Here is a 72089-nt window from a genome sequence, read left to right on the forward strand (position 1 = left end):
AATTATTTTTAATTGGGAAGGGGCAATTTGTAGTTCTCCATTTTTTTGTGCTCTGTTACTGGTCTTTTATTTGTTTCCTTTGGTGGTGTTTTATTTACATGATTTTTACTTATCTGTGTAAACTTGCATTAGTGTCTGTGCATTTTAAGGAGGAAACTTCTCTTCTAGTCCCTACACACTGGTTCTGACAGCAAAAGGCTATCTCCTGTTTCATCTCCAGGCTGATGAGATTATTTCTAGGATCCTGGTGAAGTGCAGATGGACCTGGCTCATGTGGATACTGTTTTATTGGTCAACTAGACTACTTTCAGGACTTCAGTCAGAAGGGCTAGCACTAGGGTGAGAGTCTGCTTCAAGTTCCACAGATGAAAGGTCAGTTACAAAGTTCATGGGTAGATATAGTTTCCTCTGAATTTTGGGGAAGGTGATTACTGGGTTACTTTTATGGGAGTACTGACCCTAGCTCACAGGACCTGGATATGTGTCACAGGGCTGCATCAAAAACCAAGGTCTACAGTTCTGCCTCTAGACACCAAGGGTTGATGCTTCTCTCAGTGGGTCCCTGAGCAAGCAGAACTGTTCTCAGATTATAGTTGAAACAGGTTGAAGCCAAATTGCAGATCCAATATAAGGGTCTGCTGTAAGAGTGAGGGGGAAGGTATCAGGCATGTCGTCTGGAAGCAAACATATCTCCCTCTCTCCAGTTTCCAGAGTAGGCAAGGCTTATGTCAGACTCTTCCTGAGAGAGGTGGGAGGTTAGTTTCATGGTTGTTTCGGTGGCTACAGTTTGGGTAAAGGTTAGTAGGCTTTTCACCCACCACACTAGTGTGGGGACCATTGGTAAATGGTTTCAGTAATATTACCAATGTATAATTAGGCTGCATCCAATTCCAGGGGGGACAGGACCAATTCTACCTCTTTTTTTGGAACAACTATTGGCAAGTATGCCACTGGACCTGGGTCTTTACTCTCATAATGGTCCTCTGAGGTCATGGTCTCTCCTGGGGTTTTATAGCTTCCTATGTGAATTCTAAAGCTGTCATGGAAGGCTGAAAAACTGTTGCTATCACCGAATTTGAGTAGGGACCCCCCCATTCAACAATCCTTCTTTATTTTTTTCCTATTATTTTAGACATTTTCCTTTTATAATTTATTGTTTAAAATTGGCTTCATAAATGCTTTGGTGTGATTTTTCACTTTGCTTGAGATTTGTTGAGACTTGGTTCTGTAGGTTCATAATGTCACTTTAATTTGTAAAAGTTTCTGTCATTATTTCCTCAATATTTTTAACTCTCTTCTTTCTTTCCCCATTCAAGTTTCTTTGACAACTTCATAGGATCCCACAGATCACCATTCCTCTGGGGTATTTTTATTCCTCAGTTTTCTTTCTGTATGTATTGCATTGCCCATAATACATTTCTATTGCTGTGTGTTCAAGTTAATTGATCTGCTCTTTTGAAGTATCTGCTGTTAGTCCTATCTAATGTATTCAGATAGCATATATGCTTCATTTCCCTAAATCATACTTTATGGCTGCTAGAAATGTAAACTCTCACTTCTGTGAGCTCAAGGAATTGTGTCAGCTGTTTCTCCAGCAGTGCCTTCCCATTTTCTGGAAGAGGTGTTTTCTTCTGGTAGATGTGTGAATCAGTACTTGAAAGAATCCCTTTGTAGATACTTAAAGTTCCTTCTGTGTGTGCTAATCCCTTCTCTCTAATTTTCTGTCTTCAAAATAGTACCTTTGCCCTCCCTCTAGTTCAATATCTATCTTTATAACTCAGTGAGACTGACTAAACATTTTGGGATAATACCAACTGGATAATACCAAGACATAACCATTAGAATTATACTGGTTCCCATTCAAAGTTAATCAGAGAATGATGTTTTTGTTTCTGTCTCTTGACTCTCAGACTCCCTTTCAGTTTAGGAATAAAATTAGAATTTTGTGAGGGCAATGGTTTTATTCCAGAATTCTTTCCTTTGTACTCTGGAAAATGCTTCCAATTCATAAGGTGAGGTAATCATTTATTTCTCTTTTCTTATAGATGATATAATCTTTTGTGAAAATACCTGCTGCCAAGTGTCTGATTTTATGTATTTCTCCCATTTTTTTATTTTTTAAGATTGATGGTTAAGTATAATTTCTGTTAATCCATTCTAGTAAGAGAAAGCTTTTTCTTTATCTTAATTTTATTTATAAATTTACTCAATGCCACATTTTTCAGAATATTTTAAATTAAAAATAGGAAATGAAGCCACAAAAATAAAAGGAGCATAATTTACAGTGTGTATAAGGGTTTTATTTAATAAAAGAATACTCCTCTCTTAGCTGTGTGACAAATTTGGAGAAGTAGTAGATTCAATATAAAAAACAAGAAGAGTGTTTCCTTCACTTTTGTACCTTCCATTACTTCACTAAATAGTTTTCCAATAGTAAATAAATCCAATTTCTTCTTCATTTATTAAATTGGTATTAGTCAGTCAATACCTCTCCTCTCTATTTTCCTGTATCTAATATAGCTGTTTTTTCCTAAGTATTTTCTTAAACTTCACAAATCAAGGGGTAATAAGAATATCTTTCTCTGCAAACAATTATCTGGCTTCCTTTGAGTTGTTCCAGTTTTCTTTTAGGTCTACTACTAGAAGGTAACTGTGAATTGATAAAATCAGCCTGAAAACATTCAATATGAAAAAATTCAGAAATATTCATGCTTTGTGAATAGCCCCAGAATATTATATCTTTAATCTCTGTTTTAGAAGAAGAAGGAGGAGGGCAAACAGAAGTAATGAGGAAGAACTCAAGGAACAGTAATAAATAAGAAGTGAACAGAGAGATTCCAAGATGGTGACTAGAGGAAGGAAGCAGAAAATGTGCTTCCTAAAGTAAACTCTTAGAGAGACACTAGAGATACACCTGGTAGGAAAAAACACCAAAAAGATACAAAACACCAATACCTCCACAACCCCAGCACACACATAGCATCCCTCCGCCACATTAAATGGAGAAACCAGGAGGGCTCCCATGCCACCAGATGCCAGCTCCTTCCCTGCTTGGGAGATGCAGACCACCAAGTGAGCAAATAAGTGGCATGCAGTACTCCCTGGAACAAATCAGCAAAGCCCCCTGGACAGACTGACCCCTGCCCAGGGAAAAAAGAAAAAACAAACTAAATAATAAACAAGCAGCTGGAAAAAAAAAGACACATAGCAAAGAGGGCAGGGCACCCTGAGCTCCAGAGAGTGGGGGAGGCACCCTTCTCCATGCAAACTGTAAACAAACAAGCTGGCCAGACAAGACAGGAATGGCAGCCCCCGCCCAGCAACCTTGGAGCGGGAAAGCTTTTAACAGTGGCTGTCATGTGGAAAACTCCACTGGAGGGAGAAGGAGCCCTCCCCACCTGAACTGAAAATAAACAAGCCTGCCAGAGAAGGTGGGTGTGGCATCATTTCCCCCAGTGTGCTTGGAGAGGGAAAGGCTTGTAATAAGTGGCATGCTCCACCAGACAATGGGGGAGGGGCACTTCCTCACATGAACTCTAAATTGCAATTGCAACAGGCAGGTAGGGCTGTATACTGGAGAAAACAAAAGGGGCATGCATACAGGAGAACTCTAAGTAAAGAAGCCTGCAGGGCTAGGTGAATTTAAAGCTCATTCCTGAGATCTGCATAAATAAAGCCTGCAGCTGGCTGACAGTAGGTGACAGGTGGGCTGCAGCTTCAGATAGACATTCACAAAGCTGTCTCCAGACTCTTTTTTTTCTTTTTCTTTTTTCCTTTAATGAGACAATGACAAAATTACTACTCAAACACCAACACCAGGACTGGATGCTGAAGGACTAACACCGAAATTAAGACTGAAACTTTATTGCATTTGAACTTGGGAATTTCTTTTTATCCTCTCTCTGTCTCTCTAATGCCTGTTTAGCTTACTGTTGATTAGTACACTATCTCTCCCTGTTTATTTCTTTGGCTCTGTTTTTTTTTTTTTTTACTTTTTTTTTACCTTCTTTGTTTTCCCTCTCCTCTCACCCTTCAATTCTAGATATCACCATCATTATTATTATAAGCTAGAAAATACTAAACTACACACAGTACAGGGACAGTAACAATAGCAAGAGGAATGATGGGAAGATGGAAAAAAGAGAGAAACCACTTTCCCCTCAATAATAAATTAGTACAGGAACCAGAGGGAAATGAAGAAAACAGATGCCCAGATCCAGACTCCAAAAAAATGAAGATAAACTATGCTAAAGAACCCCATGAAACCCACAAGAACACCTTGAAAGAAGATATCCTGCAGTCATAAAAGACAATTTTATAGAAATGATACTGGATATAGTCAACAAAAATGTACAGGAGACACTAAAGAAATTCTAAGACAAAAAAACAGAGAATTTGAGAAAGCACAAGGACAAATAAAAGAAACTATAGAAGTACTGTATAAACACCAAAATGAAACAAAGAACATGATAAATAAAAAGACAAATGAACTCAGGATAAAAATAGACAATATCAAAGAGGAAGTGACTCAGGATATGGAAAACCTCAGCAAAAAGAACAAAACAGAAATGAAAACAACATGGAAGGCCAATCCAACAGACTAGAACAAGCAGAAGACAGAATCTCAGAACTCAAAGATGAAATGGTAATTAAAGGAAAAACCAAGGAACTATTAGGTAAACAACTCAAGACCTGTGAAAACAAAATGCAAGAACTCACTCATTAAAAGACCAAACCTGAGAATCATGGGCATTGAAGAAGGAGAAGAGGTGCAAGCAAAAGGAATGTGTAATATATTCAACAAAATAATAACAGAAAATTTCCCAAATCAGGAGAAAACTATGCCCATTCAGGCACAGGAGGCCTCCATAACACCAAACAGACCTGACCAAAATAGAACAACCCCATGACATATTATCATTAAAGCAACAAGTACAAGGACTAGAGAAAGAATATTGAAGGCTGTAAGAGAGAAAAATAAATAACATACAAAGGTAAACCCATCAAAATCACAGCAGATTTCTCAACAGAAACATTAAAAGCAAGAAGAGCTTGGGGTGAGGTCTTCCAGGCACTGAATGAAAATAACTTCAACCCCAGGATACTCTACCCAGCAAAACTATCATTCAAAATAGATGGAGCAATAAAAGTCTTCCATGATAAGCAGAAACTAAAACAATATATGACCACAAAGCCACCACTGCAAAAAATTCTTCAAGGGATTCTGTACACACAACATAACCATGAAAGGGCAAGCAGTACCAAACTACAGGAAAAGAAAAAGCAAGAAAGTAAAGAGTAACATCTATTTAGCTACACACAATCAAACCCTCAAACAACTAACACAACTACATGACAGGAATCACCACATGTCTATCAATACTAACACTTAATGTTAACGGACTTAACTCCCCCATCAAAAGGCACCATTTGACAAACTGGATTAAAAAGGAAGTTCCAACAATTTATTACTTACAAGAGACCCATCTCATAGACAGAAATAAGCATAGGCTTAGGATGAAAGGCTGGAAGAAGATTTACCAAGCCAATGATCCCCAAAAATAGGCAGGAGTAGCAGTACTTATCTCAGACAAAGTAGACTTCAAACTTACATTGATCAAACAAGATAAAGAATGACATTCTATACTAATAAAAGGGGAAATAGACCAAAAAGAAGTAACAATTATCAACTTATATGCACCCAAAATCAATGCACCCAATTTCATCAAACATACCCTGAAAGACATAAAAGCATATATTAACTCCAACACAGTGGTTATGGGAGACTTTAACACCTCATTATCATCAATAGATAGGTCATCCAAACAAAATATCAATAAAGAAATCCTAGATCTAAAACATTCCATAGATCAAATGGACCTAGTTGATGTCTACAGAACACTTCATCCAACTTCTACACAATATACATTCTTCTTAGCAGCCCATGGAACCCTCTCCAAATAGATCATATCCTAGGGCACAAAGAAAGCCTCAGCAAGTATAAGAAAATAAAAAGTGTACCATCCATTCTATCTGATCACAATGCATTAAAACTAGAACTCAACAGCAAAAATAAAGACATAAAACATGCAAACAGCTGGAAACTGAACAACTCATTGCTTAATGAAAAATGGGTCATTGATGAAATAAGAGGAAATTAAAAGGTTCCTGGAAGTGAGTGAAAATGAAACCACAACCTACCTGAACCTATGGGACACAGCAAAGGCAGTCCTGAGAGGAAAGTTTATAGCCATGAGTGCTTATATTAAAAAGACTGAAAGATCTCAAATCTTTCAGATGTTTCCTAATGATGCATCTCAAACTCCTAGAAAAACAAGAGCAAGCGAATCCCAAAACAAATAGAAGGAGAAAAATAATAAAAATAAGAGCTGAAATCAATGAAATAGAAACCAAAAAAAAAAAAAATACAAAGAATTAATGAAACAAAAAGTTGGTTCTTTGAAAAAATAAACAAGATTGACAGACCCCTGGCACACCTGACTAAAATGAGAAGAAAAAAAATCCAGATCAATAAAATCAGGAATGCAAAAGGGGAGATAACAACAAACACCATGGAAGTCCAGGATGTCATCGGAGACTACTTTGAGAACATATATTCAAATAAATTTGAAAATATTGAAGAAATATACAGATTTCTAGACATATATGATCATCCAAAACTGAACCAAGAGGACATTAATCACCTGAATAGATCAACAACACAAAATGAAATTGAAACAGCAATCAAGAGTCTTCCAAAAAAGAAACATCCAGGATCTGATGGATTCTTTGTTGAATTCTACCAGAACTTTAAAGAAGAACTGATACTAACCCTCCTTGAACTGTTCCACAAAATAGAAAGGTAAGGAAAACTGTCTAACACATTTTATGAAGCCAGTATTACACTCATCCCCAAAACAGACAAAGACACCTCCAAAAAAGAGAACTATAGGCCAAGCTCCTTAATGAACACTGATGCAAGACTCCTCAATAAAATAATGGCAACCTGAATTCAACAACACATCAAAAAGATTATTCACCACAACCAAGTAGGCTTCAACATATGAAAATCAATACACGTAATAAACCACATTAACAGAAGCAAAGACAAAAACCACTTGATCATCTCAATAGATGCAGAAAAAGCCTTTGATAAGATCCAACACCATTTCATGATAAAAGCTCTAAGAAAACTCAGAATAGAAGGAAAGTACCTCAACATTATAAAAGCTATATATGACAAACCTACAGCCAGCATTATACTTAATGGTGAAAAACTGAAACCATTCCCTCTAAAATCAGGAACTAGACAAGGATGCCCACTGTCTCCACTCCTATTCAACATAGTACTGGAATTCCTATCCAGAGCAATTAGGCAAGAAGAAGGAATAAAAGGAATACAAATAGGTAAAGAAACTGTCAAAATATCCCTATTTGCAGACGACATGATCCTGTACCTTAAAGACCCGAAAAAACTCTACTCAGAAGCTCCTAGACACCATCAATAGCTATAGCAAGGATATAAAATCAACATAGAAAAATCATTAGCATTTCTATACACTAATAATGAACAAACTGAGAAAGAATATATGAAAACAATTCCATTTATAATAGCCTCAAAATAAAATAAAATACCTAGGAGTAAACTCAAAAAAAGATGTGAATGACCTCTACAAGGAAAAGTATAAATACCTGAAGAAAGAGATTGAGGAAGACTATAGAAAATGGAGAGGTCTCCCATGCTCATGGATTGGGAGAATCAACATAGTAAAAATGTCTATACTCCTAAAACTAATCTACATGTTTAATGCAATTCCCATCAAAATTTCAGTGACATTCATTAAAGAGATTGAAAAATCTACTGTTAAATTTATATGGAAACACAAGAGGCCACGAATAGCCAAGTCAATACTTAGTCAAAAGAACAATGCAGGAGGTATCACAATACCTGACTTCAAACTATATTACAAAGCAGTAACAATAAAAACAGCATGGTACTGGCACAAAAACAGACATGAAGACCAGTGGAACAGAATAGAGGACCCAGATATGAATCCACACAACTATAAACAACTTATCTTTGACAAAGGAGCTAAAAATATACGATGGAGAAAAGACATCCTCTTCAACAAAAACTGCTGGGAAAACTGGTTAGCAGTCTGCAAAAAACTGAAACTAGATCCATGTATATCACCCTATACCAAGATTAACTCAAAATGGATCAAGGATCTTAATATCAGACCCCAAACTCTAAAGTTGATACAGGAAAGAGTAAGAAATACTCTGGAGTTAGTAGGTCTAGGTAAGAACTTTCTCAATGAAACCCCAGCAGTACAGCAACTAAGAGATAGCATAGATAAATGGGACCTCATAAAGCTAAAAAGCTTCTGTTCATCAAAAGAAATGGTCTCTAAACTGAAGAGACCATCCACAGAGTGGGAGAAAATATTTGCCAGCTATACATCAGACAAAGGACTGATAACCAGAATATATAGGGAATTCAAAAAACTAATCTCTCCCGAAATTAATGAACCAATAAAGAAATGGGCAAGTGAACTAAACACAACTTTCTCAAAAGAAGAAATTCAAATGGCCAAAAAACACATGAAAAAATGCTCACCATCTCTAGCAATAAAGGAAATGCAAATTAAAACCACACTAAGATTCCACCTCACCTCTGTTAGAATAGTCATAATTAGAAACACCACCAACAACAGGTGTTGGCGAGGATGTGGGGAAAAAGGAACCCTTATACACTGCTGGTGGGAATGCAAACTAGTACAATCACTCTGGAAAAAAATTTGGAGGCTACTTAAAAATCTAAACATAGATCTGCCATATGATCCAGCAATACCACTCTTGGGGATATAACCAAAGGAATGCGACACAGGCTACCCCAGAGGCACTTGCACACCCATGTTTATTGCGGCACTGTTCACGATAGCCAAGTTATGGAAACAGCCAAGATGCCCGACTATTGATGAATGGATTAAGAAAATGTGGTATCTATACACAATGGAATACCATTCAGCCATGAAGAAGAATGAAATCTTATCATTTGCAGGTAAATGGATGGATCTGGAGAACATCATCCTGAGTGAGGTTAGCCAGGCCCAGAAGACCAAAAATCATATCTTCTCCCTCATATGTGGACTTTAGATCAAGGGCAAACACAACAATGGGATTGGACTTTGATCACATAATGAGACAAGAGCACACAAGGGAGGTATGAAGGTAGGCAAGAAACCCCCCGAAAAACAAGATAGCATTTGATGTCCTCAATGTAAAGGAATTAATGCAGAAACTTTAAAGTGACAGTGGCCAATAGGAGAAGGGAACCAGGAACTAGAGAAAAGCTTAGTTCGAAAAGAATTAATTTAGAAGGTAACACATATGTACAGGAAAGCAATGTGATTCTTATCTCAACTACAAAAACCCTTGTTCCTTTCTATTATTGCTTATACTCTCTCTTCAACAAAATTAGAGATAAGGGCAAAATAGTTTCTGCCTGGTAGCGAGGGGGTCGGGGGGAGAGGGAGGGATGGGGTAGGTAAGGGAGGGGGCAGGGGGAAGGAGAGAGAAATGACTCAAACATTGTATGCACATATGAATAAAAGAGATGAAAAAAGAAGTGAACAAAATACAGAGAATATGAAAAGGAAGTATTTGAGAATACTAAAAGAGACAGCATATACTATAAGAGTAAGGAAAAATTTGAATAATTGTGGTACAAGCGTGTTTGCAATTTCAGTGCAGAAAGAAGAGAAGGTTTCAGTTTACTTTATGTTTTTTCTAAACTATGGTGCAGTATATCAGTTGGCTTTACATTTGAGATAAAGAGGACTCACTTCTATTTTCATTCAAAGTAGAAGTGAACACATGGATAATAACTTCTGCAGAAAATGCAAGTTTTTTTCAGAAAATGTTGAAATTTTCTAGTTTTAGGTGTCCATTAAAAATATTGATCATTAACTTTTTGTGATTATCTGATGTGTTAGATAAATTTCTTCAGCAGCATTTGACTGCTATGGGGAATGACAGACTAGTTACTTTTGTTTTCTGAGACAATGTCTTACCATGTACCCCAAGCTGGCCTCAAACTCACTATCTTTTTCCCTCTATCTTCTGAGTGCTAGGATTACAAGTGTGCACCGTCACACCTGAAACTGGGAATCTGAAGTTTGGAGTTTGTCATATAATGCCCATTTCTTCTTTTATTACACACATTGCCATTTAAAAAGTTCAAGTGCCTATAATGATACTCTGAAGATAGTAATAGTTGGGAAAGTTTGAGGTTCTGAGTGAATAAACAGGAAAAATTATCTGTCTAATGAAAGAGTGATGAGGACATTTTGTTAGGTGGCAGCATTTTCAGGACAATCCCTTGGAAATATCACCCTTAGCATCTTTTCCTGTTCTCTCTCTTTCTTTCTCTAGTGATATTGGTGTTTGAACTCAGGGTCTCATGCTTGGTAGGTAGGCACTATACCACTTGATCCACGAACCCAGCCCTTTTTTGCTTTAGTTATTTTTCATATAGGGTCTCATGTTTTTCACTCAGACCAGCCTTGGACTGTGATCTTCCTATCTTCATCTCCTGCCAAGCTGGGATTACAGATGTGTACCACCTTCCCTGGCTCATTTTTTGTGCCATGAGTTCTTGTTAATATTTTTCTTAGGCTGTCCTCAAACTACAATCTTCCTGAAATCCATTTCCCAAGTAGCTGGGATTGTAGGCATGAGCTAACACACCTGATTTTTCACTTTTTAAAAATTTACCTTAGGATGAATTTTGTAAAAACTGAAGGAAAGAAGGATGTCTTGACCAATGAAGTATGCAATATAAGTTTTAATAATATTTATATAATTTATTATATAATACATAATATTGTACAATAATTACATTATACTTACAAGATATCATTTGCCAAAAGATGGATTACAAGAAGTATGTGGTAGGAGACGTGATACTTGATGGAGAATGAAATCACACATTCATCTCAATGACAACAGAAGGGAGTTTTCCACATACCTCAAGTGATTTCTTAACCCCATTTGACAAGAACCTGCCCTACCCTCCCACAGGTATCTGTGCTCATTGTCCTGATTATTAAAAACTTGCCTGGGCACTCATGCAGTACCAGGAATTTCTTGGCAACAGAAATTAATCTGTTCTATTTTGTCCACTAAGCTTATATTCTTGCCAAGAATGTACTTTTTTGAAAGGGCTTACCTACTGCTTCTTAGACCTACTTAATATTGAATACAAACATATTTTCAACAGTTCCCATGATGCAATAGAACAGAAGTCAAGAATGAGGGCTTCCAAAATGGAGCTTCTAGAGATATACTGATAAGTGATTTTACTTTTTGAAGTTTCCAAGACAAAGATATAAAACATCTAACCATGTTATATGACTTTGACATCCAGCCCCTACAGCAATCAGAATTTAACCACAGTTCTTTGGCCATTGAGCATAAATATCAGAATCAAGGCAGTCATTGTTAATTGTATATTCTTACAATACAAATACTGTTTACTTCAAGCCTAGAAGAAGAGATAGAATGGAGCAATAAGACAAACAAACAGTATTTGAATATCATAACTGGGACATTAAAAACTGAATCTTCTAGAACTATGAGCCTAAAGTCAAAGGTAGAAATTTAAGAGAATAAATGCCAAACTTTAAATCATCTTAAAAGACAAAATTAAACTAAAATAACAGTAGATTTAGTAATTTTATGGTTATAGATATATAACATTAAATCCTTTAAACAACATAGGGCTCAGAGGGAGCACATATATGGTAGAGTTTATAGGAAAGTGATGAAATTTAGGTTATATTGAGATAAAATTGACTTCCAGAAAAAAAATGAAAGTGATTATTCTAACTACCTGTGACCTATCTCAAGATACTATTAGCAAAATGAGTTTATCTAGCAAGTAATCCAAAGATAATCTGAATTTTGAGGGGGTCTGTGAACTGTAATATATCATTAAGTTCAAAAGACACTTCCTAGGTTAAAGGTATAATAATGGAGACATATACTGTCCATCTTCAAATATTTTGATTGTTGTTAGACATCCTTAGAGAAAGGAACAAAGTTAGGAAGATATATAAAAATAGAATATTTAGAAATATTTAACAACAGTTCTCCCTATTTAGCAATTAACCAAGATGGAAATGCTCAGATTAGATTCCTACAATGACAGAGCAATGCATGTGATACCCTTGGGCCCTTTTCAACACTGGTAGCCCAGGTTTAATGGATAATTTCCTTTATATTAGTTTAATTTGCTCCATAATTATTTTGCAAATGACCTTACTAAGATTTTGCTGAGCTATGTAGACACTGTGATTGTTGAGCCTTTTTTGCTAAACTGTCATCCACAGTGTTTGACTTATCCTTCATTAAAGAGACTAATATAATTTTTAATTATCTCAAGAAATCAAAATACTTATTTGTGTTTTAAAACTATATGAGTCTTTGTCCTTATTTTGAATAAAGCCAATTGAAGATTGCACCCCACAAAGCACATCTAAATAATATCATGTAAATTTTCTATGTAAAGCCAGTAAAGTGCTATCTAAATGAAAGACATAAGCATTGTTGGCATTATAATTATTACTATGTCTTTGGAAGGGATGCTTCCATAGATGTGATTTTTTCTCATTTTGTAGCTTTAGGATAAAATCTTCCTTGGCCAATCACTTTCCTAATGGCCACCTGAACATCTTTGTTCCTGAGGCTATACACCATAGGGTTCAACAATGGAGTCACAACTGTGTAGGTCACTGTCACTAGCCTATCTCTGCTAGATGAGTGCTTGGCTGACGGTCGCAGGTAGACAAAGGAAGCACAGCCATAGTGGACAATGACCACAGTGAGATGGGAGGCACAAGTAGAGAAGGCTTTTCGCTTGCCTTCGGCTGATGGGATCTTCATGACTGTGTGAAAAATGAGGCCATAGGAGATGCATATTAAAATCAGAGGGACCATAAGAACTAGAACTCCACCAATGTAGATTAACAGTTCATTAATGTAGATATCAGTGCAAGCAAGTCGGATAACTGGCACAATGTCACAGAAATAGTGGTTGATCTTGTTTGGGCCACAGAAAGGGAGTTTAAAGGCTAAAAGCGAGCCAGTGAGTGAGAACAGAAAACCAATCCCAGCACAAGCTGCTGCCAGTTGTCCACATACCTTCCAGTGCATAAGAATGGGATAGCGAAGTGGGTGACAGATGGCAGCATAGCGATCATAACCCATCACCCCCAGCAGCATACAATTAGTGATAGCAAACCCAAGGAAGAAGAACATCTGAGTGGCACAGTTAGAAAAAGAGATTGTTCTAAGCAGAGACAAAAGATTTATGAGCATCTTGGGCAGGATGACGAAAGTGTAGCATGTCTCAGAGACAGAGAGAATCCCTAGGAAGAAGTACATAGGTATGTGGAGACTGTGATCCAGGCAGATGACAGTAACAATAATGATGTTTCCACTCAGAATAATCATATAGAGGCATAGAAAAAGAACAAAGAGGATGAGCTGAATTTTTCCAAGACTGGAGAATCCCAGCAAAAGGAACTCTGTGACAGATGAGAAATTTGCTTGGTTGACTTGGCCCCAGAGCTTAACCTACAAAGAACAGGAACAAAGGAAACAGTAGTGTACCCTGAAAGATGAATATAATTAATTCCACTTTGGATTGAAGAACAATAAATCAGAGAAAGAGTAAGAACTTACTCTAGTAGAAAATGCCCTATTGGTTACAACATTTCATAGTACTGTTTCAAATACTCTGATTACATTTGTTTTCAGATCATTTCTGTATCTCTTATACTGTTTAAGTCTAGGAGACCCTTTCACATTGGTTACTTCAAATAACAATTAAGGAATAAAAATGAAAATATCCTGTGTAACAACTCTAGCTCTCCCATTATCTGTGTAATCCTTTGTGACTCAGTTTCCTCATCTATAATGTAAAGATATTAATAGTAGCTCTCCTAAGAATTATATGAAAATTAAAGCACTTAACAGATCATGTGTACCTTGTAAGCTTTTAATAAGTGTCAGCTTCTGTTAAATTATATTGTTCAATTTTCAGGAATTGACTACTAGTTTCTTGTAAGTTTCCTTTTGGGTATATTTTGTATGTGCCTACAACTAAGGTTTTATTTTTTATTTTATCTCAGCTATTCAGGAGGTGGAGTTGGAGGATAGTAAATTCAATGCCAGCCTGGGCAAATGCAAGATCCTATCTCATAAACAAAATAGAAAGAAAAGGGCTAGGGGCTTAGTTTAAGTTGGAGGCCCTGGGTTCAATTATCAGTACCAAAAAAGAAAGAAGTTGGAACTGACTTAGAGTTCTGCTATAATTGTTGCTTTAAATTTCACAATGAAATAAGGTAAAGCCATCAGACCTTCCTGAACCCCTGAATTTCCAATAGAATTCACCATTGTATTGACCACATCTGTTTCAGCGCTTCCAATTTCTCCTTTCTAAAAGGTGGGCAAATTTGTACCCCCTTGATTCAAATGAAATCAAATTTGAACTTAATAGATTAATTTTTATAGCCTTCAAAGACATCTGAAAAAAATAAAAGCACTGAAGCAAACTGCAAAATGAGTATTCTTTAGCTAATGTATAACTCAACTCAAGAAACAAATAGACAGCTCATCCTACTCATTTGAAGTATAGTTCTTTCACCTTTTACCGTCTCTAAGTGTTCTCACTTTGGCTTCTTTCACATTCAAGAGGGGGCTTGGAGGCAAGAGGTAGTGATACAAGTAGATAATCTCAGTTACTCAAGTAGCAAATGTAGAAGGATTGCAGTCAGAGGTCAGCCCAGACAAGAGCAAGAGACAATATCTGAGAAACAAACTAAAGAGCAAAAAGGCCTGGGGGTTTGGCTCAAGTGGTAGAGCTCTTGCCAAATAAGTACAAAGCCCTGAATTCAAAACCACAGCACCACTCACAGAGAATGAGAACTCTTGAAGGAGAATATTAATTTTGCTTAATCATAGTGACCTGTAGGCTAATGGGTATAACTGAAATGTTCTAGAGTAAACAAATCACCATTTCCATTCCTTTATTCATTTGTTAATGTGATATTTATAGGTAAATTAAATTAGTAAATATCCATATTCAATAAACAGTTAATGTCTATATTACACATTTTCTTAGCCACCTTGCCTTCTTCACAAACTGTTTTATCTTCTCCCCAAATGCTCCAATAAAAAAGGTAGTTTTTCTGCTGCAAGACCAGGTTTTCTAATCTCACAGTATCTCTCACCTGTGCTTTTGCTTATCTGGGAAATTTCTATTCATTCTCCATTCTTGATCATTCAACTAGAAACCACAACGTCTGGCTACTCTGGCCTCCAAATACAAGAGTCCCATGACCTTTTCTTTCTTTTAAATTTTTTATGGTACACTTAAATATATCATAGATGATAATTGTCTCTACATCTGTTAGAGAGGATAAATGCCTTGGAGGTATTTTGTATACCACTATAACAACTAAAAATAAATTGACATTTAAGGGCTATTTGTTCAATGAACTGGTCACTAAACATTTGGTAAATATTTAATTAAATAATAAATTTAATATTTTTTAAAAGACATCTGTAAATGCATTTAAGTACATGAAAGGGATGGTGGTATTTTTAGTCATGGGGGGAGCTTTCTGAGAACAGAGATTCAGTCTGTAGTTGATAGGATCGCATTGCATGGTTGTAATTATACTATTCACATGATAATCTGTCACATAGTTTATAAATTATAAATATGAACCAGATCTAGTTTTCATGAATTCACAATACTTTACATATCAAGTAATGAATAACAAAACAGTCACCATTAGGATGTTTCTTGAGGAGTGTGATTTATTTACCTCCTCAGTTCCCATATCTCAGGCTTATATAGTAGATAATTTGTCCACAGAATGTTAGGATAGTGAGGATCAAGGAAAGCAGAAGGTCTGTAAAGAAAGACAGCTCAGTTAGAAATTCACTTCTTTCAAATTCTTCATTGCTAATTAGATTTTTCTAATACTCTTTGGTCATAAGATAACACTTTCATATGATATATGAGAATGGAAGGTTAGTGCACTAAGCAAATGTTGGAGACTTATGAGCATTTGTTTTTCTTTATCAATTATCCAGGGAAGACTTCTTAAAGGATTGTCTTTAGGAAAGCAAAGGGCTCTGGAGAACATTTTGATGGCACTTGGTTGAAGCCCTTTCTGTGCCTATTAGAGGTCAGTTGGTTATGCTGCATTTTACCTTCCAGAAATCCCTTTATTTTCATACACTTTTCTATGTATGCATAGATGTGCCTTCTTTTCTTTGTATGTTCTTCTTTCACCATCACTAAGAAACTATGATTAACAGACTGCAGCTCATAAGATAATTGAAAATTTCTAAAATTATCACTGGCAATTGATATCAGTAGATCCAAATATTTCCTTAACTCATCTTGCAACATAAAATAACTCAAGAGGGGTTATCTTTCTATGTTCCCTAATTGGTGGAAACCAATGAAACCCAGTACTGTCACAACCATTTCTATCTTGAAGACTATTCCACTCCTTCTACCACTGACATTTCAATGCCCAAAACTGTATTCTTATCTTCTCTCCTGAGAATTTTGAAAATTATTCCCCAAAGTCATTGAAGAACTTTTCTTTTGTCTCATATTAGTTATGACCTTAATATGTTGGTTGATATTTATACTTTTCAAAACTCCAGGGAGCCATTATTGCAACATTAATTTTAGAATAATTCCATTATTCTCTCAATAAGAAAGTAGATACGGAAGACACCATGGATCCAAATCTCACAAGTCCAATAGGGAAAAATAGAGCAGGGAAAAGAAAAACATGGCATTGGTCATTAGTTGGTTGTTTCTTCCAGCTTCTCTGTTGGCTGATTAAAAGCCGAAGGCTGCTGCAAATTAAGGACAGGAAAGCAAATATGAAAAACCCATATTATAGAAGATAGTGCAGGACTGTATTTTATGAAGTCATTTTTGGAAGGGGGAAGCTTTCTTTTTCCTTGAACTTCACCAGGACAAATAAAACCTTTTTCTAATCATTGCCACAGAAGAAACAAAGTTCTTCTTTATAGTCTAGTTTCATCAGGAACATGCAACTCATGTGATGTACCAAGAACAGGTACATAGGAGCACAGCATGAGAGATGGGGGCCAAAACTAAAATGGAAAACAGCAGATTTGGAGACTGAAGGAAAGTTGTGGAATAGTTAGGTGCAGTTTGCAGAGGTAATAGTTTGCTTTTTCCTAGCCTTTGAGAAACGGAAAGATCTAAGCCAAGTATCTATCTCAAGGGAAGGAAATAGGAATAATGTACTGTGGGCAAATATCTTGGAGAGCTTAGGTCATCTTCCCAATTAACCACATTGTTTCCTGCAGCTGTCTGATGGTTTTATTCAGGATAGATGAGAGGGATTGTGGAGTTGGAGAAAATCAGTTTAGTGCTTATTTATAGTTGTATGCCATTGTTTCCCTAACCTAAATTTGAAATTAGGTTAGAAGTCAAGTTCCCTGTTCTTAGACTTAGCAACATACTTTCTAGACCTTTAAGTTTCCCCAAAATTGTTAATCTTCTTCCTTTTTGAATAATATAGGAAAAAATTGCCTTCCCTTTTCTTCTCTTTTTATGAGTGACACTCCAAAGGATGGCAGAAAGAATTGAAGGCACTTAGTCACAAAGTCCCCTGGACTTGGTGCTGCAAATCTTGTCAATAGTCTCCAGCAGTTTTCCTTAGAGCAGTACAAACTCCCTAGTGACTCAGAGCCTTTTTCTTTCTAATTATATCAACCACTGTCAAAGAATACCAACAGAGACAGCACAGCAGTTAAGGCTGCCTCCAGCAATTTTCGAATATTCAGGACAGTTCTTTCTAATAGCAAATGGGTTTGTGGGTTTCTTGGGCATCTGGTTCACTCAGTACATCTTCCTGAGTTAACAGGTCTCCACAGGATGCTGACCACATCTTTAGCCTTGGTGTTACATAGTCTTTTAAGAAAACTGTTTAGAGACCCTTAATATTCAGAGCAGGAATAAATCTGAAAACAAAATATTTGAGTTAGTCACATTTACGGAATCTTTTTTTTTTTTTTTTTTTTTGAGACAGGGTCTCAATATGCACCTCAAGTGGCCTGGAACTTGCTATGTAGCCCAGACCAAACCTAAAATCATAATCCTGTCTCAGGCTTCCAAGTGCTGGGATTATAGATATGAACCATCACATCTGGCCCAGAAACACCTTTTGTTAAATGTAGTTTTGAAGTCAGGACCTTGCAGTTGCTAGCAAATAGTCTACTACTTGAGCCAAGTCCTCAGTCTTTTTATTTTAATTTGTTTTTCCAGATAGGGTTTTGACTAATTTTTCCTTGGCTGTCCTCAAACTGCTGCATCTGGTCACTGTTTCCCAAGTAACTAAGATTTCAGGCATGCATCAGAATCATTTATTGACACTATTGTTGTCAACTCAGTCAGGACCCCAGACAGGAGCTGCCTCTCATGCAATCACTCCAGGGCACTTTTCCAGGAAGTTAAAAGACAGTCATTCCTTTTTTTTAGTAGAATTTAAACTCAGATTTCCAATAGGTTTGGTGTTAAACATATACATTCTTAGTGATCCAATTCACAATGCTGAGAAACTTTTCGTCACACCCACACACATATACACATGCTCCATAATTCTTTTTTTTTGCACATAAAGGGTTTATTTTGAATGTTTTAAGGAAGGATGGGGTTACATCATAATTATAAAAATTACTTACAGAATTAACAGATTTATACTGTGTATACTTCTAAATGCAGAGAACAGGGAACTGTCTACACATTGTATAAAATAAAATTAAAATTAAAATTAAATTCAAGCTCGAAAGATGAGGTCATTTACCTAGTTTTAAAGTGTGAACATGAAGACCTCTGAACTATACACATTCATTCAAACTGCACTAACGATGGAAAATACAGAGAGCGCAGCATTTCTAAGGAACCACAGACATTTCCACCATAATTATTTTCTTACAATAATTGTTCCTGTTTCATCTTTGGAGGACTTTCTTCTTCTTCTTCTTTTTTTTTTTTTTAAGACAATCAGCTTAAGAGTGTTTTCAGGCACTACAATTTGTGACAATCAGAACGGTCTTCTAATGGGTCTACAGTGTTCAGAGATTCAAGCCCAATGCACTTCGGGGTTTGGCACATAAAACAATAAAAATGTAATCTGGCTTAGAAGCAACTGTGATTTTTTTTTTAAGAACGCACAGTCCCTTCAAATGCTGCATGACATATACAACTGGAAAATCACCTTCTGTTGGCACTACATTTGCTTCACCAGTGCATTTTTATCCTACAACCACTACAACAGCACAGTAAGCAAATATATAGGAAACTGAAAGCAAATAAAAATAAAGAAAAAAAAAAACCTAAATATCTTTAACATGCAATTTTAGTTAGTTACACTGAACATTCTACTTAGAATAGAGCATGCAAAAAGGATGGTTTGCTTTTAAAGTTCTTCTCTGAAGTTTTACATGGCAGCCTGACATCACACACGCACACACACACAATACAATACTAGAGCAGGAAAATGAGAAAGGCCAATAAATTTTATACATAGATTCATGTCTTGTGTTGCCACAAGTTCCATGATAATTTTGGAAATTAATGTTGAATTCCTAGAACAAGGAATCAACATTTAGATACCAGAAAAGTGCAAGCAATGCATGCAGATCTGAAATATGAGCCTAAAATGAAGCCCAAGATACTTGGGCTTGGGAGCAGACTTAGTCACACCATCAACTGTGGTGTAAGCCACTGAAATAAAGAATGGGGGTAAAAATGAGCCCACCCCTCCACCCCCGCCAAAAAAATACCCTTCCCCTTCCCTCAAGCCCTCAAGGCAATAAAATGAACCAATGATTGAAATCATCATCATCATCATCATCATCATGTTGCATTCCTCTAGAGACTAGGGAGATCAGGGGTATATTAAGTTGCTTGCAGAAAAACCACAATGCAAGTCCTCAGATAATGCTACAAGTGTTTCAATTGACCCAACCCTCAGGATACTTCAAAAGGAACTTTTATTTTTCAGCCTGAAGTCACTGTACTGTGTTCTGCACTGTCTGCATGCTGCACACTCACCAATTCGTGCCACAAATGTCAGTATGGGCTCCAGGAGCCAGGCTCAGCTCTGAGATTTACATGCAGAGAGACACACAGCAGATCTGCAGGAAGACACCTGTTCACACACACACACACACACACATGAGAAGTGCCTAAGACTGGGGTATCACACGGCTTTGAGAAGCAAGCCCTGGCTGCCCATGGTGAAGTGCTGGGCACAGGGCAACTGCAATAGGGGACAGAGAACTGAGGTACTGTATTCACGTGGTGAGCACTTGCTACCATCGAAGAGCACAAGGCACACACCTTTGTGAAGGCCAAAATGGGCATCAAGCAGACCATGCATGGTTAGGATTTGCAATCATGGAATGACTTCTAACACTGAGAACAGCCCATACTTAGGTCACACAGACTTCACATCCAAACCTCTGGTGTTTGGTTGACAGCATGCACCCTGTGTAGGTTCTGCCCAAACCGCAGGTAAGATTTCCAATCTCTACAAGAGACTGGTTTCACATACCTTCTTTCTCCTAGCTGTCAAGTTATCAGGGTTTTTCCAAAACAAAGTGAGAATAGCCATTTGTCTATCAACCAACCACATTTGCAGTTCTATTTCAGTTTCAAACAACCGTACAGGAATAAACCATGAAAGAACTCTGGAGCAAAGGGCTGCTATTACACCCATGAGCCTTCTGTGACTGGCCTTCTATGGTACACACCACTGACATGCAAAGCCCAAGGGCCACTGGAGGGAATGAGCCCACTTAACAACACACCCGGAGCTAGGACATACACCACCAAAAAAGGTGTCAAAAGATTAAGCTGTTATTTGTGAGACATTCTTTGTGGAGAAAAGCCAGGAAGGAGAGGGCCAGGAAGGGAAGAGGAGGCCTTCTCTGACCATAATCATGTATCGACAATAATAGTAATAAAAATTAAAATGTCCCAGAGAACTTGTTAGAAGGCAACGATGCCATTCTTAAAACTTACATTTCTAATATAAATGCACTGTTCTTCCAGGAACTTACCACATACACACAAACCACTGATGCACTGTTGCCTTTTAAATCCATGTACTAAAATCCAGATTGCTGATTTGTACAAATAATGGACCAAATGTGCAGTCCAAAACACATCTCCATTATATCAGTGAACCAAGGACCTGGGCTTTACTTTAAAAAAGATTTATGATTAAAACATAAACAAAAACATTTACAAAGCTTAGAACTGAAGGCAGCCTTTTATCCAGATGTCTCGGCAGTTTATCAAATTCTAATGTGGGTTATTAACTGCTCACAATGAAGTCATAATTGGACTTATGGTTGAAAGCCTCCAGACTGGAAAGGTGCTCTGAACTTCTGACCTTCCAAACAACATAAACGTCCCCATGTGCTTCCTGTGCCCTAATTTACTGCCATGGGTCAAGCACTCCTGTTAAACTGGAGAAAATTTTATCACCCCATCCCAATCCACGAGAAAAGGACTGCCAGTGGTGTGTGTGTGCACGTGTACTCTGTGTGTGTATATATATATTATATACGTAAGCACACAGATGTAGATATAGACAGGTAGATATAGATACATATCTCTCAAAAAAGGCAATAACAAAATAACCAACTATGCTTGCATTGTGGCAGCAGAGTAAGATAATGTTAGAGTGAAGGGGAAAATGGTTAAGATCTATTCAGATTTAAATGACTATAGTTTCTTAACTTTACCAAACTTGCCTGTAACTCCCCTCCCAACAAACAAGACTTCTTGCAAGAGGAAGGAGTTTTCCTTACACAAAATGCTTTGTGTTCACATCAATCTGTACTATTCAGAACAAAACCAGTTCTGCTGGCAGAGATTGTAGGTTCGCAGGGACATTTAAGCTTTCATTAAACTGGAAAGCAATCAAGTCTTTATGTCTACAAATTATACATTTAATAGTTCCACAAATTGGCAAAGTTCAGGATGACATCTAGGACGTTTTCACCAAGTCGTAGACATAAATATGGAAATCGTCATCAAACTTGATGAAGTAGACGGAAGGCTTGGCTTCTACTTGGTGAATGACCATGCCAGTCCTTTTTGAGCCGTCTTCTTTGGCATATTCCACTTGTTTGCCTACCAGGCTGTCCACAACTTCTCCGGGTTCCCTTTCTGCTGGAGGTGAATCATTAGAATCGGGCATGATGCGAAGGTCGCCTTCTTTGTAATCATCTAGGAGCTGGTACATGTATAAGACAGGGTCTTTCTCATAGGTGATGTAAAACCATGTGTTCATGACAGGTGCCCGTGCCAAGACCATTCCTCTCCACTCATCTTTGGAGCCATCCTCTGTCTCAAACATATGCTCTACCGCTTTGCCAATCATCGTATCTGCTAAGTGTGCATCACTGATTCGAGATGTTGCAACTCTGTCAGGGAGAACTTCAAGTGCAGAGACTCTTTCGTCTTTATTAAGTTCTAGTCCATAAACACAGTCAAATCCATCATACTTTATAAGATATAAAGAAGGATTCACGGGCACCTGATCCAGGACAGTCCCCTTCCACTGGGTGACAGGGCCGTTTGCCCTCTCTCCACCCATGCTGGATCCTGCAGCCTACGATGTTCCGCCGGGGCTGGGACACAGGCTTGCTTGGCCCCACACTGCTCCGATGCTTTTTGTGGGATGTCCTCTTCTTCATCATGCTTGCAGATACTCCAGCATGGCCTGCATCAGCTCTGGACCGCTGGCCAGGTGTCTTTCCGAATGGGGTCTTCATTCATCTGTATTTACGTGAGCAGCAGAGCTGCTTGCTAGGGTGAAAATTCAATATTCTCCAATTTGAAACTTTCCACAGAATGTCAGTGTTCTTGTTAATCCACCATCCAAGTGTCTTTTTTACAAGTTCAGCAAAAATACCTGGAATCACAAGCACTCTGCCGGCCGCTGAGGCCACCTTCCGCAGGCCCGCGGTCCGCCGGCCCAGCCTGAGCCAGACGGCTCCTCCCCACCCCCGCCTCCATAATTCTTTAAAGAGCCTGTTGAAAGAGTTCAAAGATTTCTGAAGTTTCAGAGCAGGAATAAATCTGAAAAAGATATTAATGCTAGTCACATTTGCAGAGTGTTTTTTGTTTGTTTTTCCAGAAAGGGCCACGGTGTATAGGCAGGCTGGCTGGAACTTGCTATGTCTCTTAGGCTGGCCTTAAACATTTATGTAAATGTTTTAAAATATATTTTATCAATATGTTTAATCAGTACCTCTGGTTTTCAAGTGAAAGAAGCAAACTATCTTCTCTCACAAGGAAAAGTATGTGTTAAAAATCATAGATGTTCAAGACAGATATGGTCAAATATGACTCAATTTAGAGACTTAGGTTATATCATATGCTTGATCTTGATTCAGAGGTCAGTCTCCAAGAAACATCCTTATCCATAATTTAATTTTTCTTCTTACCAAGTAGCACAGTTTATAAACCATTATGATTGTATTATTCCTGTACTTCTCTATTTTCTGTCTCATAGAATGAATTTTTCATGTTTTGCTAAATATTTTATCCGCATCTCCTAGAATATTGCATGGTGCATATTAGAAGCTGAATGTATATTGGTTGAATGAATAAATAAATCTGTTTCTTTTTCCTGTTTCATTGACTTAGCTTTACTGTATGTATTATTTTCCCTCATAGGCTGGCTTTATCCAAATAACAAGGTAGAGTTAAAATCCTTCAATATCTATTCTTACTGATTCAGTTCAAAAGACTGAGAAACTCTCAGTCTCACATCCCTATATGGACTTTAATAAAGGTTCTTTCTGTAGACTAGACTTGGAGAAATGTGTAATTGATTTTCGTAGTCCTTTTTACCCAATTTGATGTTAAGAAATAGAGGAGATAGGATTAATCTGCTGACTGAAATACTAGAAAGGATTTCTGTATAAATTAGGTTTTGTACCTCAAAAAGTGGGGAAGTCCAACCCAAACTGTATTCAGAAACTAAACAAGAAACTTATGATGTTCTTTATCTAAATGTACATTAATATGTGAAGTGATGAGCTGAAGGCAAATTGTGAGTGTAAGCTGACATCACAAGAAATTCTATTTGTTTTCTTAGATATCCATTCTCCTATATTTCAGCTTCATTCTCTGCCTGGTTTTCTTCATAGAAATTAAAATGGAAGGCAAATTTAAGGCCATTTATCTTTTACCCTGCTGCTGCAGAGAAACATAATGACAGAAACCTGAGTGTTGACAGTGTATTGTAGGAGTCACGCTGAGTTTCTGATGACACCAATCACTGCATCAATGTTCACCTTGACCTATAGATCTCAGTTACTGTCATGTGTTCCCAAAGTCACTAACTGACTCTTCTAAACTTTCCAATAATTTGGACACACACAATTTCTTGAGTTAAATTTTCTCCTTAAAGTACTTACAGAATTATATAGTTCTACACTAATTTCCAAATGAACCAATGATTAAGCAGTAATTAGGAAAACTTTTAAATAGTGTAACATATTTTATTAAATTTTTGAAATTAGGCCATCAATAAGGCAAACAAAATGAAGGCAAACAAGAATTCTACTTCTGGTCTCACTAAGTCCATAATGGACCAACATTTTTGAAGATGATAACGACAAATTCTGGAAACAAACCCATAATAGACAAATACTTGAAGGCACTAGTGTTACAATAAAGCAGGCAGATCCTGGAATGTACTGGATACTTGGAAGATGATTAAGTACTACACACAGGATGAGTATCCTTTTTGTATGAATATCCCTTTGATACCACTTCCAGCATGGTTTCTAACATAAAAGACAAAAGGACAGAGCTTGAAGTGACCAGAGCTATTTTTTTTATTAGTTTGGCCAGATTTCTGACTGTACCCTAAACCACTTATCTATGGAATATACACAAAGCACCCAGAACCATGGAATACTTAAATAGATTTATAAAATACTAATCGAGACAACAAGCTTTCAGTTTGAGTCCAACCAAGTTATTTCCCTGATATGCATGTATAAAAAAAGATGAAATCTATTAAAATTGCCTTTAAAAACTGGGGTAAAGGGATATAAGAAAGACTTAAAGAGGTGGAGAATTTGATCAAAGTACATTATATGTATGTGTGGAGTCACAATGAAAACTTTATATTACAATTAATATATGTTAATAGAAATGAACTCAGAGAAAAACATAAAAAGACTAATTGTCACATTAATATAACAGAATTTCTACATAATATTCATTAGGCCCTAGGTAAAATCCCAAGTTATTCTACATGGAATAAACTGAGAAAATTTGGCCTATTTTAAAGAAAGAACACAGATAATATAGACTTAATGTGATATAACTCATCAATGAAATTAGAAGATCATTATTTTAAAATAGCAATAAAACTGTGCCCAATTATATAAAGGAAAATATGCTTATAAGCTGTCTCAGTTTGGGGACAGCTGACATGGAAAAAATGAAACACTTTTTACCCATTACTGACTATTCAGTTTTGTGCTCATCTGGGGTACTACAATCTCTGAACTGAATTTTAGATATATATTTCATAAATAAAATATATCCTGTTAAAAACTATAAATAATGAGTGGATTTTGCTATAGAGACCATGCAGCTAGAATGAAATAGGATTACATATTCAAAGTGCTAAAAAAAATAAAACCAACAACACTGCCATTCAAGAAGCCAGAAAGTAAAAAGCATATCTTAGGTGATTTTATTCAGATGAGAGTCTAATAATCTCTAATAATATATAATGAAGTTTTATGGCTTAAAACAAATCACTGGTTTCCTTACAACTGGTGGAAGTGTGTGGGCTGAATGTGATGGGATGTGAGAGAAAATGTGTGAGGGGTGCAAATGTGTTATACCTTCATAATGGTGATGGTTACATGTATGTAAATACTTATCAAAAACACATCAAGCTACACACTTAAAATAAGTGCCTTTTATTACATGAAAGTTATGTCTCACATTTGGTTAAAAGATGAAGTACACTGCTATAAAAGCTTCTACAAGCAAAAACAAAAGAATGTTTATATAACCTTGGTTTAGGAAAATGTTTCTTAGATAAAGATACATGAAACACTAAACATAAAAGAAAAACTATAAATTAAAATTATTTAATATAAAAAAGCTAATTTTCATTAAAAACTCTTAAAATAGAAATGCAAAAGGCACTGTTTGATGAACTGGATTAAAAAGGAAGATCTAACAATTTGTTGCTTACAGGAGACCCATCTAACTGACAGAAATAAGCATAGGCTTAGGATGAAAGGCTGGAAGAAGATTCACCAAGCCAATGGCCCCCGAAAACAGGCAGGAGTAGCAATACTTATCTCTGACAAAGTAGACTTCGAACCTACATTGATCAAACAAGATAAAGAAGGACATTCCATACTAATAAAAGGGGAAATAAACCAAAAGGAAATAACAATTATCAACCTATATGCACCCAATGTCAACACACCCAATTTCATCAAACATACCCTGAAGGACCTAAAAGCATATATTAACTCCAACACAGTGGTTGTGGGAGACTTTAACACCTCATTATCATCAATAGATAGGTCATCCAAACAAAAAAATCAATAAAGAAATCCAAGATTTAAAATATACCATAGATCAAATGGACCTAGTTGATGTCTACAGAACATTTCATCCAACTTCTACACAATATACATTCTTCTCAGCAGCCCACGGAACCTTCTCCAAAATAGATCACATCCTAGAGCACAAAGCAAGCCTCAGCAAATATAAGAAAATAGAAATTATACCATGCATTCTATCTGATCACAATGCAATAAAACTAGAATTCAACAACAAAAATAAAGACAAAAAACATGCAAACAGCTGGAAACTGAATAACTCATTGCTTAATAAACAATAGGTCATTGATGAAATAAAAGAGGAAATTAAAAAGTTCCTGGAAGTGAGTGAAAATGAAAACACAACCTACCTGAACCTATAGGACACAGCAAAGGCCTAACACATTTTATGAAGCCAGTATTACACTTATCCCAAAACCAGGCAAAGACACCTCCAAAAAGGAGAACTATAGGCCAAGCTCCTTAATGAACATTGATGCAAAAATCCTCAATAAAATAAGGGCAAATTGAATTCAACAACACATCAAAAAGATCATTCACCACAACCAAGTAGGCTTCATCCCAGGAATGCAGGGGTGGTTCAACATACGAAAGTCAATAAACATAATAAACCACATTAACAGAAGCAAAGACAAAAACCACTTCATCATCTCAACAGATGCAGAAAAAGCCTTTGATAAGATCCAACACCATTTCATGATAAAAGCTCTAAGAAAACTCAGAATAGAAGGAAAGTACCTCAACATTATAAAAGCTATATATGACAAACCTACAGCCAGCATTATACTTAATGGAGAAAAACTAAAACCATTCTCTCTAAAATCAGGAACCAGACAAGGATGCCCACTATCTCCACTCCTATTCAACATAGCACTGGAATTCCTATCCAGAGCAATTAGGCGAGAAGAAGGAATAAAAGGAATACAAATAGGCAAAGAAACTGTCAAAATATCCCCATTTGCAGACGATATGATCCTATACCTTAAAGACCCAAAAAACTCTACTCAAAAGCTCCTAGACATCATCAACAGCTATAGCAAGGTAGAAGGATATAAAATCAACATAGAAAAATCAGTAGCATTTCTATACACTAATAATGAACAAACTGAGAAAGAATATATGAAAACAATTCTACTTTCAATAGCCTTAAAAAAAATCAAATATCTAGGTGTAAACTTAACAAAGGACATGAACGACCTCTACAAGGAAAACTATACACTTCTGAAGAAAGAGATTGAGGAAGACCATAGAAAGTGGAGAGATCCCCCATGCTCATGGATTGGTAGAATCAACATAGTAAAAATGTCTATACTCCCAAAAGTAATCTACATGTTTAATGCAATTCCCATCAAAATTCCAATGACATTCATTAAAGAGATTGAAAAATCTACTGTTAAATTTATACGGAAACACAAGAGGCCAAAAATAGCCAAGGCAATGCTCAGTCAAAAGAACAATGATGGAGGTATCACGATATCCAACTTCAAACTATATTACAAAGCAATAACAATAAAAACAGCATGGTACGGACACAAAAACAGACATGAAGACCAGTGGAACAGAATAGAGGACCCAGATATGAAGCCACACAACTATAACCAACTTATCTTTGACAAAGGAGCTAAAAATATATAATGGAGAAATAGCAGCCTCTTCAACAAAAACTGCTGGGAAAACTGGTTAGCAGTCTGCAAAAAACTGAAACTAGATCCATGTATATCACCCTATACCAACATTAACTCAAAATGGATCAAAGATCTTAATATCAGACCACAAACTCTAAAGTTGGTACAGGAAAGAGTAGGAAATAATCTGGAATTAATAGGTATAGGCAAGAACTTTCTCAATGGAATCCCAGCAGCACAGCAACTAAGAGAGAGCATAGATAAATGGGACTTCATAAAACTAAAAAGCTTTTGCTCAACAAACGAAATGGTCTATAAACTGAAGGAACCACCCACAGAGTGGGAGAAAATATTTGCCTGCTACACATCAGACAAAGGACTGATAACCAGAATATATAGGGAACTTAAAAAACTAAATTCTCCCAAAATTAATGAACCAACATAGAAATGGGCAAGTGAACTAAACAGAACTTTTTCAAAAAAAGAAATTCAAATGGCCAAAAAACACATGAAAAAATGTTCACCATCCCTAGCAATATAGGAAATGCAAATTAAAACCACACTAAGATTCCACCTCACCCCTGTTAACATAGCCATCATTAGAAACACCACCACCAACATGTGTTGGCAAGGATGCATGGGAAAAAAGGAAGCCTCTTACACTGCTGGTGGGAATGTAGACTAGTACAACCACTCTGAAAAAAAAATTTGGAAGCTACTTAAAAATCTAAACATTGATCTACCATTTGATCCAGCAAAGCACTCTTGGGGATATACCCAAAAGACTGTGACACAGGTTATTCCAGAGGCACCTGCACACCCACGTTTATTGCGGCACTATTCACAATAGCCAAGTTATGGAAACAGCCAAGATGCCCCACCACTGACGAATGGATTAAGAAAATGTGGTATCTATACACAATGGAATTTTATGCAGCCATGAAGAGGAACGAAATGTTATCATTCGCAGGTAAATGGTTTGAATTGGAGAACATCATTCTGAGTGAGGTTAGCCTGGCCCAAAAGACCAAAAATCTCATGTTCTCCCTCATATGTGGATATTAGATCAAGTGCAAACACAACAAGGGGATCGGACTTTGATCACATGATAAAAGCGAGAGCACAGAAGTGAGGTTTGAGGATAGGTAAGACACCCAAAAAACTAGATAGCATTTGTTGCCCTCAATGCAGAGAAACTAAAGCAGATATTTTAAAGCAACTGAGGCCAATAGAAGAAGGGAACCAGGAACTAGAGAAAAGGTTAGATCAAGAAGAATTAACTTAGAAGGTAATACACATGCACAGGAAATCAATGTGAGTCAACTCCCTGTATAGCTATCCTTATCTCAACTAGCAAAAACCCTTGTTCCTTCCTGTTATTGCTTATACTCTCTATTCAACAAAATTAGAGATAAGGGCAGAATAGTTTCTGCTGGGTAGCAAGGGGGAAGGGAGGGGAAGGGAGGGAGCAGGGAGGTGGGGGAAGGGAGGAGGCGGGGGGGGGGGCAGGGGGAAGGGAGGAGAAATTACCCAAACACTGTATGCACAAATGAGTAAAATAAAAATTAAAAGAAAAAGAAATGCAAGACTGAGACTTCAGGAAAATATTCACAATACATATATTTTATAAAAAATTAATTTTGTATATGTAAGTAACTAACAGATTCAGTAATTGTGTTGTCTTGGTAGCACTGAAATTTTGAACTCAAGACCTTGTGCTTATTAGGCAAGTGTTTTACCACTTGTGACCCAGTCTCAGTCCATTTTATTTTTAGTTATTTTTCAGATAAGGTCTTGCTTTTGCTTGGGGCTGACCTGGGACTATGATCTTCCTATCTATGTCTCCCATGTAACTGGTATTATAGTGCACATCACCATGGCCAGCCTACTTACTGAGATGGGGTTTCACTGACTTTTTGCTTGGGCTGGCCTCAAACCATGATCCTTCTTATCTCCACCTCTTGAGTAGCTGGGAATACAGGCACAAACAACCATTCTTGGACAAAGTAAATAATTTAAAAATAATCTTATTTAAATGGTCAGATCTATGACAATTTCCCAAAACAAAATATGAATATGAAAATAAAAACTTCTCAACAAAATAATATATCAGGATAGTGCAAAAGAAAACTAAATGATATGGTACTACTTAGCACTGGAATGACTAATACACTAAAAATATTAAACAGAACTTCCAACATCAAAAGCTGAGAGAATATGAAGCACCTAGTAAGGGTGACATATGTGCACCCATTTTGTAAACCATTGGGTAGCATATTCTAGAGTTCACATAAAGTGTACTTCCTTAAGACCCAGCAATGCTGCTTTTAGACATGTAAGGAAGAGGGACGAAAACGGACGCCCACAAAAGACTTGTTCAAAATACAGTCTTTGCAGATTTACATAGAATATCCAATAATTAGCAATAAACAAAAGGTTCAACATGTAAATTGATGAACATTTTGTATATTCATTCAGTTCAATATTAGACAAATAGCTTAAGCATTACATTTTATAAAAGAAGTTAGGCACACAAGAGTACATACTATGTTACCATATATATATATATATATATATATATATATATATATATATATATATACATTCTAATTAATGGAAACTGAACTACTTTAGCATAAATCATTATTATTTATCTCTAGGTTGGAAGTCAACTGGAAAGTAGTATAAGACAATTTGGGAAAATGATGGAAATACTGCATTTCTTCAGTGGTTTGGTGACTGTAAGTGTGAATTTACTTGTAAAATCTCAGACAGCTTACTCTTAAAATGTGAATTTTAATATATAAATTATTCCTTATTTTTACATAAGATAAAGGGAATTGTGAAAGCAAAGGGAAAGTTAAAACACCTCCCTCGTCACATTTAAAAAAATCTAACCAGCAAGATTTATTCAAGGAATTGGAAATAAAGTATAAAATTGTAGAAATTAAACATGGTAATCCTAATATGGGGAGAAGAGCAAGAACAATAAAAAAAACAACTACCAGTGGTAATAACTTAAAATTAGTTGGTCACTAAAAGAACTTCAGTTAAAATGAGGGTTAGAGGCTCCAATTACCAGTTGAATACTTTCTAACAACACAAGAGGGAGCTCCACAGTCACAAAACTAGGATTATCAGTGTAGCCATCCTCTCTAACAGTCCAGGAAAACCAATCTCACACAAACAGGAATTCGGAAAAGGATCAAGTACATACCCAACAGAAAATTATTACGGGGGAAATAATCAATAGAGCATCTGTACAGAAAGTAACTGTGCCTGGTGCAGTGAAAACATAGATGTACTCTTAAATAAAGGAGTTGTTCTCCAGCTGATGGTGAAACTGTCAGTAGGCAGACTTCAGCTATCACCCTCTGCAGGTGCTTTCGTCAACAATATAGACATCTTATTCAAGGTAACAACCCCTCTGGTACTATATCCAAACATGGATTGATGCAGGTTGATAAAGTCTAGACTGTCATGGCACATCTCCAGACACCTCTAAATAGTCATTCTAGCTATACAGTTCTGTATTGGATTGATGAGGCTGTCAGTAGAAGTGCATTGAACTGCCCAATATGCTCTCCTAGGGGAGGACAAGTGTTAGTATCATGCATTTGTGACTGGACATCATATATACAAAACTGCCCTTCAGAACACAACCTGAAAAAGTCCTGGAAATGTGGCACAAATTAGATGAACACTACAACCAAAATAAGCAAACAGAAATTAAAGAAGTAATAAAGTACATTAAATAATAGCAAATATCAGAATTTAAAAGAACTCAGTTATGAGTAGCTGAAGGAAAATAAGTTTTAAAAAGGGGAGAAGTATCAAGAACCAAGTCAAAATGAAAAGAAATGAAGTCTAAACTTGGAATACTGAATAAATACGATGTATAAGACCATAAACGGAATAAAAGCAGATCTAAAGAGAGTGAAAAAAAACCTAAAATAATATTAGAGAATTTATTCTCTATAATTTTATTGTGACTAAATTTGAAAACTAACTAATATTGATGCATGGAATTACAAGCCATACATGTTAGAGAAGAGGGGGCTGGAAGTGAGAGTTCTATAATATTCTGGTTTTTACCTATTCATTGGTTACTTAATGATAATTCATTGATGTGTCAACCATGATTTGTACACTTTTTGTGTCTGTGTTTCATTATGAAAGCATACATGACATACTATATATCTGACTATATAACAGTCAATATAGTCAATTGATTTTATAACAGTCAATGTATTTCACATGAGCATATTAATTTTCTCATATTTTACTTTGTGCATTTTTTGTATTTCAGGCTGGGAATTTCTTTCTTTTATGTTTAAGCCTCTGTGTGTCATGTTCAAGCCTTTTATAAATATCTGATGACTCCGGAAGTTCACATATATTCCTGAGAATGGCACTTAATGCTTGTTTGGAGCTCTCTGTACCTGTAAAGTGATTGAAGAACAGATGACTACAATGCAGAAAAGTCAGGCAAAATAATTCTGTTTTCATTAGTTGCAGTAATGAACTAAGCTCCTAAGCTCCATCACTTCCCCAGAAAGAGGTCTTCCTGTTTCCTAGGTGAAGCATTGAAGCCTGGCATTGAACCTGAGTCTGAATGTGGGAAAGGGACTGTGGATGCCCCAGACTAGGAGAGCACTTACAATCCTCTGCTTTGAGTACAGCTCCTTTCACTGCCTCAGCTCAGCTTAGTGGCTATACTCCAGAACTCCTCTGGTTTAATGGTCTTAAAAGTAAACTCCAAAATAGGCATGGTGGTACACACCTGAAATCTCAGCAGTCAGGAAGTGGAGGCAGGAGGATCATGAGATTGAGGCCAGCCTCAGCAATATGTTTATGTACAGACACAAGTTATATATAGCTATATGTAAGACCATGTCTCAAAAAAAAGTAAACTTCCAGTTTTATCTGTGTCTGAAAGAGACACAGGGCAAACTACATTACCTCAACCCCAATGGGAATCCACAGCCCCATTGCCACTGTATGAGCTTTTTGTTATTGCTTTGTGTTGAGATAGGTATAGAAATTGAATGTAAATTGGAAACTGTCTTTTCAAAATTTAATGCTACTGAGACCACACAGGCACATAACCAGTGGACACATCTTTGGACTGACAATAAAATAGTTCATATTTTTCATTTCATTTTTCTGGTAATTCACCTCCATTCTTTACTATTTTAATAATATATATAATTTATAGATAAAATTGCATGTATCATGTACAACACAATATTTGGAAGTATATGTACCATTGTACTTTCTTAGCATCTAGCAATTCATTTCATTATATTTTACTAAATTATTGACCTTCATAAGATGGAAAAAAGAACTACTTACTTGCTGATGATTGGAGATGTACTGAGAAGCTATGATATTTATTCAGACATTAAATCAATCTCATTCTTTTTGCTGTCACCTAGGTGACCCAACTCTGAAGGAAATGCTAAGATGTAGTCGTGTGTTATGAATTGGCTTACTTTTGTTTGGTTTCCCTCCCTTTTGCAGATGTGCTGCCAGACATCCTTTTGTCCCCTTTTATCATTGTTTCACTATCTCCAAGGTACTGTTCTATTCTGTTTACCTTATTGATGAGTGTTTTTATGTTTTATGCCTCATTATAATTTTAGTGTTTGTGGATATAGTACATACATTAAATCTTAAAAGTTCTATTTTGTACTTAAAAAGAAGACACCATAACAAAATTCGTAACTTAATGTTGCTAGAAACATAATGAAAAGCCATTAAACACAGATGCAATGAACATCTAGCACTATGAAACCCTGACAAGTCACACAAAAAATAATGATATGGTTTAGATAAAACAGTTCAATTAATTTAATAAAAATATTTCATGTAAGAACTGGAGAAAGGAAGATAAAATAGAAATAGAGCCAGTAATTTTAAAATATAGAAATATTATGATTTAATAAATTTTAACTTGAAAATCTAAATAAAATGAAGAAGAAAAATGAAGTTATATTTCTTCTTTAAAAAGGTAGTCACACATGGAATACAAACTTCAGTTTATTCATTATGTTTTACAAAATATATTGGTATTTGTAGCCAATCTGGAGGACTGCACCCAAAATGGAGAGGGGTCTGAAATTCAAGTCACATATGTAATAGAAAAAGTTCAGATTGTCATCATAACTGTCCCAAACATCTGTGAATTAAGATTAGACTCATTATATGACATGAAACAGAATCTATGATCTCAGAGGCAAACATCAGCTGAAATGTGGTGAAATAAAAACAAGAGCTATGTACAGCAGGAATATATATTTTGTGAAGTCTTTGATGTCAGTACGAGCTGGTTTCCCTCAGAGATAGTGATAAAGGAATTTCTGCATGAGTGAGAAGCAGGAACTAGATGACTACTAAAGTAGCTCTCTAACATTATATAGATTCATGATAGATTTAAAACTGAGTAGCTACTCCTTAATAAATTCAGGATGAAAGGTCATGTACACATCTTCAGCCTGACATAAGTGGGACAGGATGGCTGATCATTCTTTTTCATTCGTTTGTGAAATATACAGTCTATGTTTGCCTAAGTTAAAGCAATGGTCAAAATGACAGCCTGAAATGACTTTTAGGGAATCTGAATGAAATAAAATTCCTATCAGAGATGAACAAAACTTTGTTTAATGCAAGTCTTACATTCTGTATGGTTTTATGTTTTGCATATGATTTCTTTCACATATCTAGCAGATACAAAAATCCTTATGAAACAAAAAATAAATTACATTTTTCTATTTTCTATATATAAAACCTTAGAGATTCAGGCTTAAATCATGACATAACCAATAATCAGTTCTTAAATCATATAATTACTAATGTCATAATGTTTTCCCTATTATGCCATATTCAGGTGGGGAAACCTCATTTTAAGCTTAATATAATATTAAATAAAGAATATAATCAGAGATATGGGACCAAGAAGACATATACAAGCAAGAAATGATGGTTGTTAATACCTTTTCTGAGAGTTATGAACTTAGAAAAAGAAGAGAAGGAGAAGAGGTATCCTTTATCACCACACACTTTATCCCCCTTTATCTTTATTTGTAGTGTATATTAATTGGATGAAGCAAGTGGTTTCAATTATGACACTTCCATACCTTGGAATGTGAACCTTGATCACATTCACCCCTGTATGTTTCTCTTTCTTTTCCCTCTTTTACCCTCCCCCTTTTCCCTTCTCCTTCCATATTCCTAATAGTCCACTTTTACTTCCATGTCCTTTTATTCCTCCTAGGTTCCACATATGAGAGAAAATATGTGATGATTATGTTTCTGAGTCTGACTCATTTCACATGATGATCTCCAGTTCCATTGAATCCCCTACAAATGACATAATTCCATTCTTCTTCATCTTTACCATAACTCCAAGAAAAAAATATTACTATCCTTGATTTACATAGGAAAACATTACGACCCAAAATGTCAGACAACTCATTCAAGATAACAGTTACAGAGACTATTTTCATGACTGAGAAAATTAACGTACAATTTTCCCAAATACATATGTGCTGCTGAGTAATGTTCTGATCATGAAGTTTTAAGAGAAAATGCAGTCTTCCCAATCACCTTCTGAATGGCCAGCTGTACATCTTTGTTCCTGAGGCTGTATACCATGGGGTTCAATAGTGGGGTGATGATAGTATAGGTTACTGTCACCAGCCTATCTCTTCCTGATGCATATTTGGATGAAGGTCTCAGGTAGACAAAGGATGCACATCCATAATGGACAATGACCACAATGAGGTGGGAAGCACAGGTAGAGAAGGCTTTTTGCTTGCCTTTGGCTGATGGAATTTTCAGGATGGTATGAACAATGAAGCCATAAGAGATGCAGATAAAAATCAGGGGCACTATAAGCACAAAGACCCCACAGATGAAGATGACCAATTCATTGACATAGGTTTCAGCATAGGCAAGACGGCTGACTGGTGAAATATCACAAAAATAGTGGTTAACTTTGTTTGAGCCACAGAAAGGGAGGCTGAAGACCAAAGTTGTTCCCATCAGAGATATTAGGAAGCCACTAACAATACATGTTGCTGCCAGTTGTCCACACACCCTCCAGCTCATGAGAATGGGGTAATGCAAAGGCTGGCATATGGCAGCATAGCGATCATAACCCATCACTCCCAGGAGCAAACAATTGGTGACAGCAAAACCAAGGAAGAAGAACATCTGGGTGGCACAACTCATGAATGAGATTGTCCTAAATACAGACAGTAGGTTGATAAGCATCTTGGGCAGTATGACAATTGTATAGAAGATCTCAGAAGTAGAAAGAATACCTAAAAAGAAGTACATGGGTGTGTGGAGGCTGTGATCCAAGCAGATGACTGAGATTATGGTGATGTTTCCACTCAAGATGGTCAGATATAGGCAAAGAAACACCACAAAAAGGACAAGCTGCAGTTCTCTAAGACTGGAGAAACCCACTAATAGGAACTCGGTGACACAGGAGGAATTAGCCATGAAAAGATAATCCCATGGAATAAGACCAGTATGATCAGATCCAGAGACCATTAAAACTGAGCAATCCAAGATTTATCTTCATAAAGTAGTTTTGCAGTCTTGTTTAAATGACATACAGCACACATGGGAGAGACAAACAAGGAATTAAAACTAACCAGGAATTGTTCTGCACTGATCTGTACCCAAGCTATCATTTTTCTGCTTATGATTTCAGCAGTGGGGCAAGGGTTCAGGATAAGGGTAATAGTCATTGGCGCAAATGAAGCCTGTTTTTCACGTCCCCTCTTTGGAGACTGAATTTTTTTACTAATCTAATCCTCAAAACACTTTTATCTACTTTAATTAGTATCTTCAGTGGTCAAACTTTTATCCTGATTACTGATATGTATGCATATATATTATATATATATGCTATTGATTATATATCAACTATATATAATTAATAGTATCAATGTTTGAGGGTACACATGCATACATCTACTTTTAATACATGCCTCATTTAGGGAAATATTCATTGATTTATCTTTGTAATGCTTGCCCTTTAACAACACAATACCATTCACAACTAATTATCTCCCTCATTTCCATGCAGTCATCCATTAAAATTAACTTGGTTTTGAATTGCTGCTGCTATCTTACATCTAGCTTTATGATTCCTCTAGAAGTATTATCAGATACTAGGCCTGATCTCTCCTTACAGAAAACACATGCATAGAAAATTTAGTGTCTCATCAAGCATTCATTAGTTGCCATTTTGTTGATTCAAACTAAGATGATTTTTACCTGACATGGAGGGCCAGAAAACTTTCATTCTTTGGACCTGTTTCTGAATTCATGAGTAGAGATGATCAGATACTTAAGACTTCTGGCACAGTTATTATTTCAGGCACTAGATTTTACATATTTTAAACAAAATCTTCTTGTCCTCTCCTACCTTCTGTCTAAGTGTGTTCCTTTGCCTAGATTCTGTATCTCAAAAATATTTTACAATACTCTTAGTCATTCAAGTTTTATTTTTTTATTTATTTTATTTTATTATTCATTTATTCACATGTGCATACATTGTTTGGATCATTTCTCCTAAGAAATGTTTAAACTCACAATTTTTCTCATCTACATTCAATCTATTTTTTTTCTGAAGAACATCTACATTTTTTTTATCTTTTCTGCAAGAAATTAGCCTCTTCCTTGAACTAACTACAAGAACATTATAAATCTACCCCTGAGGTTATCTCTTCTGTCTCTGAACCATCCTTTATAATAGCAGAAGAGTTGTTTTGTTATTGGACAAGCCCTATTATATTAGCAAAAGCAATCGACCTTCAACCATTCATAAAATAGTCTAGGTTTTTCATATCTTTCTACCTTTCTACTCATAACTGCTGCAATCTATTCCTTCATACACACTTTAGCATTCAGATATTTTTAGCAACCATGTCATATTTCACTCTACTTTCAACATCTAGAAATATTCCATTTTTATATTTACTGTTTTTCTTCTTTTAATTTCATGGAATTCTTTCAGTTTTCAATATAAAATATTCTTCACATGAAATCCTACAGCTTGATATTCAAGTTATACTACTTTCTCTGGGTTTCCTTAGTAATTATTGGAATTTTATTTGCTTTGCCACTTATATTATAAATTTTTCTTTAATGCTACAAATTATTACTTGCCAGCAACCAGAAACAGCACATACGACAGTGGTTGGGATATACTAACTGCTTTGAAGTTTATTGAAGAAAAATAAATGACCAATGATCTAATTTCTCCATCTCTCTTTTAAATCATTCTAAAATTTTCAGACAAATGGCATTTAACTCTGGGCATTTTCCAAACTTGCTAATTTTAATAATAATCTAGCATATAATATTAAACATTTCCTTCAACATTTTAGGATGAAAAATCTTTCTGACATCATTGTATGAATACAAAGCAAGAGTTCCATAAAAAAAAAATGAAGTCAGGGGCTCATTTGGTAAAACACTTGCCTCATATGTTCAAGGCCCTGGATTTGGTCTCCAAAGCTGCAAAAACAAATTGAAGCTATTTCATCTTTATTTCTGATCAAGTGGTCTTATCCATTGTCTTGCTAACTTTTTCAATTTGAATTTTTAAGCATTCTACTTTCAAACCTGAAATTCTTTGCAAATAACTAAATGACTATTGTTCTTTTGCTTAGACAAATGTTCAACAAAATTTTGAAATTTTCTAGAACCCAACAACTATTTCAATATATCATTGAACTTGACAGATGAAGAACATACACTATGCATTTGACTAGAGCAAAGGCCCCACTAATGTTCTTTCAGAGAACACTAATTCATCTCCACCTATTCCCTTTCCTGGTTTCCTTCCCAATACTAATAAGTAGGGTTAAGTGGATAACTAGCTCATGGAAAAACTGAAAAATTTCAAAATGTGACATACTAGTAAATTACTCAAAATTTGCTGCTCTTCACAATATGAAAATAACAGTCAATAAAAATAAAAAAGTTTCGTTGAATCTGGAGTTCTAGTGCTCTGTGACATGAAGAGGTCTTCATTCTCAAGCACTTCCTGGAAATCCCTGTGAAGGTTTCTGGGTGAAATTTGCCATGTTGTCTTTCCTGTCATGAGGCAGCAGGGCTCTTCTGCATTTTCCAGGAACTCTCCAGACCAGCATAAGAAAACAATGTTACTCTACAGAAAATTGCCACTGGGCCTTTTCTCCATGATTAGTTTAGGTTTTGCCTCAATCAATATCACCAATGGTCTTTTCTTTGTATATTGGCCATGACCACAATGCCTGGTTGGTAATTGAGATACCCACCTCCACAGGGAGCTAATTACCACATTGTGCCCATTACTAGTCCATAATTTTCTCAATTAGGAAGAACCCTGGTAATCCACCATGAGAATTATTTGGCCAAAGAGAAAGCCCTTTCTAATACATGCTAGGGATTAATTAGCTTCCTCTTACTCGTTCTCTGGGCACTCACTTAAGAGTGGAGGATACCTGAGCACAGATTGTTAAAACAGACATTAATGTAAGTGTCTCCTTTTGGCTTCCTCACACAAATGCCTCTATATTTTCATTCTTGAGTTGGAGAAAAATGTTTTATTAGTGTGTATTAATTATACAGAATAGTGGGTTTCACTGCAACATTTTCATACGTGACCATAACATTCTGAAAAAGATCTTTTAAAAAGCTACAGTATATTCTAACTTCTGCAAGCTAGAAAAGAGGAAGAAAGATGAAGAATAGAGGATTGAATATTAGAATGACAAAGATAGCATAAGCCTTTCGGCCAAATAGGAAACATTTATTTCTGGAGTATAATGTGAGTTTGGTAAATATTTCAATAAATGGTTCAATAAATAAGGAAAGAAGTTTGGGGTCTTGGAGAAAAATGTGCTAGGGCCCTGGTACCAATTTTAGAAGAGTCTATTAGTGCTCCCTGTAGTTCAGGTTGCATATTATTTCTTTCTCACAGTGCTTCTTCATACTTAAACTAAAAATGGGGCAAAAGCTAGACATTCATGGATGTCTCTCTGGGGAGTTATTGTAAACTGCACTTGTATGAATCATGCTAAGATGTTGCAGGAGTGGGAAAGTGAAAAAAATTCCCAAGTTATTAACTAAGGAACTTTTGGTGAGTTCTTTGTCCTTCAGTTACAGGTCAAATTGGGACAATAGCTAGATTTTTAGAAAATACTTTGCTGAGAAAGTTCATCCACAGACTTTAACTTCTTTCTGGATGTGCAGAAGATAAAAGATAGCTGAATATTTTGCTTTACACTTTTCACCTAGAGAGGTGGTGTATTTTCCCCTTTCTTTGAATATAGGTAGGTAGGCTTGGCAACTTATTTGTGCAATGCATTATAGCCAAAATGATGCTGTATTATTTTATAAACTCTGGTCTCTAGGTCTGGCAGCTTCTAGTTCCTGTTCTCTGAAGCATCCATTTTCATACCTTAGTCACCATCTTTTGGGGGAAATTCAAGCAGCCCTTAGAGAATCCTTGTGATGGGAAACCAAAGCTTTTGGGCAACATCTCCAGCTAAGCATGCATACAATAGCCAGCATGAACTAACCATCCACATGAGTAAAATCTTAGGAGTGGAATCTTCAGCCCCAGTTGAACCACCCATGCTGGACCCCATATAAAACAAATACAAGTTGTCTCCACTGAATCCCTTTCAAAATGGTAGATTCACATGCAAAATAAATAGTTATTGCTATATTAAGCAACCAAAGTTCCAGACAGCTTGTTATGCATCAATAAATAATGTCATAACAATTTGGTATCCAAAGCCAGAATATGGTTGTAATAAAAACTTAAGAGCCAGGCATGGTGGTACATGTGTATAATCCCAGCACTGTACAGGTATGGCCTATGCTACACAGTGAATTTGAGTTCAGCCTGGTCTACATAGTAAGACCATGTATCAAAAACAAAACAAAAACTTTAAAACATTTTTAAATGGAATAGCAGTATGAAGAATCTGCAAGGAATTCAAGGAGTCTGTTATGGAAGGTGAACATGTCATGAGGAAGCTATAGGTAAGGGTTTAAAGAACAGAGAAGAAAATGTCATTACAGTTTGGTTAAAAGGAGATACTCACTATCCATTGTTGGGAACATTGACAGTATTGTCCAAGGTCATATCTTAGAAAACAGAAATTTTTAATAAATTTTTGAGTCTTCCTGTGAAAATGTCTAGTGTGACTATAGAAAATGCCACTAATTACAAAATATGAGAAGAAAGAAATGAAGTGTTCAACTGAGGGTTTAGAGGAAATTACAGAATACAGAATTTGCCAGATTTGGAAATAAACCAATATGTATTGTGGATGTTTCTCATCCATTATCTCTTCCAGCAAAGACTCTCAGAGTAAGACATGGGTTCAGGGAAAAGATCAAATCCAAGATGCTGTCACCTAATAATCACCTCAGAATAATTATCTCAAGAATGAGGCTACAAGACCATTTGTTAGAACTCAGAAATATTTAATGATATGCATAGTAAGGTTTCTAAGTACCTTAAGAACATAAATCATCTAAGCTAATTAAAAAGGTCTTTTAAGAATCTTATAGCAGTCTCACAGGTGACCCATAATAAAGAAAAAATATTTGAATATGATTTTTGTTTGATGAAATGAATTTATCAATTAAAATATAACAAATTCCCAAAGTTTTTAAAAGGCATAATATCAACTTGTACTAAAGGATACAAATATATAGACCAGTGGAATAGACTAGAGGACTGGGATATGTATCCACACAGCTATGTCCACATTATTTTTGACAAAAGTGCCCAAAACACATGAAAAGACAGCCTCTTCCAACAAATGTTGCTGGGAAAAGTGGTTATCTGCCTGCAGAAAACTGAAACTAGATCAATACCTATCACCCTGCACTAGTATCAGCTCAAAGTGGATTAAGGACTTTAATATCAGACCTGAAAATCTAAAGTTAGTACAGAAAATAGCAGGAAATATTCTGGAAGCAATAGGTATAGGAAAGGACTTCCTCAATAGAATCCTAGCAGCTCAGCAACTAAGAGAAAGGATGGACAAATGGGACTACATGAAATTAAAAAGCTTCTGCACAACAAAAGAAATGGTCTCTAAACTGAAGAGACCACCCACAGAGTGGGAGAAAATATTCACTGGCTATACATCAGACAAAAGACTGATAACCAGAATATACAGGGAGCTCAAAAAATTAAACTCCCCCTAAATCAATGAACCAATAAAGAAGTGGGCAACTGAATTAAACAGAATTTTTTCAAAGGAAGAAATCCAAATGGCCAAAAAAACACATGAAAAAAAATGCTCACCATCCTTGGCCATAAAGGAAATGCAAACAAAACCATACTAAGATTCCAACTCCTCCTGTTAGAATAGCTATCATCAAAAACATTACCAACAACATATTCATGAAGCTGTGGGGAAAAAGGAACCCTCATACACTGCTGGTGGGAATGTAAGTTAATACAACCACTTTGGAAAACAATATGGAGGCTTCTTAAAAAACTAAAGATGTATCTGCCATATGATCCAGCGATACCACTCCTAGGGATATACCCGAAGGAATGCGACACAGCTTATTCCAAAGGCATCAGTACACCCATGTTTATTGCAGCACTATTCACAATATTCAAGTTATGGAAACAGTTAAGGTGCCCACTATTAAAGAATGGATTAAGAAAATGTGGTATTTATATACAGTGGAATTTTACTCAGTGACAAAGAAAAATGAAATTTTGTCAAGTAAATAGATGGAAGTGAAGAACATCATCTTAAGCAAAGTTAGCCAGGCTCAGAAGGCCAGAAATCATATGTTCTCCTTCATATGTGGATTATAGACCTCAAACAAAAGCAGTAATATTATTGGACATGGATCACACCAAGAGGAGAACATGTACAGGAGGAATAGGGAAAGGGAAGGAAATCTAAAAGTTGAAAATGTTTGATGTGCCCACAGTAGAGGGGTGAATAAAGTAATCTTAAACTGGCGGAGGCCACTATGGGAAGGGGACCAGGAAGTAGTGAAGAGGTCTGGTAGAGATGAACCAATTCAGGTTGCAATACACATGTGCATGAAAGCAATGCTAAGAATCTCTCTGTATAGCTATCTTTATCTCAAGCTAGCAAAAATGCTGTCTTTCTTATTATCTCTTAAGTTTGTCTTCAACAAAATTGGAGAAGAGGGCAGAACAGGTTCTGCCTGGAAGTGAGAGAGGTTGGGGAGAGCGGGAGGGGGTGGGGGGCAGAGGGGAGAAATGGCCTAACAATGTATATGCATATGAATAAATGTATAAACAATTAACAAAAAATTAAAAAAGAATACAGAATTAAAATGAAGAAACCTGTGAACCCCCAATTTTTATACGTAGAAGTATCAAACTGACAAAATGACATATCTGCAGATAGGACCTATATCAGTAGATAAGTTACAATGATAAGAATGTGGGAAAAAGACCTCATGTTATACTCAAAAGCCAAAGAGAATCAGTCTCATGAAACAGAACTGGGTATAGGATGAGAGTTGATCAATGTGTTGAGTGTAAAGTGTATTTCTGGAGCTTCCTACTTAGTTATCACTTACTTATCACACAATGTAATTATATTAATGTCTACATATTCTGTATTCAGAAACCTTAAATACAGAAATACATATTCATACATTTAAATGAATATGATCTAGAATAGCACTACTCCAGGTAGCTGTATGTGCTAGCCTAATCAGGACAGCTTTTCTTTTTATCCTACATTGAACTTTTTGGAAATTTAATATTGAACAGGAAGATAAATCCATTCAGGGGATCTAGGAAATAGCAGCAGGGATGCTAGTCAATTATAAAACATAAAATATGTGACATAAAGATATGAATAAATTTTCAAGCTGGCAAAAGGAAACATTATAATAGAGTGTTAAAAGTGAAAAAGAAAAGATAAAATAGTAAAAACAGTTAAATGGTTTATATGAGTTTGGCCACAGAAAAGGAAGTTCATTAGCTGGATCTATGGGTAGACTTATGTCTACCCTATAAACTTATTGAATTGTAAGCAAGTGTTTTTTCAGCTTATGTGAATGAGAACAAAGGATTACATGTTGCAATGTGTGACTTGGAGTGATTGAAGTGATTATCCATGGTCATATCACTGGTCAAACTAATGATTTGACTCTATGTATGACTAGAGTAGCTTTCTGAACTCAATATTTACCAATAAAACCATCCTAACACCTTCCTCTATGAAAAAAACAAGCAAAACGTTACATGATATTTTTCTAAAGTTTTCCGATCTTAGTTTCAATTGAGGAACCAAAGTTGAGAGAATAAAATGTAATTATTACTTTTAAATATATAAACATGTTGTGCTAAAAAAAGGGAGCAAATATAGTCTCAGGGGGATGTTACTGGATTTCTTGATCTTTTTGCCTTCTTTCTCTTCCAGAGTTAGTAACTACTTTGATAGTTATCTCCTGGAGATAAAAAGATAGAGCACACTGCTATTTGAGTCCACCTGAGAAATTTGAATATGGAAATCTGATTATTGGCCTGAAATACAAGAATTTATAGAAAGATGTCTGCTCTTCAAATGACAATGGGTGGCAAAGATGATCACAGATTACTTTTGGACTAGATATGGGCAAGTTAGGAGGACAAAGTCATTCTGGAATCAGTTTTTCCAAATCAAGTTTTCCAAATAAGACTTCCAGAAGATATGTGACCCAGAAAGGTAATGAGCTTTCAGAATTAAGTAAATTCACAGCTGTCAGCCAGAGGCATCTTCAACTGAATCACAGGAAGTATGGTATAGGTACCCAGTAGTGATTTATTCCAGAAACCATCCCCACATGAACAAGACCCATTGTGTAACATCTGCAAAGCCCTGAGAGCAGCATTTCCAGAGCATGACAGATGCAATCACAGGAACTTTCCTCTACCTCCTTCCCTCTGAAATGTAGTTCTTGAGGTACCAAGCACTAGAGTAAGTGGAGAGAATATTGGTTGTTGATAGAGATAGTCTATACATCAACCTTTATTGGTCCCAGTGTAGCTGTCCCTATTTAAACAAGACCAATGACAGGGAAAGGGAGAAATTTTAGCTTTGGATTAAAAGTAGAATATTAGTTATTACAGTGGATGTGGCATTTAAATTTGAGGGGCTGCATGAGATTCCATCTGAGAAGCAAAAAAATCATTGACTTGATACTTAATTTAAAGGGATCGTAAGACGATAAACATTTTATGATATAAATCTTAGAGTCCTATTATTTCTTTTCTTTTGGGGGAGAGGTGGAGATCAAACTCAGAGCCTTGTTCATGCCAGGAAATCTGCCACTGAGCCATATATCCCTAGCCCCAAAAGTCCTATTACTTCAATGACTCTGTTACAGATATAATATAATTTGCATGTGGTAATAATATTTTAATTATATGGTTTTAGAGATTTTTTTCTTGCCCAACAGTTTTCTGATAGCAAGTTGGACATCCTTATTTCTGAGGCTGTATACCATGGGGTTTAGTAAGGGAGTGACAATGGTGTAAGTCACTGTCACCAGCTTGTCCTTATTGGATGCATAGTTTGCTGTAGGCCTCAGGTAGATGAAGGAAGCACAGCCATAGTGAACAACTACAACAGTGAGGTGAGAAGCACAGGTGGAAAAGGCTTTCTGTTTACCCTCAGTTGATGGAATCTTCAGGATAGTCCTCAGAATGCAGACGTAAGAAACACAAATGAAGAAAAAGGGAACCACAAGTACAAGAACCCCACAGATGAATATAACAAATTCATGAACATCTGTATTAGTACAAGCCAAGCGAATGACTGGTGAAATGTCACAAAAGTAATGGTTGACCTTATTGGCACTACAGAAAGGGAGGCTGAAAACCAAATTTACCACTGCAAGTGAGGCCAAGAAGCCTCCAATCCCACAGGCAGCTGCCAGTTTTCCACATACCTGCCAACTGATAAGGATGGGGTAATGCAGAGGGTGACAAATGGCAGCATAGCGATCATAACCCATTACACCCAACATCAAGCAGTTGGTAATAGCAAAACCAAGGAAGAAAAACATTTGAATGGCACAACAGGTGAAGGAGATTGTCCTGGCCACAGAAAGTAAATTGGTGAGCATCTTGGGTAGGATGACGAAGGTGTAGAAGGTCTCAGATGTTGAGAGAATACCAAGGAAAAAGTACATTGGTGTGTGGAGGCTCTGATCCAGGCGAATGACACTGATAATAGTAGCATTGCCACTGAGAATAACTAGATATAGGAAGAGAAAAACTACAAAGAGAGCAAGCTGAACTTCACCAAGGCTTGAAAAACCCAACAACAAGAATTCAGTAATCATGGTGAGGTTTTCTGCCAACACCTGCAGAGAAGAGGGAAAGAAAGCATTCGTGTACATGATCTAGGAATCTTGTGTCTGTGTTCCTTTCTGGAGGTACCAGCGAAGAATTTTGCCTTTTGCATGTCTTTTCCAGATATATAGCTGTTTGTGATTTTCTAGCATAAGTTAATAAAATTTAATAATTAGCAAAGACAAGAATACTTTTCATCCATGTAGAATCTTATTAAGTAAAATTACCTTACGTCAAATTTATTCTGCTTATTACATACTTCCATCTGCCCTCAAGTTCTAATAAGTAGACATTAAGAATCTCTTAAATTCTGCTTTGTGCCATACACTAACAGATATTGGCTGGAAGTAGAACTTTGATTAAGGATTAATAAAAAGGAAAAACTCATTGAAATAAACCATCTTGGAACATAACAAAGAAAGAATGATAAAGACTAGAAAATAATCGACTTATATATAATGGAGTTCAGCAAATAATCATTCTACAACAAAATAACAAAAACAAAAACAGCCATAGACAGAAGACAACTCGAGCCATAGTAATTAACATTAGGTAAATGTAGAAAAACTTTTAAAAGGTTGGAGAGAAAATGATATAGAAGACAATACAAGGCAGGTCCAATATGCACATTACTGAATCCCTATGAAACAACTCAATATTTAAAACTGCTAACAGAAGGTCCCCTGAATAAAAGACCAGCATCTCTATATTGAAATAATCCATCACATTTTCATCATATTCATATTACTGACTATTCAAAGATTCCTTAACCTTGAACAGTGTCAAGTCTCAAACACATTTTAGCAAAACCATTACATTTAATTATAAGAAAAATATCTATAATTCTGAGCAAAAATACTGATCAATAACAATAAAAAGAAAATGTATTTCTTGGTAGGAATACACAATGAAAGACGAGTGTTGTGGCCTTCAAGAAATTGGAAGAAGGAAAGCTCAACTAAGGAAATTTCATGCATAGATGTATAGTCCTTAGATACAAACACACAGAAAAATAATTTTAAACGTGCTAATGCTCCCAAATATTAAACCTCTAGATTTTCTTGATGAATATCTTAGGTTAAGTGTTCTGTTCATCAACAGATATGTGGTGGGCCGTTTAATGAAAACATTAGCTTTTGGATAAATTAGTAAATGAATAAATGCATCTACTTCTAGATCCAAGACTCAAGTAAAGGTAATAAGGGTGGATGTAAAGTATGTAAGTGTCATATTCTTGACAAAATAGTACATTAAGGAGACTTAAGAGAGAAATGAAAACAGTAAGAAAAGTTTTCTTACTGCTGTATGAATTAGAGATGTGACTCAATGGCTGCCACTTAAAACAGATGGATCAAACAGTAAATGCCTAAAGAAATGAGTAAAAAAAAAAAGAAAAACCAGATATTTTTAAAGCAGAACTTAACTCTGTGTATAACATAAGACATGACTATAACAAAATGATTCAGAAAGGTTAAAAATAGAGAGGGGGAAATTATGCAAAACACAAACTATAAAACAAACATAGAGATCTTGATATTTGAAATTTTAAAATGCAGGCCAGGAATATTAAGTAAATAACAAAAACAACAATATAAACCTACTTTTAATGCAAATAGCTGCAATTCATGATGAAATTAATGTCTATTGTTCTCCACTTCCAAATACAGGTGTAACCTTCATAACAAAGATACAATAAAGGATATACAAAGGAGAAACAGGTACACAAATAATAGATAACATAAACATACCATTCTGTTCAAAGCAGATGAAGAACACTAAGACTAAGGGTTTAGGAGTCCTAAACAGCAAGTCAGTAAAGTGAATCTTATAGTCATATTGAGCTTTATATTTTAAAAAAGTGTACACATTTTCTTTTCAAAGCCTGTGGAATTTTTGTGAATATTGATGATTAAGCACAATAAAAACTTTAATCAGTGTCACAAAGCAGAAAGGATACAAATAATATCCTCTAATCTTAGTAAAATAAACTATTAATGGATAATAGAAGGATCTTTCACTAGAGAATTTTTAAATACTTGTTGGATCAAAGGGAAAGCACAAAGCAAAATTAAATGAGTTCCAGGAAATAATGTTAATTAAACCTTGCATGTAAGAATATATGGCTACATTTATGATAGGATTAGAAGAAAATACATGCTTTAATTATCTATATAAATTCAAAATTTAAAATATGAACTATATCAATACCATCTAAACTATTTGTAACATATAACTCAAGGAATGTATCTTTAATAAATATTAAAATCAACTTAAAATTCAACTCAATGTTCAAAAAAAATTTTTTATTCATATGTACATACAATGTTTGGGTCATTTCTCCCCCGTTCTTCATCCTCTCCCTTACCCTCCTACCCCCTCCCTCTCCCCCTACACCCCCTCGCTACCAGGCAGAAACTATTTTGCCCTTATTTCTAATTTTGTTGTAGAGAGAGTATAAGCAATAATAGGAAGGACCAAGGGTTTTTGCTAGTTGAGATAATGATAGCTATACAGGGAGTTGACTCACATTGCTTTCCTGTGCATATGTGTTACCTTCTAAATTAATTCTTCTCGAACTAACCTTTTCTCTAGTCCCTGGTCCCCTTCTCCTATTGGCCTCTATCACTTTAAAGTATCTGCATTAGTTTCTCTGCATTGAGGGCAATAAATGTTACCTAGTTTTTTGGGTGAGATAAAAGAGGAAATTAAAAGGTATCAAAAAATCTTTTGCAACTGGGAATGGTGGCTCATTCCTGTTATCCTTGCTATTTGAGAGACAGAGATAGAAGGATTGCAGTTTGAGGCCAGTCCCATGCAAAAGAAGTCAGTAAGATCCTATCTCAAAAACTAAACTGGGAGTGTTAGTTTATGCCTATAATACCAGTTCCTTGGGAATCCAAGGTTGGAAGATAATGGTCCAAAGATGGACCATGAAAAAGTATAAGACCCTACCTAAAAAAAAAAGAAACTAAAGTATAAGGACGAGAGACATGACTCACATGGTAAAGTGCTTGCCTACCAAGGTCAAGGTCCTGAGTTCAACTCGCAGTACCTCAAAAAAAAATTATGTTAATAAAACACAAAAACTTTAAAGAATCTGAAAATATGTATCACTGGAAAATATAAATTTGAATTTAAGCCTGCTGAAATATTATCAGAGTGGAAAATAAGCAACAATTTGACTATATAAAGTAAAACTTTATTTACAATAAAAGCACAATCAGAAATTTTAGAAAGCAGTCAGTCATGGTGCTTCATGCTTATACCTCTTAGTTACGTGGGATGTAGAGGCAGGAGAATAGCAAGTTTGAAGCCTGGGCAAAGTTAGATACACCCTATATCAAAAAACAACGAAAATACAAACAAAAGTAGTGGGGGAGTGCTTCAAGTGGTACAAGTAATTACCTAAGGTATGCAAGGTTCTGAATTCAATTCCCAGTGACACACACACAAAGGAAACAACAAAAGGAATTCCAACAAATGGAATGGATATTAATGAAAAATTTATAAACTGATGGAGAAAATAACCAAAACCGTAGTGAAAATGGATATCAAAATATAGCTTAGAAAATAGGAATAGAGTGCATCAAGCATAGAAAAATTCATCTTGCTTCATTTAAAATTAAACTTATAAAACATTTATACTCATATAGCAGTATGGATTGATCATGGCTAAATGACTAGCAGCAAATAGTTGCTAGTGGGATTATACACTGGTTATACATTTCTGCAAATGAATTCAAAAAAGGTATCCAGCTCTTCGGATATATTCCTCCAATATTATTACAGTAATTCAATTTTTAAAGTTTACCATACTGTAACAAATTTATACAAAAGATAGATTTATAGTAAGGAATATTTGAAAATCACAGTTCAAACCAACAGTATTGCGTTTAAGAGGTTCAATAGTATTCCCAATGGTGAGAGAATGGAACCTAAAAGCAGGTATCTCATATTTGGGTCCTGGTTCTTCTATTGGGTGACTGTGAGATCCTGAACAACTTACTTTGCCACTCTGTTACAGTTTTCTCATATAGAAAGTAGGCTGTTGTTAATAATAATTATATTAACATAGGTAAAGTAGTAAGAACTATACCTGCTTCAATAAGAACCACTCTATCTGTGATATCATTTTATTCACCATTTTTTTTTACTACCCAGAAAAATTCTCTGTTCTATGACAGCAATTTTGAAACTTTATGGTTATTCCATCATGTGTTTATAGAATTAACTTAGTGGTCAACATCTTCAGTTTTTAAGTCTACATATAGAGCAGGTGAGAAAATCTGATCAGTCATTTCTTAAAGTGAGTCTTTTATTTCAGTATGTGTGTGTGTGTGTGTGTGTGTGTGTGTGAATGTACATATACATACTAGGTGGCAATTAAAATATATTCATTACTTTCTCTTGCAAACTGGATAAAGGATATACAAATCACTGGACTGAACAACAGAGTCAGCAACATGTCATTGGAGAATGAACTTTCTGTATGTCATCAGGCCCCCTAATTACCATATGTGGTGTTTTTTCCATGAGTGGCTCTTCTCTAGATACAGAACTGTAGGATCTGAAAAGAATCAGTGTTTGTGGGAAAAAAATCCCAGGACTTTCTTTATTTTCAGTTTTGTCTTTCTTCCTTCAACCTCAGGACTAAAGGCAGAAATGAGCAGAGATAAAATCATTCAAGGAAGGAAGCTACAGATTTTTTTTTTTTTTGTTTACCTCCACTCATGTTGACCTGGGAAGGGTGATTGGAAGAGATTATTTCCCAGAGGAAATAATTATTTAGGAAGCAGAAGTACATGAAGGCATGCCATTGTGAACATGGGAACAGCTTGCAGAAGATGGGAACAGGTAAGAGAATGAACAGCAAAGTAGCTGTTGACACAGTTCAACTGAGAAGTGGCAGTCCTGGGGACAAGCAAATGTACTTTCACCCAAATACCTTCTTATTTCAAGTCTCATAATGGTCCCTGAAAGCTTTATAAAGTCCAAAGTCCTGAGGAAAAGAAAGAAAATATGAAAGGAAAATAAGGAAGAAAGTAGAGGAGGGAAAAGAAAATAAAAGGAAAATAAAAGACAAAAGAAATAGCCCACAACATTAATAGGTTATCCCTTCTCCCTCATTCTTGGGGATAAAGGGAGAAATCAGAAGAAAAGAAAGAAAGAAAGGATGGTGATAATTTGGTTTCCTAGGACACTTCATACTCATCTCTTCCATCTCCCAGATTTGATCCCAATGTTCTAATCAGATGGAACATCACATAAATCACTGAACATGTCTTGAGTCATATCATATAAGAATAATGCCTTCATCAGTGTTAGGCATATTCTCTGATCTTTCAAATCACTTTCTCTTAAGTCAGGTTCTCCATCTTTCGATATAAGAAATATTTCTTGGGTATACACTAAATCCTGGTTACTCTCTTCCATGTTTGGGATACATCAAGGTACAAAACAAAGACCTCTGCTCTCATGAAGCAAATATTCTACAGCTCCTCACATTTTATATGATTGTAGATAATGATCTTTGCTACCCAATGCAATTTGAGCTCTTAGAAGGCAAAGACCAGGTTGTTGTTCATTTGACGAAAGTGTATGTGCCAGGCACCATGTGCTCATAGATATCTCTCTAACCCCACCACCACCAGGGTCCCTAGTAAACAGAAAATAGTCAAAGTCTATGTAAAAACATCAACAATTAAATAAGTTAATAATGACTGAAGCATTGCAACTGATTTGAAAGTGTTTCTTATGCAAATGCTAAAGGTGAATGAAGAGGAAGAATATTGGTTTATATTTTTTAAAAAGTACTAGATACAGAGTAAAAAATTTACATTTTTATTTGAGCATTTTCTTTAAGCAAATAATTTAATAATTTAATCCTACTGAATCTTAGTTTTATTTCCTAAAATGTGGGTTATTATGAGGATTAATAGACAGCATAATTAAAAATGTAGCATAGAGTTATATATAAGAATCCTTAATTAAGTTTCCTTCCTTCCTTCCCTCCTTCTTTCCTTCCTTCCTTCCTTCCTTCCTTCCTTCCTTCCTTCCTTCAAAACTGATGATATGGATAGTTCTTATGATTACTTTGCAGTGTCTCTAATCAACAATCAATCTTTTTTCCTAACCTTAGGACCTCAACCAGGGCACTGCCTTGTCTTCTCTATCCAGTTGCTTTTCCTATTACCATCTTGAAATCCTTTACTATCATGTGTTTGTGGACCCCAGACTTTAGAATAGCTCAACAATTTCACAATTTAACGTTAAGTTAAAAAGATAACTAGCTATCATCTTTGAGGGAGCAAAAATGTATCCTTAATATTTTAGATCATTTAATTTCTTTAGACAACTCATCACATTACGATTAAAGCCTCAATATGAATAAGTTTCATGTATCCCCCAAAAAATGGGAGATAGCTAAGGATATAGAGAATATAGAATTGTCCAATGTCCTAATCCTGGCCCAGGGCCTGTAGGAAGCTGTCTAAGTAATTTGCTGCAGCAGTCTCAGAATATTACATATCTTCTTCCCATTCTCAAAAAAATTTCTCATTAGCAACAAAAGACTTACCATTTTACTCATCAAAAGACTGGTCATTGTGCCTCTTCTCTATGACCTGGCCACCTACAACTCTAATGATTGCTATTAGTAGGCTTTTTTTTTCTGGTAGTCAACATTAGCATCAATGCCCTACCAGGTGGTTTCACTATCCAGCACCCTAGAGAGCCATTACCCCATTGCTTCTGGCAAAAATTGTATCTCCCCTCAATTAGGAACTATGATCCTAAGGGGAAATGGACCTCAAGTCTCTTGCCAAATAATAAACCATGGGGTAGACTCTGGGAATCAGTTGTTTTCCTATTTTAAACTTGCTAGTGAGGTGATTCATTCCCTAGTGAGATGACCAGACATTGTCAGAAGAAAAGACTGGGAAACCTCTTTCATGGTTACCTTCTTGTACTTCTTGCTTTTCACCCTTCAGTTAAAGGAATGTCCTTGCCTACTACTCCTGAATCCCAGGCTGAATTTCAAGGGAAAGAGTAGATTTAGAGAAATGGCAGAGCAATGGACAGTGATAACTGTCAAACTACAGTGATAACATCAAAGACCAAATCTGGGAGTTTTAGTGTCATATGGGAGTACTCAGTTGCAGGAACTGGAAACATCATTTATGTATTTTCTTATTCCAAAGCAAATATTTAGTTCCTAATTTCTAACCTGATCTATGTTATATTTATATGATACAAACTCAAATGTTTGCCAGTTCCTACCTTAACAAATTTAACCTCAATGAAGGAGGGAAGAAAACACTGACTACATGATGCCATGTCAGGGGTTAGGCGAGTGAGATATATATGTCACTAAGAACATATGGAAAAATAATTATAAATTAGCTAAGTGTCAACAACTTCTTAGAGGAAGTTATAATCAAGTGAGGATTTGAAATCTGAATAATGTATAGACAAATAATAAGGGATAAATTTCAGAAAAATGTATGTGACAATTAGGAGACATGAAAAAATTTACTATCATTCGGAACATTAAGTACATTGGGTAGGAATTTCAACTTAAGGAGTTAAAATTGACCTTTAAATCTTTTAGGAGCTATTGAAATGTTTATAATCTGGTAATCAGGTAACCTGACATTACCTGATGGTATTATCATTTTAGAAAGGTGATGATAATATTAATAATTACTAAAATTCATGCAAGGCATTTTTCTAAGTTTTTAATGTATAACTTAATCTTCACATCAATTGTAAGACTTCCCTAACAGTGCTGTGAAGAATAATGGACAGGAAACAGTCAGCTTGACATTCTTTCAGTAATGCAAAGGAGACAATATTCTACTGTGGAAATGGGAAAGGGGTCTGGTTTATGAACTTTCAGCCTGTAGAATAAATAGGATTCAATTGGTGATTTAATGTATAGTGTGAAGATTTAAAAAAGAAGTATACTTTCATGTATGTATCTTCACTGCTGAGTGGATAGGGTTAATCTTCTACAAAACTGGACATGAAAGTAATAGACAGATAGGTTAGAAAGCATTATAAGAACAAAGCACTCTTAATGTTAAGAATATAGGGGCACCCTCTCTTGGGACCCCCCCAACTTGGCAGTTCTACTCTCCCACTTTATACTTTTCTATCTCACTAAACACTCACCATTTATTAAAAAAAAAAGAATATATGTTACTGATAGGTCTTCACTGAAAGCACTCTGTGCTGTATTTCTGTGAATAAATGAAGCAGTTGAAAGCTGGCTGTTTAACAGACACATCCCTTATGCCTGGAAGCCTTGAACAGGGAACTATCTAGAGACAACTGCACTCTAGCTTCAGGAGTTACTATAACTACTGCCGTTGAAGACATGACTCCTGCTTCAAGAGGCCTTGTTCCAGACACAGCCTCCACCAGTGCAGGAAAACATTGCTGCAGGCAAGACAAACTTAGGTGAGCATTAGATGACCTCACCTGCAGCTACTCCAAAGAGCCCCACACCTGACTGCTCTGGATCTTGTAGGGGCTATCTTCAATCATCTCTTAAGAAAGAACACTTCCCTAGAGTGCTCCTTCACTGTGAAAACCTTGTCATTGACAGATGTGAGGATTGTACCAATTCAAGGAAGTGAATGACAAAATCATGTTTAGTATGTAAATCCATGACATCAGGAAATTCAAATACACTACAGACATAGATAAGGAAAAGCAGCTATGCCACTAAACTACAAGTAACAAAAGCAAAAATAAACAAACAAGCTTACGTCAAGCGACAAAATCTGCTGCTCAGCAAGAGAGACAATTGTCAGAATGCAGAGACAACTCAAGGAATGGGAAGGTATATCTCCTAAACACACATCTGATAAGGCATCAATAGTTAAAATATGTGAGGAACTAAAAAACAGCTCAGTAGTTAAAACAATAAATTACCATATTAAAATGGACAAAGGATCTGAATACACATTTCTCAATATAAGACATAGAAAAGGCTAAAAATTATATGACAATATTTGATATTACTAATCATCAGGGAAATGCAAATTAAAACCATAAGGGGATATCACCTCACATTCATTAGAAGATTATCATCAAAAAGACAAATATGGTAAGTAGTAAAAAGTGCAATGGTTATACATGGTTTGAGCATCCCCCAAAGGTTCATCCTGAGCTTGCTCAGGACGGTGGTATTAGGAGGTACTATGGAACCTTTAAGAACTGAACCTTAGGTCAATTGAAGGAATGCCCTCAGAAGGAAGTTTGGGACCCTACTTTCTCTGACTTCCTGTTTGGAAATGTGATCCCTTCCTCTCAAATGAACCTCCACCATGATGTGACACAGCCAAAAATTCTGTCTCCAGAACTGAGCTCATGGCAGTGTCATGCCCTTGAACTTCCATAACACTGAACTAAATAAACCTCTTTTCTTTGTAAAGTTTGTCTACCTTAAGTATTTCATTGTAGTAATGCAGAGTGGACGGATATAGTGAGGACATAGAGAAATGGGAATCATTGGTAGGACAATAAATTAGTACAGTCACTATGGGAAGAAGTATGTTGATTCCTGAAAACGTTAAAAAATAGAACTATCATATTATTCAGTATTCCCACTGCTCTATATATGCAAAGGATATGAAATCAGTAATTGAACAGGTATCTATATGGTCATATTCATTGTAGCACTGCTCACAATAACTAAGACATGGAAACAAACTAAGTACTCATCAGTGGGTAAGTAGATAAAGAAAATATGGTATAAACATACAATACCATTCAGCCTTAAAAAAAGAAGGAAATGCCATAATTTATGACAACATGAAGATGAACCTAGAAGATACTGGGTTAAGTGAAATAAGCCAACTACAGAAAGACAAATACCATATGATCTCACATATAGATGACATTTTAAAAAGCACCAATGTAAAAAGGGAGTATAATGATGGTTACCAAAGAACTGTTGGTAGGAAGAGAAGTCGGAGTGGGATGAGTAGATGTTGGTCCAAGAAATAAAATTTCAGTTAGGTGGAAGAAGTAAGTTAAGAGATAGTTGTACATCATGGTAAGTATACTTTTAAGTATTGCATCCTTAAAAGTTGCTAAGAGTAGATTTTAGATTTCATCACATAAAAATAAGTATGAGAATTAATATATATTAATTATATTGATTTGGTCATTATATGGTATATTCTTATAGCAAAGCATTATTATATATAGCAAATATAAATATATATACTTTTTATTTGTTAATTAAAACATTTTACACAGATTATATTGGCCTCCTTTACTTATCCAAATGATCCAAACCTATCTTGTTTTGAAGCTTATGTATGTTTCTCTTGTCTAACAGAAACTCCCCAAATAATCCCTATTACCTGGTGACTCCAATTTACCCTTCAGACTGTAGGTTAAATGTGAATTCCACTGATAGACCAGTCCCATATCATTCAATTGAAACAAATTTATCTTCCCCTTACTGGCCCCACTCTTCTTTCAAAAACTAGATTTAAACTGGTTGTGAAGTATTTTTCCCTGAGTTTATCTTTTTACTTAAATCATTTCACCGAAAATAAGGTTAATGAGGGCAAGGTTCACATATATTTTGTTCATAATAACTTCCAGTAGGTACAATAGTATCTGGCACATATTGAAGAGAGAGTACAAATTTATTAAAATTTATTTAAATGATAAAAGATACAATAAAATAAATCCCTGGCATTATGAGAACATAGAAAAAAATCACAGTATAATCCCATCAGAAGGGTACAGCAGGCACAAGGAGGGTTTAAGGAAAATAATAGCTGAGATTGTCCTGAAATCTAAGACTGTATATACACAGTAAATAAAGAGGAACTATTCCACAGAGAAGAAGCAACACATGATAGTACAGAACTATGTCCATTCAAAGACCAGCAAATAGTTGGTATTTCACAAATTTTCACAAATTTGTGCAATTTGTGAAATTGCACAAATAAGCACATATGGGAAATGGATCATAATAACTTTAGAAAGAATAATGTTGGAGAGGTAGGTAGAGACTACATGATACATTCATGATAACAAAGGTTACTTGATTTCCTTTTATATGGCCAGGGAAGTCATTAGAGTGTATTTCTGTGGATATTTGCCCTTTCTGGAAACCCAGGTCTCTCTTTATAATATTAACTCAATCCTTTTGCTTGGAACTATTTGAGATATTTATTAATTTCTGCAAGTTAGTAGCACCTTTGAAGAGAATAAATAAATGTTAGGGGATGAAAGTTAGGTCTAAGACAATCATACAAAGTATGTATTTGGAGGGGAATTTCATAAAGAATCTCAGTATCAAAAGAAGGATAAAAAAAATCCAAAGTAAAGGTAAAGACATGCTGATATGTATGTTGAGGAAATGAATCAGCACCCAAAAAGCACCAATAATGTTTGTTGCTGAATTCATAAGGCCAAGATTGCTGGTTATCTCTGAAAAGGAATAGGTATAGGTTTTCTGTTTTGGTCCTTTGGAACTAGACACTTGGGTACAATTTTGCTCTTCTCATTTGCTCAAATCAACTTTGAATGCATCTTTGCTCTCTTACTAGTATTTATATGATTAATAATTAGTACAGTAAAATGTAATTAAATTGGTTTGGAACCGAGTAATCCCTTTCTGCAAATTCTTAATCTTGTTAGAGTACCACTAATAGAAGAATGTCAAAATGTCTCAACTTCATTGAACTTCATTCTCCTCATATATAAAATTTTATATGTTACAGTGCAATTAGGTGATTAAATCCTGGCACATGGTAGTCATGAATAGTTGAAACTTGTTTCTAATTAACAGAATATAAAGTCTGGCCCATTGTTCTTCGAAGAGCTGATTTAAATTCCTTGTTTCTCAGACTATAAATCATTGGATTGAACAATGGGGTGAGGATTGTATAAGACACAGATATTAAGGTGTCTTGACTTGAAGAGTAATTGGTCTTTGGCCTTAAGTAGATAAAAGAGGCACAACCATAGTGAACAGTTACCACAATGAGATGGGAGGCACAGGTGGAGAAGGCCTTGTATCTTCCAACAGAGGATGGGATTTTAAGAATGGCAGAGATGATGCGGATGTAGGAAACCAGGATAAGTAATAGTGGAATAACTAAGACAACCACACCAAGCGTGAATATCACCAACTGACTAAGGCGGGAATGGTGAGATGCCAGTTTGAGGACAGGGGAGATGTCACAGAAGAAGTGATGGAGATGATTGGAGGAGTGGAAGGGCAGGTGAAACACCAGTGAGGTGGTGATGAGGGAGACAGTGAAGCCACAGACACAGGCAGAAGCCACTAGTCTCACACACACCCCATGTCTCATGAGTATTGTGTAATGCAGTGGGTTACAGATGGCCACAAAGCGATCATAACCCATGGCTGCCAACAGGAAGGAGTGGGAGCAGCCAAGGAGGAGGAAAGTAAACATCTGAATGGCACAGCCCAGGAAGGAAATGGTCTTCCTCTGGGCCAACAGGTCAACCAGCATCTTGGGTACAATGACAAAGGTGTAGCAAGTCTCAGAGCAGGAGAGGACAGATAGGAAGAAGTACATGGGAGTATGAAGGGCTCTATCCAGAATGATGGTGGAAATGATGATGGCATTGGTGCCCAGAGTGAACAAGTAGAGGAGCAGGAAGACAACAAAGAGCAGCAGCTGCAGCCCAGCCAGAGATGAAAAGCCGAGGAAGACAAATTCACTCACCACAGTCTCATTGACCCACTCCATAGAGAACACTTCTATATAGGTGAGTCAGGGACAGAGGTAAACGCCATAATCCAGGATGAAAATCAGAAATACAGAGGAAATTCAGCACAAAGTTTGCAGGTGGCAAGCATTTCTAGATATTTGGTAGAATTCCTTCATTTCCTCTTAAAATTGTCTGCTAAGAGAAGAATTGATACTAAATATATGATAGAGAAACTGACACCAGTCTAGAGGTTTTCTCTGTTGTCAAGGACAGGTTATCTTTCTAGCCAAATGTTAGGAAACTGCCTAACATTTCTCCCTTTTATATTTCATATGGATTGGTTTTTATTGCTCAATATAAGCCCAAGTAAACTAGCTCTCCAAAACTGAAAAAAATATTAACTTCAGTTATCAGAATCTGATGAACATGTAGAATGAAACAGTGAATATTATTCAGACATAAACATGTATACTCCACTTTACCAAGCATGAAATGAAAAAGAAAGGGAAAAATTAATCCAGTTCTAACTGCCACTGTTCCTTCCATTCAATCTGACACAAAAAAAGAGAGGACAGAAACTAGAATTCTGGTTCTGAAAGAGAACCTCTATCTATTAATACCAAAATTCAAACTCATACAGTCAGGTAATTACAGTCATACGGATTTTTTATGCTATAAATATAACCTCAGAGCCTAAATGAATACTGTGATTAATATCTTTCCCCTTTACATGATGTGTGAAGACCCAGATCTACAGTTTATCTGCCCCTATCTGTTCAAGATGACCATAGAATTTCAACATGGGTACTATGATAAAAAGATATGAGCAGAAAAATAAAAATTCTCTTCAGTCAGGTTATAAAGTCTAAAATCCCTCAATTTTGAGTGAAAACATCTAGAGGGTTAGGTAATTGTGTGACTTTGGGAGAAATACTTAATTTGCATATCCAATCCCCTTATGCTAAAATTGAAGGGAGTAGGGTAAGCAATAACTCAAACAAACTGTTAAGATTTAGATATAATGAAGCAGAGACTCTGAAAAATATTTTGCAAACAGTCTTTCCTAGAGTAACTGTTGGACTCTGACCCCTAAGAGTCTTTCTAATTCTAAAAGCCAAAGATTCTCTAGTCAGATGGTCTCAAAGGTGCTCTTATAATATTTTAGAGCCCATTGCATGGAACTAGACATATGATCTTTGAAGATGATACATATATGTGTTATATTTTTAATCCCTCAGATGCTCCACTGAGGTTTTATATAATCTGGATTTTAACAGAAATTCAGTACTCAAGGCAATGGTGCTGAGTGTTCTCCAAAAGGAGACAATCTACAGAGTTTTTACATGCAAAACTTTTGAAAAATTCTAATATTTTTCTTTGGGAAAGCATAACTTAATTATCTAAGAAAAATTATGCTTAGATTCAGGTAGTAACTCCGTGGAAATTTTGTCTTCTTAAATACAAATGAAAATTTTGAAATTCTCACAATTCTCCGATTACAATGGAATTTAAGTTATCAGATCATTGAAATAACTAAAGACCTACATACAGAGGATACAACAGGAAAAAAGTAGAGAAGTGAGAAAAGAGAAAGAAGTGAAATGTCTGTTTCACTTAGTCCATGCATCAAACAATCAATCAAAAAAAAAAAAAAACAAAAAAGTAAGGGAATATGAGGAAGAAAAAGGAAATGAAAAGAAAGGAACACACTCTAGCTGTGAGCAAGAATGACACAGTATTACAATTTAGAAAAATTCTAAGAGCTATATGGAACATTCCACATCACTGTTTTACCTGGAATGAAAAGCAACTCCTGATTCTCGTTTTCATCCTTTCTACTTACCAAAAATGTCATTAATAACTTCCCTTGTGGCCCAAAGGAAGTGTGTTCTCAAGCACTGCCCATCATTCAAGTCCAGACTACAAATTTCCAAACTAAATCAATGTTTCCTCTGCTCAGCAAGTACCTGCATTGCCCTCCTTCTTCCAATTCATAGAGAAATGGTTGTTTGGTATATGGGGATTTCTTGGCAAGCAGAATCTAAGTCACAGAGGAAATAGCCAAAAAGAGGGACTCTGCCTTAAGACAGAAACTCTAATTCATATCAACAGAGCTATTCTCTTCTATCAGGACTCAGTTTCTGCAGGTGTTAATATCCTTAGAGGTTCTGGTGACTAATATAAGCTGTAGTTATTAGAAGCATGTGCTGAGATCACTAGACTCTGGAGGCTAGTTCTACTGCCCTGGCAACATCTTGGGGTTAATTAGAAATCAAGTTACTTTTAGAAAAATTATATCATCATTTACTCAAAGGTAGCCCCGTAAGTTAAGGAGGCTGGGGAGTAGAAGCCATGAGTATAGTGAGTACATGTATGCATTGGACATTGAGGTTAGCTGTTGGGATTCTGATGGAAAACCCACCACAATTAAGACTCTAATGCAGCAGATCAGTGTCCTGCAAGTTTAACTGCCTTTTAATTCAGGACACTGACGCACTTATATAGTAGCTCTGAATTTTAGCGTTTGTATGAATCACAAACATAATCATAAGTGCATAGAACTCTATTTAAAATGTGTTCCAAGCAGTATTGTTTACTATAACTATGTGTAAGTTCTAGACTTGTTTCAAGCTGAGCTCTTTTCATCTTCTTGTCACCATTATGAAGACTTAAATGAAAGAATATTTTTATAACACTAAAAATATCAAAATGGACTCAAATTATACAATTATTTTCCCAGGCCCCTGCCCTCAGAAATTCTAATTAGAATTGTAATATTCATAAAAAATGTAAATATTTAACAAATATTTCAAATCTGATTGACCTTTATTATTAAATTACTTGCTGTGAATATTTTTTGGTCTTTTTGGTTTGTTTTCTCCTTTATTGTTGTGCTGGATGGGGTACATTGTGACATTTACGAAGGTTCTTACCATGTATCAAATATATACTTGAATTCACCCCCTCCACCACTCTCCTATATCCCCACTCTCCTGATTCCTGGAATGGTTTCAACAGGTATCATTTTTGCATTTACTTACATGTGTACACATTTTTTTGCACCATATTCATCCTCCTACACCCTTTCCCAGACACCTCCCCACTCCCACTGGGCTTGACCTGTTCCACCCTCCTGTTCTCTCATTTTGAAGAAGAAAAAAAGAGAAAAGAGAAAAAGAAAATTTTTTTTTGCTTGTTTGAGATAAAGGTAGCTACACAGGGAGTTTCCTTGAGATATTTCCATGTATTATAACCCCAATTGGTTTACCTCCTCTAATTTTAGAATAACTAAATGATATATTTGTCAATTTCATCCAAACTAATCTATAAATTCCATATAATTCCATTGTTATCCATGCATAAATTATAAAGTCAACATAAAATTTGTATTTCTAAATTTCTGTGCAAGAGTAACATGATTTTGAAAAAGGAAAAGTGATGCTCCTGGTGCAAGAAGAGATAAATAGCACAGAAAAAGAAGAGGGCACGGAAATTTTTCTCTGAACATTTGGAGTTTGATTATTCCTAGAAGTAATCTCACAAATCAGTGAGAAAAATCCTGACTTTTTTTCAGTCAGTAATGCTGGGCAAGTTGTCTCCCTCTATGTCCTATTATTCAGACAGACATTGCTTGGGAGAGCAATGAAATGGCTGCACTTAAGGTTCCGTTAAATCTCTCGTTGTGCAATGATAACTGAAGGAGCTCCACATGTTGTTCCAAAGTAGTGTATACTCCCAGACATCAACCAATGTATTGTGTTCATTCTCTAATAAAATTATACAAGTCTGTGAATCAAAGTGGGGGAACTAAAAATAACTTCTTCTATTATGATCTCTGATGACTTATGTATGTTTGAGCTTTGTAGTATAAAATTATTATCATTCAAAGGAGTGTTGCTTCCACCAGGAACACACAAATGGGATTGAGGTTGCCCTTGACCACTTTGATCTTCTTTGTTTAACTGCAAGTGAGCTAATTACACTAACCAGAGACACTGATCTTATTTTTTAAGAAAAATAGGGCTGCTGCTACACTGCCAGGACAGAGTGTGTCTGGAATATTAGAGATGTTCTAGGGCATCTCTTATTACTTCATATAAAAGTGTGAAGTTTAATCCAAGACTAACACAACCTAGTGTGGGCAAAGTTACCAATGACTCAAAGCCTTTGAGAATGTTACGTTCCTAGCTGAGTTCAAAGGAGAATTCAAGAGGTGAAAAACATATTTATAAATGTCAATAACAGTCATGCAAATTACTTAGAGAAGCAAGGATTCCAGTAACTGTGCAGTATTTAGTTTTTATCTTTCATCTTGGTTAGAACTTAAAAGACTAAAAGTAGTATTATATACATCAAGGAGAAATTGGCATATTCACATATTATTAGTGAAAGTGTACATTTATATAGCCTTTGTGGAAATTATTTGCCAATAATATGCATATTAAAATTTGAAATGTAACTAGATTTTGACTCCTCATTCATTCTGTAGCTAATATAAAAAAGATGACTGACAATTGCTCAAAGAACAATTTCATCTTGTTGATTATGCTACCAAAATTTATAATATGCAGTATTGAGAAGGACATAGAAGTAAAAGTATGATAATAAATATTAGTAAAACACATAGCCAGCAATGTTTTCCCTTTTGGATACCCAGCATCTTTCAAAACACTAGTAATGAATATAATGAAAATATGACTAATTCAAAGAGATGTTCCAATTGATTTCCCATAATGGAAGACACAAGGTTTCACCAGCTAATTAATTATTTTTTCAATAGCTTTTTCTTTAAAGATGAAATTATAAGATTTAGCACCAACAAATACACTTTATATATAAAACAGTAGAACAGGATAAGATGCTTAACTTATACAAATATAAGGCAGTGCAGTACTTTACTAAAATAGGCATTCTCAATTTGGTTTTGGTGCAGAAATTACTTAATTTATACATTTAGTAACCCAGAAAATGATCTAATGTTGAAAACAGCCTATATGTACTTGATTAAAAAGCAATTAGGTCAAGCTTGTCACTATTGTGTAGTTCATATTCTTACGGATTTTTTTCTACTTGTATTATCTCTTTTGAAATAGAAGTATAGAAATCTGACTCTATAATTTTAGAATTAGCTGGTTTGTTTCTGTCTTGCCATTTTTTGTTATATGGGTTTGAATCTTCCTTATGAAAAGTATACTCATATTTAACATTTAGAATTTTATATTATTTTATGTTAATTTTTATTAAATTTCCTTTGCTTATGTCCCTTATCCTGAAATCTACTTTGTCTTTGTTTGATGTTAATATAGTCACTCTAGAATTCTAATGGTTTCAAAGTTTGTGATATTTATAGAATCTTACCATTGTCTGAAACTATATTTAAAATTTGGTTCTTTTTAAAAAAATGTATTGTTGGGTTGTAGGCATGGCTCAAGTAGTAGAGAGTCTGCCTATCAAGCATAATGTCCTTAGTTCAAATCCCAGTACTACCAGGAAAAAATCAAAAGCAAAATGTCAGGATGGTGGTGTGGCTCAAGTGGTAGAACACCTACCCACAAAGGCAAGGCCCTGAGTTCAAACCTAGTACTACTAAAAAAAGTATGCACAATATTTGTGGTCCTTTAGCTGAAGTGTTTAGGCCATTCATAGCTAACAGAGTTTCATTTGGATTGGGTTTAAGTTTACTATCTTGGTTTCTTATGTCTCTTTATTTTACCTGTTCTTTGTTCTGTTTCCTCTTTTCTTCACTTCTATTAGATTGAGTAATTAATTAGGTTTTATTAGCTATTGGTTTATTAGTAATACTGCTATTCAGTTTTTGTGCTTTTCTAGGATGTAAAATATGTACCATCATCATAATCAACCTTCAAATAGTATCGAAACACTTTATTTAAAATGTGACTTTTAAAATCTGCCAGTTTAAGATTACTATATTCACTCCTATAGTAATATATAGTATTCACATCAACCACATTCAAGTTTTAGGTTCCTTCCTTTTCCCCATTCTTCCTGTGAGTGTTCTCCCCTCAGTGTGTATGGGAAGGGGATCAGGTAGTAGTGAAGAGGTCTGGTGGAGATGAACCGATGTGGGTTGTAATACACATGTGCATGGAAGCAATGCTAGGAATCTGTCTGTATAGCTATCTTTATCTCAAATTAGCAAAAACGCTATGTTTTCCTTATTATCTCTTATGTCTTCTCTGCAACAAAATCAGAAAATCAGAGAACAAGAGGGCAGAACAGTTTCCACCCGGAAAGGGGAAGGGCAAATAATGTATAAATATACAAGTATATGCAGAATTTTTTTCTTTTTTTGGTGGTACTAAGGTTTGAACTCAGGGCTTCACATTTGTTAGGCAAGTGCTCCACCGCTTGAGTTATACCTCCACTTCTGTAAGGTGACTTTTAAGACAGTATACTTTAATTTCTACATTAGGATTTGTGCTTTGTCATATAATGTATTCTAAATATTAGGAAAAACATACTACTTTGTTAATTTGTTTTGTTTTTATTCTTTATCTAATTTATTATCTTTAAAAAGCACTATATTAAAATCTTTACATTTATTAGTATATTTTATTTATTATTGGAAGCTTATGTTTCTCAGAACTCTGCATCATGTTAAGTAGATTCAAGTTTTTATCTTTATTTTATTTCACACTTAAAGAACTTCCTTTTATATTTCTTTTAGTGAATTCTGATGAGTCAAAATTCTCTGTTTTTGTCTGAAAGAATTTTTATCACACCTTCATTTTTTTTCTTTTTTCTTTTATTCATATATGCATACAACGTTTGGGTCATTTCTCCCCCCTGCCCCCACCCCCTCCCTTATCACCCACTCTGTCCCCTCCTCTCCCCCCAACCCCCTCGCTACCAGGCAGAAACTATTTTGCCCTTATCTCTAATTTTGTTGAAGAGAGAGTATAAGCAATAATAGGAAGGACAAAGGGTTTTTGCTAGTTGAGATAAGGATAGCTATACAGGGAGTTGACTCACATTAATTTCCTGTACATGTGTGTTACCTTCTAAATTAATTTTTCTCAAACTAACCTTTTCTCTAGTTCCTGGTCCCCTTCTCCTATTGGCCTCTATTGCTTTAAAGTATCTGCTTTAATTTCTCTGCATTGAGGACAACAAATGCTATCTAGTTTTTTGAGTGTCTTACCTATCCTTATACCTCCCTTGTGTGCTCTTGCTTTATCATGTGGTCAAAGTCCAATCCCCTTGTTGTGTTTGCCCTTAATCTAATGTCCACATATGAGGGAGAACATATGATTTTTGGTCTTTTGGGCCAGACTAACCTCCATTTTTATATCTTTATTTTTGAGGGACAGTTTCAATGGATATCATATTCTAGGCTTTTTCTCTCCCTTCATTCTCTTTTCTTTTTTTTTTTTCTAATACTGGGTATTAAACTCAGGGTCTTGCACATGCTAAGCAAGCACTGTACCACTGAACTACATTCCCAGCCATTTTTTATTTCTACGAAACAAAGTCTAGCTAAGTTGCCCAGGCTGGCCTAAAACTGTGATCCTCCTTCCTCAGCCTCCTGAGTAACTGGGATTAGAAATGTAGGTCACCACATCAGTGTATTTTAATCTCTTCCTATCTTTCCAGCAGTTACTGAGATTCTCTTTATTTGTTAAAGTCTTTTGTCCTTTTTTAGCTTCACTTTGAATATTTACTATTTCTTCAAATTGACTGTTATTCTTCCTTGGCTTTTGGAACTAAAAATCTCCCTATCCCATAAGATTCTAGAAATGTTAAGTATTCTGTAAAGAAGCATTTCCTACTTGTCTTCTTATTTATTCTTAAATATCTTAGCATTCAAATCATCATGAAAAGGTACCTATATGAATATCTGAGGGACTCCTACTCCAAATCAACCCTCCCCCAACAAGTTATAGTTTCTTCCAGCTCCTTAACCTCTGATTTCACTCCTTGAGCTCAGCACCACTAATGGATTTTCCATGGGTTCCTTGAGTAAAATAATAACATTGTCTGATCTGAGAGGAGTACATGGATGAAAATTAATAGGATTAAGCTAATAAATGGATTATGATGGCTTCCTAGTTGGTGTTCAAAAAACTACTACTAATATTAGAGTTGCAATATGAGCACTGGATAAAAAGGAAGGCTTTGCTGTCCTTCAGCCCTCTGTTCTCTAAAACAATCCATCAATTTACATAACTCTTGCCTCTTTGTCTTGGGAAATCATATTATCACTGGAACAATGAAATCATGATATGCCATGAGAATTTATTTGTATTAGTTCATATTGCACACATATTAGTTAAGAAACATGTATTAATGGGAGTTAAAACAGAAGAAATCTATGCTTTTTTCCCTGCCTAATAAACAAAGTCTCAGAATCCTTCAAAAAGAGAGTTTTCTGTATGGGATAAACATAAAGGAAGTTTTTTAAGCAAGAGATCCACTAATCTTGACAAGGGATAGGAGAACTGTACTCCCTCTCAACAATGCTATCATGCCCTGTGTTTGTCCTTATGTGAGATCTCTTGGCATTTTGTAATTATCCATTTATATTTTCTTATCTACCTCTAAATACCAAACTCTTTTTCAGAAAGAAACCAATATTCTTGAAAGAAATCACATGAACATTTCAAGCCTTACCTGAAATGTTGCTTAGTCAGAGGTTCCTTGGCAGAACTCAACAATATGCATATTCGCATGTGCTTCAAGAGGTTCAAGTGTTAGTGATCCATAAACCACCATCAACATAGACCTTATAATTCTCATCTTCATACAACCTTTCCTGCCGAAACATTCACCAGAGTGCCTCTAACATTGTAGGTACTCAATGAATGTTGATTACATTAATGAATTCATAGATGCATAGATAAAGTTTGCATTAACGAATGCATTTGAAGAGATTAATCTAGCAGGTAGAGGAATATGTAACACAGCCCCATATGTACCCCATAAGAATGCAAACAAAACATATATATTCACATACATATAATATATAGATACAGGTAGGTATAGATACAGATATGTATGATGGGAGACTTAAAGAAAAATTACCTAATTCAATTAACAAATTTTTAGAGGAAGGGGAAACTGTATGAACTTGTCAATAATGCCATTTATTCAAGTCCTCAAATGAGTCAACATATACCTAGAATCTGTAAGGCCAATGACTGAGAGAGTGATAGTTCAATTGCAGCAAATATAACATTGATTCAAAGTGAAAAACCTATACAAAAAAAATCATCATATTCAACACTGTCCATACTCTACACAGATCAAGTGTAGAATTTATTTGATAATTTATTTGATTTATTTCTTTTTTTAAGGATTGAATATACATGCTTTAAATGCCTAGAATAAAAGAAGGACCTCCTTCCAAAGCCTCATTCCCCTGGGTGTCCCAACTATTATAAGGTTCAGGGATTTGCTGGAGTATATGCCATCAGGGACACAGCTACTAAAATCATGGTTGTCCAGTTAGTTCCTGCCCAGCAATTAGGCAGATCTATCTTCTATCTTCAAAGGTTCATGATCCCTAGACTTTCACCAAACAAGATCTGAGAGAAAATGGAAACCTGATAGTCTTCAAAATTTTGCCAATTTCTCCTTTCTAGATCTAGATGAGATATAGAAAGAACCTGATGCAGATGTAAAACTCTGCCTGTGAATGTAAGTGTCTCCTTTGAACTAATATAACAGGAACACTCTTTCTTATTAGTAATATCATGTCAGTCCTCTCTAAAAATACTGTATGTACCACAGAGAGATTCAGAGGCAGACGAAGTGATAGAAATCATGCACAGGTGAGGTGAGCTATGTGTGACAGTTTTTCTATAGGTGAGGTGGATCTAGGGTAGAAGATGGGATGAGACCATATGGAGAGAACTGAGAACTAAGCCATACAATGTGAAGACAGGAGAGAAAGTGAGTTAGAGGAGGACTAAAAGAATGTAAAACTACAAAATATTCTAAAATACACCTAAAATCTATGAAATACAAAGAAACTTCACGAACAGCAGATAAACATTTATTATAGCAGAGGTACATTTATTTTAGCAGTAAAAGAATAGGATATAGGCAGAAGAGTGTTGCAGACTCTTCATGAAGATCATACACAGTAAAGAAGACATTGATCTATGTCCTAATTGTTAGTGTATAAGCACAAAGTGGAAAGAAAATAAAAAAATAAGGTCCAGGTAATTCAGAAGACCAAGCCTTGGACTGGAAAGTTTAGAAAGTTTGGAATGTGAATTTATCTCTGCTGTTAAAGAACTATGCAACCTAGATCTTTACCTTTTAATTCATCTGTGCTATGAGGGAGTTGAACTAGGTACTAACAGTGAACATTTATTGAATACTTACTATGGGTCATAAACTTTATTGTGGTATTTTGATTCATAGTATTATTGTTGCCATCTCAGAGATGAAAATATAAGGCACAATTGTTAAGACTTGATATCCCCAAGGTCAGAAAGAGGCAGAACCTAGAGAGTTTGACTCCAGATCTTATATCCTTCTCAGTCTCACTTTCCTGACATTCCAATAATTGACCCAGAACCAACTGACAGTGATGTAAATGTGAACAGCAACCAAAGTCATAATGAGGTATCCAGAAAAGTCTTTCAAGAGATAAGAGGTAAGCCAGGATTTTGTGGGCCAGGAAAATATTAATTGTGAGGGATAAAGTACAGTGGAAAAGGAAATAAATGCTGTGTGTAGAAGCGGAGAGACAGTAGCTATGTGTGATAGTTTGTCTATAGCTGAGGGACAGATGTAAGACCTACTGTTCAGGACTAAAACACCTAAAATGGTGTTTAGGACAAAGAAACTTCCAGAAACAACATTACGAGTAAGACTGGAAATAAAGCTAAGAATGTTAGGAAGAAAATAAAACCCTTAAAAGGACATGACCATTTTATTCTATTAACTAAAGAATAATAATAATAATAAAAAGGAATTAAATTTTCTACGAGTATCTGTGAGTAAAAATCAATGACAATAGATAGATATTCCAAGGAGGCCTGATTTGTCTCAGGTTCTATCCAAGTAAACTATTTATAAAGCAAGCATCCTGATTTATAGTGCAGTGGACTCCTTATAATGTGTCCTTCAACCACAGAGATTGGGCAATACTTCCTATATTGTTGTAAAGAAGTTATAAGAATTGGGTGCAGGTTGAGTTTGAAGATTTCTGATCTATTTTTAATGTAAATACTGCCTGATGGTCTAACCCTGGTAATTTCAGATTAGATCTTCCTGCAAATAATGCTGAGAGTTTTTCTGAGAACAGTTATGGAGACAATGGAGATTGAAATAGGGGCCAAAAGGATGGAGATTTCAGACTAATCATCATAATGCTCTCAGAATAATTTGAGCTTTAATTAGATTCTTAATCCAAGATGCCCATGCACTCAGGAAAAGAGAAACCCCACTATGCAAAAGCCCGAAAGGCACCACAACTGACCCTGTGTAAATAGAATGTGAACATTTGAACTTCTGATAATACTTAATTACAACTGAACAGGCAGTATTTTAGCCAATACCTGAGGAGAATGTAAATCACTTTTCATTTGTTTTTTATTTGATAAGATTTTAATAAGTGATTTCTAAGCATTCCCACTCTCAAGTGTATTATGAAAATCTTTAATCTTTTTGAGAGTCAGTTTCTTTTTGCATAAAGTGGAAGGATTAGATAAGATGACCTCTAAATCACTTCCTAATTCAACACAGTGTGGTCCTTCCCTGAACTTAGGAATGCAAAGAACAGAAACAGCATAAAAATAAAGACAAGTTTCTTCAGATACTTGTAGATTTGGTTTTCTATGTATCAATACTCATGTCTCGTGATTTCCTCCATCCTCTATGGTCTTAATACGTTTATTACTCATTATTTCAGACAAATAGTATCATTACTGCACACAGCCACAGACATGGTTACTTTGGAGGCATTTCACTTCTTCCAAATTATCTGTTCTTAGTTTCAGGTCATCTAAATTTTGTCCCCACTGATCAATGAAGAGAGAGAACCAAAGTATGATTACTGAATTTATCCTAATAGGCTTCTCAAACCTGGGGGACCTTCAGATACTTCTTTTCTTTATCTTCTTAATAGTCTACCTGACCACTCTGATGGCCAATGTCACCATCATGACTGTCATTCACCTGGATCGGACTTTGCACACCCCTATGTATTTTTTCCTCTTTGTCCTTTCATGCTCTGAAACCTGCTATACTTTGGTCATTGTACCCAAAATGCTAGCCAACCTACTATCTACAATTCCAAGTATTTCTTTCTCTGAATGTGCTGCCCAGCTTTATTTCTTTGTGGGCTTAGCTTGTACAAACTGCTTTCTTATTGCTGTGATGGGTTATGACCGTTATGTTGCCATCTGCAGCCCCCTGAACTACACACTCATCGTCAGCAAAGCCACCTGTGTGCAACTGGTTCTAGCCTCCGGCATTTGTGGTTTCCTCATTTCTGTTGTTGTCAACATCTTGGTGTTCACTGTGCCCTTCTGTTCCTCTAATCAGATCAACCACTTTTTCTGTGACATTTCCGCTGTCATAAAACTGGGCTGCACAGACACCAATCTGAAGGAAATGGTCATCTTCTTCCTCAGCAT

At 35.7% G+C, this 72089-nt stretch overlaps 5 protein-coding genes and 1 pseudogene across 5 annotated transcripts in view; 1 reads left to right on the forward strand and 5 right to left on the reverse strand.

Moving 5' to 3' along the window:
* Positions 1–12672: 12672 nt before the first annotated feature.
* Positions 12673–15914, reverse strand: LOC109674952 (olfactory receptor 10R2-like). The gene is made up of 2 exons (XM_020151804.2): positions 15900–15914; positions 12673–13641 (listed from the first exon to the last, which is right to left on the reverse strand). The coding sequence occupies exons 1-2, from the start codon at positions 15912–15914 to the stop codon at positions 12673–12675; spliced, it is 984 nt and encodes a 327-aa protein (XP_020007393.2).
* A 6159-nt stretch (positions 15915–22073) lies between these two features.
* Positions 22074–23107, reverse strand: LOC141413892 (spindlin-1 pseudogene; annotated as a pseudogene).
* A 12850-nt stretch (positions 23108–35957) lies between these two features.
* On the reverse strand, positions 35958–36899 carry LOC109674001 (olfactory receptor 10R2-like). The gene has a single exon (XM_020151127.2). It carries the CDS (start codon positions 36897–36899, stop codon positions 35958–35960), a length of 942 nt encoding a protein of 313 aa, XP_020006716.1.
* An 8931-nt stretch (positions 36900–45830) lies between these two features.
* Positions 45831–46811, reverse strand: LOC109674011 (olfactory receptor 10R2). The gene has a single exon (XM_020151135.2). It carries the CDS (start codon positions 46809–46811, stop codon positions 45831–45833), a length of 981 nt encoding a protein of 326 aa, XP_020006724.1.
* An 11763-nt stretch (positions 46812–58574) lies between these two features.
* Positions 58575–59516, reverse strand: Or10k1 (olfactory receptor family 10 subfamily K member 1). Its single transcript, XM_020151131.2, has one exon. It carries the CDS (start codon positions 59514–59516, stop codon positions 58575–58577), a length of 942 nt encoding a protein of 313 aa, XP_020006720.2.
* Positions 59517–71478: 11962 nt separating this feature from the next.
* LOC109674002 (olfactory receptor 10T2-like) overlaps positions 71479–72089 on the forward strand; it is a 945-nt gene continuing 334 nt past the window's right edge. The window contains exon 1 of the mRNA XM_020151129.1: positions 71479–72089. This exon is cut by the window's right edge and continues 334 nt beyond it. Coding sequence (XP_020006718.1) covers positions 71479–72089 — 611 coding nt within the window.

Source organism: Castor canadensis, chromosome 11, assembly GCF_047511655.1.
Source record: "Castor canadensis chromosome 11, mCasCan1.hap1v2, whole genome shotgun sequence".
NCBI classification, from domain to species: domain Eukaryota; kingdom Metazoa; phylum Chordata; class Mammalia; order Rodentia; family Castoridae; genus Castor; species Castor canadensis.

Bases quoted from the DNA above. Each gene is read 5' to 3' on its own strand.
- Or10k1 (XM_020151131.2), bottom strand. From the start codon at position 59,516: ATGGAGTGGGTCAATGAGACTGTGGTGAGTGAATTTGTCTTCCTCGGC.
- LOC109674001 (XM_020151127.2), bottom strand. From the start codon at position 36,899: ATGGCTAATTCCTCCTGTGTCACCGAGTTCCTATTAGTGGGTTTCTCC.
- LOC109674011 (XM_020151135.2), bottom strand. From the start codon at position 46,811: ATGTACACGAATGCTTTCTTTCCCTCTTCTCTGCAGGTGTTGGCAGAA.